Below are 63383 nucleotides of genomic sequence, written 5' to 3'. Positions count from 1 at the left end.
GGCGAATGTCTCAATTTTAACATCAGTGTTGAGGGATTAGCCAATGTCATTGTATACATCTACCACAGTAGTGCACCTACATTTCTGTATTGTATTCTAATTGTTACACATCCACACCGTTTATCTGGTGTAGGATTCTATTGTGGCACTTGTAGTCCACTGCAGGCATCCTCCATTGTATGCATTTTATGCTGGGGATCGCCCCTAGCAACGGACTACAAGGGCAGGATCTGCTCCCCCAGTATATATGCACGACTGCATTTGGGGTTGAGCACCTCCAGCCATTTGAGACCACGTTTTTTGTTGTTGTTTCCTCACATATAATGCCCCCATCATGTGCCCCTCACATATAATGTCCCAATCATGTGCCCCTCACATATAATGCCCCCATCATGTGCCCCTCACATATAATGTCCCCATGCGCCCCTCACATATAATGCCCCCATCATGTGCCCCTCACATATAATGTTCCCATCATGCGCCCCTCACATATAATGCCCCCATCATGCGCCCCTCACATATAATGTCCCCATCATGCGCCCCTCACATATAATGCCCCCATCATGCGCCCCTCACATAAAATGCCCCCATCATGCGCCCCTCACATAAAATGCCCCCATCATGCGCCCCTCACATATAATGCCCCCATCATGTGCCCCTCACATATAATGCCCCCATCATGTGCCCCTCACATATAATGCCCCCATCATGCGCCCCTCACATATAATGCCCCCATCATGCTCCCCTCACATATAATGCCCCATCATGTGCCCCTCACATATAATGCCCCCATCATGCTCCCCTCACATATAATGCCCCCATCATGCGCCCCTCACATAAAATGCCCCCATCATGCGCCCCTCACATATAATGCCCCCATCATGTGCCCCTCACATATAATGCCCCCATCATGTGCCCCTCACATATAATGCCCCCATCATGCGCCCCTCACATAAAATGCCCCCATCATGCGCTCCTCACATAAAATGCCCCCATCATGTGCCCCTCACATATAATGTCCCCATCATGTGCCCCTCACATATAATGCCCCCATCATGTGCCGCTCACATATAATGCCCCCATCATGTGCCCCTCACATATAATGCCCCCATCATGCGCCCCTCACATATAATGCCCCCATCATGTGCCCCTCACATATAATGTCCCCATCATGCTCCCCTCACATATAATGCCCCCATCATGCGCCCCTCACATAAAATGCCCCCATCATGCGCCCCTCACATAAAATGTCCCCATCATGTGCCCCTCACATATAATGTCCCCATCATGTGCCCCTCACATATAATGCCCCCATCATGTGCCCCTCACATATAATGCCCCCATCATGTGCCCCTCACATATAATGCCCCCATCATGTGCCCCTCACATATAATGCCCCCATCATGTGCCCCTCACATATAATGCCCCCATCATGTGCCCCTCACATATAATGCCCCCATCATGTGCCCCTCACATATAATGCCCCCATCATGTGCCCCTCACATATAATGTCCCCATCATGTGCCCCTCACATATAATGTCCCCATCATGTGCCCCTCACATATAATGTCCCCATGCGCCCCTCACATATAATGCCCCCATCATGCGCCCCTCACATATAATGCCCCCATCATGTGCCCCTCACATATAATGCCCCCATCATGTGCCCCTCACATATAATGCCCCCATCATGTGCCCCTCACATATAATGCCCCCATCATGTGCCCCTCACATATAATGTCCCCATCATGTGCCCCTCACATATAATGTCCCCATCATGTGCCCCTCACATATAATGTCCCCATCATGTGCCCCTCACATATAATGCCCCCATCATGCGCCCCTCACATATAATGTCCCCATGCGCCCCTCACATATAATGCCCCCATCATGCGCCCCTCACATATAATGCCCCCATCATGTGCCCCTCACATATAATGCCCCCATCATGCGCCCCTCACATATAATGCCCCCATCATGTGCCCCTCACATATAATGTCCCCATCATGCGCCCCTCACATATAATGTCCCCATGCGCCCCTCACATATAATGCCCCCATCATGCGCCCCTCACATATAATGCCCCCATCATGTGCCCCTCACATATAATGCCCCCATCATGTGCCCCTCACATATAATGCCCCCATCATGTGCCCCTCACATATAATGCCCCCATCATGTGCCCCTCACATATAATGTCCCCATCATGTGCCCCTCACATATAATGTCCCCATGCGCCCCTCACATATAATGCCCCCATCATGTGCCCCTCACATATAATGCCCCCATCATGCGCCCCTCCCTTATTAGGCTTATTATGACCAGCGCCTCTGCTTTTCTCACTCAAATCCTCACACCGAAACTGTGCAACAGAGACGTCTGGAAGTTAGGGATCGTGCGGGACATTCGGTATGTGACATCGGTCATGCCCGGGCTGTCAGTCGCACCTGAATGGGTGTGATTAGGGAATGAATAAAGCCTTCAGGATCCCGCGGGCCCAATGATTAGGTCACCGTATTTGGCATACAACGCGAGAGACGTAAAAGGGACAGTCAGGGGGACGTACTGGAAACATTACTGTAAAGTATAGGACAGTGGTCTACAACCTGCGGACCTCCAGATCTTGCAAAACTACAACACCCAGCATGCCCGGACAGCCGTTGGCTGTCCGGGCATGCTGGGTGTTGTAGTTTTGCAACATCTGGAGGTCCGCAGGTTGTAGACCACTGTTAGAGGAAGTTGTACTCACCTGTCCGCGCCGCTCCGGACCATCACCACTCGTCACCGCTGCCCTGGATGTCGCCTTCCATCGCTGTCCCCTGGGTGTCCCCGACGCTCCGGCAAGGCCTCTGCTTCCCCGGGATCCTCGCTCTCCGTCGCCGCCATCACGTCGCTACGCACGCCGCTCCTATTGGATGACGGGACGGCGTGCGCAGCGACGTGATGACAACGATGGAGAGCGCCTACGATGCAGGGGATCCCGAAGAGGACGCGCCGGAGCCCCGAGGACAGGTAAGTGATCGTCAGCGGACCACACGGGGCCCAGTAAACGGCTATCTGGTGGCAGCTGAAGCAGTCTGCGCTGCCGGATAGCCGTTTATGCGATGGCCCTGACATACAAAAACATCGTAACTTGGTGCTGCCTCTGAGAGGCCATCGCATGTTGAAATGATCGTATGTCGGGGCCATCGTAGGTCAGGGGGGGTCACTTGTAGTTATATGGGGTAAAACTTGGTGACCTGTCATTTGCAAAAACTTTTTTTGTAATATAATGTCGATTTACAACATCTGGAGGGCCGCAGTTTGAACACCACTGATCTGAAACATCAGAATCCGAATCCAATAATGAGTGAGAACGCGCCTACTAAAAAATAAAAGTGACAATTCCACAAAAAAAGAATTTCCCTTGCTGGAAAGGATATACTTGTTGAAGAGGTAAGTGAAATATTTTATTATTTTTAGGCTGCGTTCACACATTGTGGCACCGCCATGATTTTCTGAACTGGCGGTGAAACATTTAGCAAAAAAAATCAAGATAAATCGCACCATTTTTTTTTTTTTAAGTCATAATTTCGGTCATTTACTGCACAAAACACATGCGATACTGCAACAGTACCACAAAACACATGCGATACTGCAACAGTACCACAAAACACATGCGATACTGCAACAGTACCACAAAACACATGCGATACTGCAACAGTACCACAAAACAGCATTGACAAACGTGGCTCTAATCTAAAGTAAGGCTGGATCCACATTGCCATGCTGTCAGCATCCATGGCTAATGTCACTGATGAGGGTGATATCCAGCATTAACCCTTTAGAGTCTAAAATCAAAGTTGTTTGCGGCGTCTATAAAGTTCCCATCATTATATTGCTTCTAGTTCAGAAATGCTGATTCTGACCACCACAGCAAAATCGCTGGGACCCTAACAGCTCAGAGGACGGGGGGGGGGGTCTCTTACCAGTCTTCCTTCTGTCAGATTGGCGCTTAAAATGTGCAGGCGGCAGCCTTTCGTAATTGAGCACGGATAACACTGATTAAAGTTGTACTCCACTGGAAAACTTTTATTTATTTATTTATTTATTTATTTTTTAAATCAACTGACATCAGAAAGTTAAACGCATATGTAAATTACTTCTATTAAAAAAAAAATCCCAATCCTTCCAGTATATATCAGTTGCTGTATACTACAGAGGAAGTTCTTTTCTTTTTGAATTTCCTTTCTTTCTGACCACAGTGCTCTCTGCTGACACCTCTGTCCATTTTAGGAACTGTCCAGAGAGGGAGTAAATCCCCATAGCAAACCTCTCCTGCACTGGACACTTCCTGACCTGGACAGAGGTGTCAGCAGAGAGCACTGTGATCAGACTGGAAAGAGCTACACAACTTCCTCTGGAGTATACAGCAGCTGATGAGTACTGTAAGGATTAAGATTTTTAAATAGAAGTAATTTACAAGTCTGTTTAACTGGCACCAGTTGATTAAAAAAAAATGTTTTTCAGAAGAGTACCCCTTTAATGCTGTGCTATGGGATAACATAACATAACATCAGTGTATGCAATCGAAGATTCTATGTAATATTCTTCTATGGGGACTAAAAAATTGTAAATAAAATGTGTAACAAAAGTTAATAAATGTGAATAAGCTCTTTCCTAATAAACTTTTAAATCACCCCCCTTTTCCCATTTTTTAAATAAAATTATGTAAACAAAAATAAACGTATGTGGTATTGTGCGTGTGTAAAATGTCCGAAATATTAAAATATAACAATAATGAAACCATACGGTCAATGGCGTAAACATAAAAAAAAAAATACTAAAGTCTAGGACTGGTGATTTTTGATCACTTTCTATACCAGAAATAAAAATTCTAGAAAAGTCTCATCGAAACAAAAATAAGAAAAACTACAGATCACAGCGCAAAGAAATTATCCTCATCCAGCCCCGTATACAAATAAATAAAAAACGTATAGGGGTCAGGTCAGGGCGAGGACAATTTTAGGCATACTGATTTTCATACAAAAAGCTAAAAAAAATGTTATAGTAGTAATGTAAAACAAAGCCTATATAAATTGGGTATCATTGTAATCATATGGACCTGCAGAATAAAGATTTGATTTTTACCAAAAAGTGCACGGCGTAGAAACAGAAGCTGACAAATTTCAAAATGCCAGGTTTTTCTCAATTTCGTCTCAACTTAGATTTGATAGTAACAGGAGTGACATTACAGCGTAAAATTGGTGGCGCAAAAAACAAGCCTCAAATGGGTCTGAAGGATGAAAATTCAAAGCTTTATGGCTATTAGAAGGTGAAGAAGAAAAAACGAAAGTGCAAAAATGAAAAATTGCAACATCCTTAAAGGTGTACTCCGCTGCTCAGCATTTGGAACAAGCTGGAGCCAGCGCTGGGAGCTCGTGATGTCATAGCCCCGCCCCCTCAATGCAAGTCTATGGGCGGGGGTGTGACATGTCCTGATAAGATCCACTGAGCTACCGGCACTGTTAATCCTGCACTTTGATCGCGGTGTCTAAAGGGTTAATGCCGGGTATCGGCCCGTTTGGCGGTGCCCAGCATTAGCTGTGGGTCCTGGCTGACCATAGCAACCGAGACCCACTGGGTTTAACCCGTTCTCCGCTCGTGAGAGCGGTTTAAACCCTGTTAAGGGGACCAGGGTGTACAGGAACACCCTTGGTCCTTAAAGGAGTAGTCCAGTGGTGAAAAACTTATCTCCTATCCTAAGGATAGGGGATAAGTTTGAGATCGTGGGGGGTCCGACCGCTGGGGCCCCCTGTGATCTCTCTGTACAGGGGCCAGGCTCTCCGGCCAGATAGCGGGTGTCGACCTCCGCACGAGGCGGCGGCCGACACGCCCCCTCAATACATCTCTATGGCAGAGCCGGAGATTGACGAAGGCAGCGCTTCGGCTCTGCCATAGAGTTGCATTGAGGGGGCGTGTCGGCCGCCGCTTCGTGCGGAGGTCGACACGCCCCCTTTCGGCGGGCTGTCGGGGCTCCGTACAGGAGATCGCAGGGGGCCCCAGCAGTCGGACCCCCCGCAATCTCAAACTTATCCCCTAAGTTGCTCACCACTGGACTACTCCTTTAAGTCCCAGGATGCGAGGACGTACCTGTACGCCCTTGGTCCTCGTGGGGTTAAACCAATCTCTACAGCTCACTGGGTTCTATAATTGCGCAAAATTCATCAAGTCCTGTTCACCTTTTTTGGTAAATTTTTAGCAACTGTGCAAACAAAGGTAAAATCTACGGTATACTACCTTACACCAACACTGATAAATGTTTCCCTAAGAGATGGAGAGATATATAAATGTAGATAGATAGATATACAGATACCAACAATAAGTCCAACAGCACTCACGGGTTCAAGTAAAAAACACAACAGTGTTTATTTAAAATGGCATTGGAACATGGTTTAAATAAACACTGTTGTGTTTTTTACTTGAACCCGTGAGTGCTGTTGGACTTATTGTTGGAATTTATGGATGTGGTCTGCGACTGGGACCACGTTTCTTTCCTATTGCACCCGGATTACTATCTCAAGACTTACAGTGGTTGTGCTGTCCTCCGCCATTTGGAAATAGATATACAGATAGATATGAGAGAGATAGCTATAGGATAGATGGATGATAGATAGATTAGATCGAAGGAGATGAGATAGATGTGAGATAGATTAGATTAGACAGAGAGAGAGAGACAGATATAAAGTGACCCCCCGACCTACGATGGCCCCGACATACCATATATATACAGTGACCCCTCGACCTACGATGGCCCCAGTTGCCCCCAGATAGCTTCAGTTGCCCCCAGATAGCCATTTACGGTGCCCCGTGTGGTCCGCTGACGATCACTTACCTGTCCTCGGGGCGTCCTCTTGGGGATCCCCTGCATCGTCGGCGCTCTCCATCGTCGTCATCACGTCGCTGCGCACGCCGTCCCGTCATCCAATAGGAGCGGCGTGCGTAGTGACATGATGGCGGCGACGGAGAGCGAGTTTCCCGGGGAAGCAGAGGCCTTGCCGGAGCATCGGGGACACCCCGGGGACGCGGCAACAGCGATGGAAGGCGACATCCAGGGCAGCGGTGACGGTCCGGAGCAGCGGGGACAGGTGAGTACAACTTTCTATAACAGTGGTCTACAACCTGCGGACCTCCAGATGTTGCAAAACTACAACACCCAGCATGCCCGGACATCCAACGGCTGTCCGGGCATGCTGGGAGTTGTAGTTTTGCAACATCTGGAGGTCCGCAGGTTGTAGACCACTGTCCTATACTTTACATTGCACGGATCCCTCAACATACAATGGTTTCAACAAACGATGGTCCATTTGGAACAGATTACCATCATATGTTGAGGGACCACTGTATGTATATATATATATATATATATATATATATATATACACAACGGGTGAAATAATTATTGAATATGTCACCATTTTTCTCACTATATTTCCAAAGCTGCTATTGATGTGAACGTTTCCCCCGATGTTGGTAACAAGCAATTCATACATACAAAGAAACCAAAACAAATAAGATCAGACATTAAGTTATGTGTAATAATGTGGAATGACACAGGGAAAAAGTATTGAACACAATGAAGAATGTGAGGTGCAAGAAGGCCTAGAAAGCCAAGACAACAGCTGAAATCTACCAGTAATTAACACCTTAAATGGGCACTGTCAGATACAAAAACTTTTGATATGTTGTAAAGCATGTATAACCAATAGGTTTTGCAATTGCTTTCATTAGAAAAGTTTCAGTATTTCATACTGAAAAAGCCAAACAACTGCCCCCCCGCTGTCTGCTTGTACACATACTAGTCCTGCTGTGTCCATGAGTCATCACCTATGTCATGGACACACTTCCTTGATTGACAGCTGTGAGTGCAGGAAAAATCCTCCCACTGTCAGTAAGGACATGCTGGGAGTTGTAGTTTTGCTAATGCTAGGGGAGATGTGAGCAGACAGTATACTGAGGGAGGGGGCGGAGACCTGCACAGTGAGGCCACGCCCCCTCCATTTGAGAGGAATTCAGACTAGTGAGCTAAATTAAAAGTGTAATCCAAAGGGCTATATCAAGTTAAATCTACCCCCGCTGTTGGTAAAAATGAAAAAGAAAATTGATATCTGGTTAAAACTACCCTTGGGAATGTCCGATCGTATAGCATTGACAAAAATGGTGGTTCTGCCGCAACTTTTATACTATTTAACAGCATCCCCGGTAATTATAGGTGAAGTACGGTTCCGAAAAATTGATGGTTTGGTGAATACTAGAGATGAGCGAACTTACAGTAAATTCGATTCGTCACGAACTTCTCAGCTCGGCAGTTGATGACTTTTCCTGCATAAATTAGTTCAGCTTTCCGGTGCTCCCGTGGGCTGGAAAAGGTGGATACAGTCCTAGGAGACTCTTTCCTAGGAATGTATCCACCTTTTCCAGCCCACCGGAGCACCGGAAAGCTGAACTAATTTATGCAGGAAAAGTCACCTACTTACTGTAGGTTCGCTCATCTCTAGTGAATACATTAATTTGGAGTAAGAAAAAGGTTAGGATTAGATTAGACACATTCACACTGCCCAGAGATAAGGGGGGGTTAGGGGTTCCAAACTTTAGACTGTATTATTGGGCGGCCCAGCTATCACAGCTCACGGGTGACCAAGGTCAGCTGATTCATGACCTCTTAAAATGTAAACATAAGGTGTATAGGAAGCACGTGTTTGAAGTATTGGAAAATAATTTGAAATTTAATAAGAAGGATACAATTGGTGCAACAGGCAAATCGGGTGTGGAAGAAAGTTAAATGGTAGCCTCCCACCATCACTTTTTTTTTTCCTGTCCCTGCCTATTGCCCATCTATCCCTAACCCCCTCCCTGCCTTAAATTTTTTTTTTTACATATTAAAAATGTTTTTTTGTCTGCCTGGTAGTGTGCTCACTACCAGGCAGACTTCCCCAGCAGGCACCACGTCACTGATGCCTGCTGGGGCCGGCACTTCAGCCCGTAGTTCACCTATACAGGGTGCCTCCAGCTGTTTCCCCACTGCAACTACCAGCTTGCCCTGACATCTATTGGCTGTCAGGGCATGCTGGGAGTTGTAGTGGGGAAACAACTGGGGGCACCCTGTATAGGTGAACACCGAAGCATATACCGCTCCCCGCCGCGCAGGGTTAATAGCGCGCGGCACTGCGATCAATGCCGCGCACTATTAGCCACGGGTCCCGGCCGTTGTTAGAGGCCGGGCCCGACCCGCTATGATGCGGGGCCACGCCGTGGCCCCGCGTTATAGATCGGGAGCGGACACATGACGTTCCAGTACGTCATGTGTCCTTAAGGGGTTAAAAGAAAAATAGGTGTTTGTTTGGAGTGGAAACCAGGTGTTTTCCTGTTTGGTCTAATCCCTAACCTACCTGTGGCCAAAAAGAAGTTGATCTTGAATGCATTGAGTACAGGGAAGTTGATTATAATGAGGAAATGGATTTCTAACAAAAACCCAAGTAGTCTAGAATGGAAATTAGAGTTGCAAAGGGTTAAAGGTTTTGAAAAGGTTAAAAGCAAAAAGTCAGAAAAAATGTTTGATATATGGAAGAAAAAGTGGGGACTATGGGACACTGATAATTAGGATGATTCCGGAATTTCCAGAGAGAGGTGCGGATAAGATGAGATATTTCCAATTTTTTTCCCCCTGCCATTGTGGGGGGGGGGGGGGGGGGGGGTTATAATAGGACTAAATAAATGCATATGTATTTGTAACTTGTTGTATTGTATTTGTAACTTGTTGTATTGTATTTGTAAGAACTTGTATTTTTTTTTCTGTAAGCGTTGAATAAAAAAAAATGTTAATAAAAAAAAGTGTAATAAAAAAATAAATCAAGGTGCTAGACACAAAAATTAGATGTACATGGTCAGGATTAGGTACTGAATGATATATTTAAAAAAATGTTTTTTTTTGTTGGATCTGACGGGTACACTTTAAATGGCATTGTCAGATACAAAAACTTTTGATATGTTGTAAAACATGTATAACCAATAGGTTTTGCAATTGCTTTCATTAGAAAATGTTCAGTATTTCATACTGATAAATCCAGTCAAACAACTGCCCCCCCGCTGTCTGCTTGGACACATACTAGTCCTGCTGTGTCCATGAGTCATCACCTATGTCATGGACACACTTCCTTGATTGACAGCTGTGAGTGCAGGAAAAATCCTCCCACTGTCAGTGAGGACATGCTGGGAGTTGTAGTTTTGCTAATGCTAGGGGAGATGTGAGCAGACAGTATACTGAGGGAGGGGGCGGAGACCTGCACAGTGAGGCCACGCCCCCTCCCTTTGAGAGGAATTCAGACTAGTGAGCTAAATTAAAAGTGTAATCCAAAGGGCTATATCAAGTTAAATCTACCCCCGCTGTTGGTAAAAATTAAAAAGAAAACTGATATCTGGTTAAAACTACCCTTGGGAATGTCCGATCGTATAGCATTGACAAAAATGGTGGTTCTGCCGCAACTTTTATACTATTTAACAGCATCCCCGGTAATTATAGGTGAAGTATGGTTCCGAAAAATTGATGGTTTCGTGAATACTAGAGATGAGCGAACTTACAGTAAATTCGATTCGTCACGAACTTCTCGGCTCGGCAGTTGATGACTTTTCCTGCATAAATTAGTTCAGCTTTCCGGTGCTCCGATGGGCTGGAAAAGGTGGATACAGTCCTAGGAGACTCTTTCCTAGGAATGTATCCACCTTTTCCAGCCCATCGGAGCACCTGAAAGCTGAACTCATTTATGCAGGAAAAGTCATCAACTGCCGAGCCGAGAAGTTCGTGACGAATCGAATTTACTGTAGGTTCGCTCATCTCTAGTGAATACATTCATTTGGAGTAAGAAAAAGGTTAGGATTAGATTAGACACATTCACGCTGCCCAGAGATAAGGGGGGGGGGGGGGTTAGGGGTTCCAAACTTTAGACTGTATTATTGGGCGGCCCAGCTATCACAGCTCACGGGTGACCAGGGTCAGCTGATTCATGACCTCTTAAAATGTAAATATAAGGTGTATAGGAAGCACGTGTTTGAAGTATTGGAAAATAATTTGAAATTTAATAAGAAGGATACAATTGGTGCACAGGCAAATTGGGTGTGGAAGAAAGTTAAGGGTGCGTTCACACGCAGCTGCGGATCCGCTGACAAAGGCCCCTAAAGTGCTGCCCTCTTTGTGCCTGCTAATAGCGGCAATCCGCCGCTACCGGTAGATACAGTGCGATGTGCGAGTTACCCTGCAGTGTATTCGCACACATCGCGGCCGCTCTCTGTGTAGCTCAGGAGCCGGGGGAGCGTCCGCGATGTGCGGGATGTGCGGATACACTGCGACTCGCACTTCACAGTCTGTCTGCCGGTAGCGGCGGATTACCACTATTAGCAGGCACAAAGAGGGCAGCACTTTAGGGGCCTTTGTCAGCGGATCCGCAGCTGCGGATCCGCTGACAAATACCCCCGTGTGAACGCACCCTTAGGGTGCGTTCCCACAGGGCGTATACGCAGCGTATTTGAAGCTGCGCAAAATGTATGGCAGCAGCGGGAAATACGCTGCGTATCCCTTGCTCACTATACACACAGGGCTTTCCGGCGGCAGCCCTATGTGTGTAGTGAGTTTTGGAGGCGGGGCCGTGTGCCGGCGTATATGTGATGCGCGGCTCCGCCTCCAAAACTCACTACACACATAGGGCTGCCGCCGGAAAGCCCTGTGTGTACAGTGAGCAAGGGATACGCAGCGTATTTCCCGCTGCTGCCATACATTTTGCGCAGCGTCAAATACGCTGCGTATACGCCCTGTGGGAACGCACCCTTAAAGTGTATATAACATTATAGGAAGTGTGAAATTTACTCCACTGTGGGAAAATAACAATTTGAATGAAATAAGTAAAATTGAACATTATGGTTTATGGATAAGAAAGGGGATAGAATATGTTGAGCAAATGTTCAGTGAAGGAAAAATAAAAAAATTCGAAGATCTGCAGAGGGAGTTTGGGTTAGATGATAAACATAAATTTGGTTTCCTCCAACTAGAACATGCAGTAAAGTATACTAAGGATTAGAGATGAGCGAACTTACAGTAAATTCGATTCGTCATGAACTTCTCGGCTCGGCAGTTGATGACTTTTCCTGCATAAATTAGTTCAGCCTTCAGGTGCTCCGGTGGGCTGGAAAAGGTGGATACAGTCCTAGGAAAGAGTCTCCTAGGACTGTATCCACCTTTTCCAGCCCATCGGAGCACCGGAAAGCTGAACTCATTTATGCAGGATAAGTCAGCAACCGCCGAGCCGAGAAGTTCGTGACGAATCGAATTTACTGTAAGTTCGCTCATCTCTACTAAGGATACAAGGGCTCTTAGGGGGAGATTTATCAAAACCTGTCCAAAGGAAAAGTTGCCCAGTTGCCCCTAGCAACCAATCAGATCGCTGCTTTCATTTTGCAGAGGCCTTGTTAAAAATGAAAGAAGCGATCTGATTGGTTGCTATGGGCAACTGGGCAACTTTTCCTCTGCACAGGTTTTGATAAATCTCCCCATTAGTATCCAGAACCATCCCTTGATTTAATTGGTGGATGGGGGTAGGAAATTGGGGCTGTCTGCAGTATATGCCGTATTTTTCGCCCTATAGGACGCACCGGCGTATAAGACGCACCCAATTTATAGGTGCAAAATCTAAAAAAATAAAGATTTTGAACCCAATAGTGGTCTTCAACCTGCGGACCTCCAGATGTTGCAAAACTACAACTCCCAGCATGCCCGGACAGCCGTTGGCTGTCCGGGCATGCTGGGAGTTGTAGTTTTGCAACATCTGGAGGTCCGCAGATTGAAGACCACTGCATAGGAGGTAATACTCACGTGTCCCCGCCGCTCCGGACCCGTCACCGCTGCCCTGGATGTCGCTCCATCGCTGTCGCCGTGTCCCCGTCGCTCCGGAACGTCTCTGCTGCCGGTCGGGTATCCTCCCTCTCCGTTGCCGCCATCACGTCGTTACGCACGCCGACGCAGGTACGCGACGACGTGATGACGAGGAAGGAGAGCGCCGGCCATACAGGGGATCCCTGAACGGAGAAGACACCGAGGAGGCAGGTAAGGTCCCTCCCGGTGTCCTGTAAGCACTAACCTGGCTATTCAGTCGGGCTGTTCGGGACCGCCGCGGTGAAATCGCTGAACAGCCGGGCTAGTGTCACTTTCCCTTCAGACACGGCGGTCAGCTTTGATCGCCGAGTATGAAGGGTTAATACAGGGCATCACCGCGATCGGTGATGTCCTATATTAGCCGCGGGTCCCAGCCGTTGATGGCCGCAGGGACCGCCGCGATAGGTGTGTATTCGCCGTACAAGACGCACCGACTTTTTCCCCCCAGTTTTGGGGAAGAAAAAGTGCGTCTTCTACGGGGAAAAATACGGTAAAATTCTTCGATTAGGGAAACTAGAGGGGATGAAAATTAAAAGTAAAGCAGAGTGGGCAAAAGAAGGAGTTCTGTCGGATGAGACCACCTGGAAGGGAATGATTGCGAGCGTGGGCCAGATGTCGGAAAATGAAAAATTTCGAACCTCTCAGTTTATGCTATTGCATAGACTATATCATACCCCTAAAGATCTATGCAAATGGTAAATTCGTGCCCATGCGGACTGCCCAAAATGTGGAAGGGCCGAAGCGAATCTGCTTCATATGCTGTGGGAGTGCCTGTATATAAACAATTTTGGTTTGAAATTAAAGAACAGATTAACCCCTTAAGGACCGGGGGGGGGGGGTTTCCGTTTTTGCATTTTCGTTTTTTGCTCCTTGCCTTTAAAAAATCATAACTGTTTCAATTTTGCACCTAAAAATCCATATGATGGCTTATTTTTTGCGCCACCAATTCTACTTTGTAATGACGTCGGTCATTTTGCCCAAAAATCTACGGTGAAACGGAAAAAAAAATCATTGTGAGACAAAATTTAAAAAAATTAATAAATACGCCGTTTTGTAACTTTTGGGAGCTTCTGTTTCTACGTAGTACATTTTTCGATTTTTCGGTAAAAATGACACCTTCTCTTTATTCTGTAGGTCCATACGATTAAAATGATCCCCTACTTATATAGGTGATTTTGTTGGACTTCTGGAAAAAATCATAACTACATGCAGGAAAATGTATACGTTTAAAATTGTCATTTCTGACGCCTATAACTTTTTTATTTTTCCGCGTATGGGGCGGTATGAGGGCTCATTTTTTGCGCCGTGATCTGAAGTTTTTAGCGGTACCATTTTTGCATTGATGGAACTTATTGATCGGTTTTTATAAATTTTTTCATGATATAAAAAATGACCAAAAATGCACTATTTAGGACTTTGGAATTTTTTTGCGCGTACGCCATTGACCGTGCGGTTTAATTAATGATATATTTTTATAATTCGGACATTTCCACACGCGGTGATACCATATATGTTTATTTTTATTTACACTGTGTTTTTTTTATGGGAAAAAGGGGGGTGATTCAAACTTTTAATAGGGAAGGGGTTAAATGATCTTTATTCACTTTTTTTTCACTTTTCTTATGCAGTGTTATAGCTCCCATAGGGACCTATAACACTGCACACACTTATCTCTTATACTGATCATTGTTATGTCATAAGGACCTACAATACTGCACACACTGATCTCTTATACTGATCATTGTTATGCCATAGGGACCTACAATACTGCACACACTGATCTCTTATACTGATCATTGTTATGCCATATGGACCTATAACACTGCACACACTGATCATTGTTATCCCATAGGGACCTATAACACTGCACACACTGATCTATTACATTGATCAATGGTTTCTCATAAGAAACCAGTGATCGATGATTCTGCCACTTGACTGCTCATGTCTGGATCTCAGGCACTGAGCAGTCATTCGGCGATCGGACAGCGAGGAGGCAGGTAGGGATCCTCCGGCTGTCCTATAAGCTGTTCGGGATGCCACGATTTCGCTGCGGCTATCCCGAACAGCCCACTGAGCTAACCGGCATACTTTCACTTTCACTTTAGACGCGGCGTTCAACTTTAAAGGGTTAATAGCGTGCGGCACCGCGATCAATGCCGCGCGCTATTAGCCATGGGTCCCGGACGTTGTTAGAGGCCGGGCCCGACCCACTATGACGCTATAGATCACAGCGGACACATGAAGTTCCAGTACGTCATGTGTCCTTAAGGGGTTAAAAGAAAAATAGGTGTTAGTTTAGAGTGGAAACCAGGAGTTTTCCTGTTTGGTCTAATCCCTAACCTACCTGTGGCCAAAAAGAAGTTGATCTTGAATGCATTGAGTACAGGAAGGTTGATTATAATGAGGAAATGGATTTCTAACAAAAACCCGAGTAGTCTAGAATGGAAATTAGAGTTGCAAAGGGTTAAAGGTTTTGAAAAGGTTAAAAGCAAAAAGTCAGAAAAAATGTTTGATATATGGAAGAAAAAGTGGGGACTATAGGACACTGATAATTAGGATGATTCCGGAATTTCCAGAGAGAGGTGCGGATAAGATGAGATATTTCCAATTTTTTTTCCCCCTGCCATTGTGGGGGGGGGGGGGTTATAATAGGACTAAATAAATGCATATGTATTTATAACTTGTTGTATTGTATTTGTAAGAACTTGTATTTTTTTTTCTGTAAGCGTTGAATAAAAAATAATGTTAATAAAAAATAAAAAAAAGTGTAATAAAAAAATAAATCAAGTTGCTAGACACAAAAATTAGATGTACATGGTCAGGATTAGGTACTGAATGATATATTTTAAAAAATGTTTTTTTTTGTTGGATCTGACGGGTACACTTTAAATGGGCCCTGTCAGATACAAAAACTTTTGATATGTTGTAAAACATGTATAACCAATAGGTTTTGCAATTGCTTTCATTAGAAAAGTTTCAGTATTTCATACTGAAAAAGCCAAACAACTGCCCCCCCTGCCTGCTTGGACACATACTAGTCCTGCTGTGTCCATGAGTCATCACCTATGTCATGGACACACTTCCTTGATTGACAGCTGTGAGTGCAGGGCTCATAGCTGGAGGGAAAATCCTCCCACTGTCATCTTGTGTCCCGCTACTGTCAGTGAGGACATGCTGGGAGTTGTAGTTTTGCTAATGCTAGGGAAGATGTGAGCAGACAGCATACTGAGGTAGGGGGCGGAGACCTGCACAGTGAGGCCACGCCCCCTCCCTTTGAGAGGAATTCAGACTAGTGAACTAAATTAAAAGTGAAATAAAAAAATAAAAATAAAGGTGCTAGACATAAAAATTGTGTACATGGTCAGGATTAGGTACTGAGTGATATTTAAAAACAAAAAAATTTGTTGGATCTGACGGGTGAGGTTTTTCGTTTTTGCACTTTAGCATTTTCCACCTCACCTTCTAAAAATCAGAACGCTTTTAATTTTGCACCTACAGACTCATATGAGGGCTTGCTTTTTGCACCACCAATTGTACTTTGTAATGACATCAATCATTTCACCCAAAAATTTATGGCAAAACCAGAAAAAAATTATTTGTGGGGCAAAATTGAAAAAAAATACTATTTGTAAATTTTAGGGGCTTCTGATTTTACGCAGTGCACTTTTCGGTAAAAATGACATCATATATTTCTTCTGTAGGTCCATATGGTTACAATAATACCCAATATATATTTTTCTATTTCACTACTAAAAAAAAATTATAACTACATGCACTAAAATTAGTATGTTTAAAATTGTCATCTTCTGACCCCTATAACTTTTTTATTTTTCTGTATACGGGGCGGTATGAGGGCTCATTTTTTGCACAGTGATCTGTGTATATACTCGGGTATAAGCCGAGGCCCCTAATTTCACCCCAAAAACCCAGGAAAAAAAAACTCGACTATAAGCCTAGGGTGGGAAATACATCATTCCCCCCTGTCATCATCCAGACCCCCATCATTAACACCCTCATCATCATCACCCTGTCATCATCCCCCCTTCATCATCACCGCCTGTCATCTTCCCCCTTCATCATTACCCTGTCATTATCCCCCCTTCATCATCCCCCCTTCATCATCACCCATCCAAAGGATAGGGGATAAGATGTCTGATTGCCGCGGTCCCGCTGCTGGGGACCCCGGGGATCCCCGCTGCGGCACCCCGCTATCATTACAGCACACTCGCTCTGTAGCTCCCCCCAGCAGCGGGACCGCGGCGATCTGAAATCTTATCCCCTATCCTTTGGATAGGGGATAAAATGTCTAGGGGCGGAATACCCCTTTAAATGATCTTTAGAAACTTTTTTATTAATTTTACTTTACTCTAATTTTTATTAAGAGTTTTCATGTAGAGATAATCCAAAACAACACAAGAAAAAAAAAAAACACAAGCAATCAACATCACAAAGGGCCAGGCCCCATTACAAACATAAATAATACCAGAAGAGGAACCTCTAAGTTTGCATAGATATACACAATTAAAAACCTCAAAGCTGACTGTGAGGGCAGAGAAGAAAATATGCATAACAGCATCAATAAACAACCAGGCCCTTAGGGCCACAAACCACAAAAAGGGGGGTGGGGGGAAAGGGGCAGTGGAAACAAGAAGGGAGGGGGAGCTTTTTACACTTTTTTTTGCCCCCATAGGAGACTATTACATGCAATCCTTTGATTGCATACACTGAACAATGCTATGCCATAGCATAGCATTGATCAGTGTTATCTGCGCTCGATTGCTTAAGCCTAGATCTCAGGCTTGGAGCAATCAAACGAAGATTGGACAGCGTGGAGCAAGGTAAGGCACCTCCCACTGTTCTCTCAGCTGTTCGGGATGCCGCGATTTCACCGCTAACCGGCAGTATTTTCTCTAAAGGGTTGATACTTTGGGTCCTGGCTGCTCATAGCAACTGGGACCCCGCAGGTACGAAGCACGCTCAGCATGAAGCGCTTCATATACCGGGAGCCGGCCACAAGCTTAACCCCTTAAGGACCAAGGGCGTACAGGTACGCCCTTGGTCCTGCTCTCCTGATATAACGCGGGGTTATACAGTAACCCCGCGTCATATCACGGCGGGCCCGGCGTCATAGTGAAGCCGGGACCCTCCTCTAATAGCGCGCAGTGCCGATCGCGGCGCCGCGCGCTCAGAGCTGAGCTGCGCGGCAAAAAGCGAAACCGAAAGTGGCCGGCTAGCTCAGTCGGGCTGTTCGGGATAGCCACGGCTAATCGCGGCACCCCGAACAGCTGACAGGACAGCGGGAGGGCCCCTACCTGCCTCCTCACTGTCCGATCGCCGAATGACTGCTCAGTGCCTGAGATCCAGACATGAGCAGTCATGCGGCAGAATCGTCGATCACTGGTTTCCTATGAGAAACCAGTGATCAATGATGAAGATCAGTGTGTGCAGTGTTATAGGTCCCTATGGGATAACAATGATCAGTGTAAAAGATCAGTGTGTGCAGTGTTATAGGTCCCTATGGGATAACAATGATCAGTGTGTGCAGTGTTATAGGTCCCTATGGAATAACAATGATCAGTGTGTGCAGTGTTATAGGTCCCTATGGGATAACAATGATCAGTGTGTGCAGTGTTATAGGTCCCTATGGGAGCTATGACACTGCAAAAAAAAAAGTGAAAAAAAAAGTGAATAAAGATCATTTAACTCCTTCCCTAATAAAAGTTTGAATAACCCCCCTTTTCCAATAAAAAAATAACACAGTGTAAATAAAAATAAAAATATATATGGTATCACGACGTGCGCAAATGTCCGAATTATAAAAATATATCATTAATTAAACCGCTCGGTCAATGGCGTACGCGCAAAAAAATTCCAAAGTCCAAAATAGTGCATTTTTGGTCACTTTTTATATCATTTAAAAATGAATAAGTCCTATCAATGCAAAAATGGTACCGTTAAAAACTTCAGATCACGGCGCAAAAAATGAGCCCTCATACCGCCCCATACACGGAAAAATAAAAAAGTTATAGGGGTCAGAAGATGACAATTTTAAACGTATAAATTTTCCTGCATGTAGTTATGATTTTTTCCAGAAGTGCGACAAAATCAAACCTATATAAGTAGGGGATCATTTTAACCGTATGGACCTACAGAATAAAGATAAGGTGTCATTTTTACCGAAAAATGTACTACGTAGAAACGGAAGCCCCCAAAAGTTACAAAACGGCGTTTTTTTTTTCAATTTTGTCGCACAATTTTTTTTTCCGTTTCACCGTAGATTTTTGGGCAAAATGACTGACGTCATTGCAAAGTAGAATTGGTGGCGCAAAAAATAAGCCATCATATGGATTTTTAGGTGCAAAATTGAAAGAGTTATGATTTTTTAAAGGCAAGGAGCAAAAAACGAAAATGCAAAAACGGAAAAAACCCCGGTCCTTAAGGGGTTAAATATACGCTCGTGGTCGTTAAGGGGTTAAAATGCAATCCAGCCCCCTTATCAGTGCAAATTACTATTACCCGGTTCAGACCCAACTGATGGCTACAAAAAGGTCTCATTGCGGAGATGACAAGACACGTCTCATGACGAGGAAAAGCAAAAAGCTCTGAAAGTTCAACACAATACAGGGCAAGGTGATAGTATCCATAGAATTCAGACTGGTTTAGACCCAACAGGGTATTAACTCACGATTCACAGTTTGAGCCATAATACAGAAGTGTAAAGACGATCATTTCACTATAAATTTGCCTCGACTAGGTGCTCCTCACAAGATTTCCGACAGACAATATAAATGAGCCTTTGAAAATAGAGCCTCTGTAATCTAGACTTAAAGGGGTACTCCAGCGCTAAGACCTCTTATCCCCTATCCAAAGTATAGGGGATAAGGTGCCTGATCGCGGGGGTCCCGCTGCTGGGGGCCCCCGTGATCTTTCACGCAGAACCCCGTTACCATCAGCCCCCGGAGCATGTTCGCTCCTGGTCTGATGACTGGCGATCACGGGGCCGGAGTACTGTGAAGTCACGGCTCCGCCCCTGTGTGAGGTCACTCTCCGCCCCCTCAATGCAAGCCTATAGGAGGGGGCGTGACAGTGTCACGCCCCCTCCTATAGGCTTGCATTGAGGGGGCGGAGAGTGACATCACAAGGGGGGCAGAGTCGTGACGTCACAATACTCCGGCCGCGTGATCGCCAGTCATCAGACCAAGAGCGAACATGCTCCGGGGGCTGATGGTAACGGGGTGCTGCGTGAAAGAGCACTGGGGATAGGGGAGAAGATGTCTTAGTGCCGGAGTACCCCTTTAAAGTGGTATTCCCGGATTTTTATTTTTTATTTGAATGTTCTACAGGGGCTGTAAAGTTTGTGTAGTTCATAATATAGTGTCTGTACCTGTGTGTGATGATGATGGTCTCGCAATACTGTGATTTTCGCCCCAATGGTTTTTTTCTAACAGCATACATCTCAGGTTTTTCCCAGGTTGCAGTGAGGCCCGAGACATTACATCACTAGTCAGGTGATGACAGGGAGCCTGTCTTTGCCTCAATGGGTGGAGCGACCGCTGGGAGGGAGGGAGATCATTTGGCAAAGAATTGTGAGCTCCCTTTTACCCCCAAAATTCTTCGAAATTTTTGCCACCATGAATCCAGTGCTAATATATTAAATTCCTTCCTATACTCCTTCCCCCCTAATTTACCACTCTCTCTAACACCTCCAAAATATCTTTCCCTTTAATTCCATATTTTTTTAAGAATTTTCATAAAAAATTCCCCTTCTTGTGCAATACAGTGGTCCCTCAAGTTACAATATTAATCGGTTCCAGGACGACCATTGTATGTTGAAACCATTGTATGTTGAGACCATAACTCTATGGAAACCTGGTAATTGGTTCTGAAGCCACCAAAATGTCATCCAAAATAGGAAAACTTGAGGATTAAAGAAAAATAAGTAGATAACTAATATAGATAAAGCAAATCCTTACATATAAAAGTAATAAAGATCTGCTGGGAGCTGTAATCACTGTCTATGTCAGTGTTTCCCAACCAGGGAGCCTCCAGCTGTTGCAAAACAACAACTCCCAGCATGCCCGGACAGCCAAAGGCTGTCCGGGCATGCGGGGAGTTGTAGTTTTGCAACAGCTGGGGGCACCCTGCTTGGGAAACACTGGTCTATGTAGAGGACAGGAGCTTCTTCAGGGTCCTGTACAGTACACGCAATGTCCTAAAAAAGTATAATGGAGCCGCCCTCACCTGGTGTCCAAAGGAGCAGGTAACCCTGGTACAGGTAAAGAGTACAGAACATATAATACCTCTCTGTACTGTAGGGGCGCTACCAGACACCAGTCAGTGCATACACTTCAGTAATACAGGTAAAGAGTACAGAACATGTAATACCTCTCTGTACTGTAGGGGGCGGTACCAGACATCAGTCAGTGCATACACTTCAGTAATACAGGTAAAGAGTACAGAACATGTAATACCTCCCTGTACTGTAGGGGGCGCTACCAGACATCAGTCAGTGCATACACTTCAGTAATACAGGTAAAGAGTACAGAACATGTAATACCTCCCTGTACTGTAGGGGGCGCTACCAGACACCAGTCAGTGCATACACTTCAGTAATACAGGTAAAGAGTACAGAACATGTAATACCTCTCTGTACTGTAGGGGCGCTACCAGACACCAGTCAGTGCATACACTTCAGTAATACAGGTAAAGAGTACAGAACATGTAATACCTCCCTGTACTGTAGGGGGCGCTACCAGACATCAGTCAGTGCATACACTTCAGTAATACAGGTAAAGAGTACAGAACATGTAATACCTCCCTGTACTGTAGGGGGCGCTACCAGACACCAGTCAGTGCATACACTTCAGTAATACAGGTAAAGAGTACAGAACATGTAATACCTCCATGTACTGTAGGGGGGTGCTACCAGACACCAGTCAGTGCATACACTTCAGTAATACAGGAGTTTTACCAGTAAATTGCCCATTCTGATTGGTCGGTTCTTCCGGCCAATGACATGTTTCACAGATCTGAATTGTCCGTAGCATTGTATGTTGAGTCTGGTTTCAACTTACAATGGTCCAGAAAAGACCATTGTATGTTGAAACTATTGTATGTTGAGGCCATTGTAAGTTGAGGGATCACTGTATATATTACTTGTGTAATTACACAATAATAATAGAAATTGGCAACACCCAGACCACCTTTCTCCATTGACGGGTGTCACGATGCCGGCTGGCAGGAGGTGGATCCTCTGTGCCAGAGAGGGATTGGCGTGGACCGTGCTAGTGGACCGGTTCTAAGTCACTACTGGTTTTCACCAGAGCCCGCCGCAAAGCGGGATGGTCTTGCTGCGGCGGTAGTGACCCGGTCGTATCCACTAGCAACGGCTCAACCTCTCTGACTGCTGAAGATAGGCGCGGTACAAGGGAGTAGACAGAAGCAAGGTCGGACGTAGCAGAAGGTCGGGGCAGGCAGCAAGGATCGTAGTCAGGGGCAACGGCAGGAGGTCTGGAACACAGGCTAGGAACAAACAAGGAAACGCTTTCACTAGGCACAAGGGCAACAAGATCCGGCAAGGGAGTGCAGGGGAAGTGAGGTATATATATGGAGTGCACAGGTGAACACACTAATTAGAACCACTGCGCCAATCAGCGGCGCAGTGGCCCTTTAAATCGCAGAGACCCGGCGCGCGCGCGCCCTAGGGAGCGGGGCCGCGCGCGCCGGGACAGGACCGACGGAGAGCGAGTCAGGTACGGGAGCCGGGGTGCGCATCGCGAGCGGGCGCCACCCGCATCGCGAATCGCATCCCGGCTGGAGGCAGTATCGCAGCGCACCCGGTCAGTGGATCTGACCGGGGCGCTGCAGTAACGAGGATGAGGCGAGCGCTCCGGGGAGGAACGGGGACCCGGAGCGCTCGGCGTAACAGTACCCCCCCCCCCTTGGGTCTCCCCCTCTTCTTGGGGCCAAAGAACCTGAGGACCAAAAACTCAATTTTTTCGTGATGAGGTCCGATGCACATTAGGAGGGGTTCCGTGCGGTAACGCACGGCACAGTCCAATCTTTCATTGTTAACACAATTGATGTAGAGGGGTCTGGCGAGACTGGTCACAGGGACGTTGAACCTGTTGATAAGAGAGGCCAAAAAAAAATTTCCTGCAGATCCGGAATCCAAGAAGGCCATAGTAGAGAAGGAGAAGGTAGAGGAAGATATCCGCACAGGCACAGTAAGACGTGGAGAAGCAGAGTTGACATCAAGAACTGTGTCACCTTTGTGCGGAGTCAGCGTACGTCTTTCCAGGCGGGGAGGACGGATAGGACAATCCTTCAGGAAGTGTTCGGTACCGGCATAGTACAGGCAAAGATTCTCCATGCGGCGTCGTGTCCTCTCTTGAGGTGTCAAGCGAGACCGGTCAACTTGCATAGCCTCCACGGCGGGAGGCACAGGAACGGATTGCAGAGGACCAGAGGAGAGAGGAGCCGGGGGGAAAAAACGCCTCGTGCGAACAAAGTCCATATCCAGGCGGAGCTCCAGACGCCATCCGGAAGAACGCATGTCAATGCGAGTGGCAAGATGAATGAGTTCATGTAGGTTAGCAGGAGTTTCTCGTGCGGCCAGAACATCTTTAATGTTGCTGGATAGGCCTTTTTTAAAGGTCGCGCAGAGGACCTCACTATTCCAGGACAACTCGGAAGCAAGAGCACGGAACTGAATGGCGTACTCGCCAACGGAAGAAACACCCTGGGCCAGGTTCAGCAGGGCAGTCTCGGCAGAAGAAGCTCGGGCAGGCTCCTCGAAGACACCACGGACCTCAACGAAGAAGGACTGGACTGTGGCTGTGGCAGGATCATTGCGGTCCCAGAGCGGTGTGGCCCAAGACAAGGCCTTTCCAGAAAGGAGACCACGGCAGAGTCTAGAGTCCCCATCAAATTTGTCCGGCAGGGACAAGCAGGGGTTAGGAGCGGACGGACGCTGGGGAGGAGTTGCAGGAGCCGGCGGAGGAGATGGTTGTTCCAGTTGCAGCTGCTGTGTCTGTGACAGCAGCTGCTGTATCTGTGACTTCAGTTGCTGTGTCACGGTGGTCAAGTATGCCAGCTGGTGATTTCGTTGGGTGATCATCGTGGAAATGTCGGCAAGACTTGACAGCGGCACCTCAGCGGAATCCATGGCCGGATCTACTGTCACGATGCCGGCTGGCAGGAGGTGGATCCTCTGTGCCAGAGAGGGATTGGCGTGGACCGTGCTAGTGGACCGGTTCTAAGTCACTACTGGTTTTCACCAGAGCCCGCCGCAAAGCGGGATGGTCTTGCTGCGGCGGTAGTGACCCGGTCGTATCCACTAGCAACGGCTCAACCTCTCTGACTGCTGAAGATAGGCGCGGTACAAGGGAGTAGACAGAAGCAAGGTCGGACGTAGCAGAAGGTCGGGGCAGGCAGCAAGGATCGTAGTCAGGGGCAACGGCAGGAGGTCTGGAACACAGGCTAGGAACAAACAAGGAAACGCTTTCACTAGGCACAAGGGCAACAAGATCCGGCAAGGGAGTGCAGGGGAAGTGAGGTATATATATGGAGTGCACAGGTGAACACACTAATTAGAACCACTGCGCCAATCAGCGGCGCAGTGGCCCTTTAAATCGCAGAGACCCGGCGCGCGCGCGCCCTAGGGAGCGGGGCCGCGCGCGCCGGGACAGGACCGACGGAGAGCGAGTCAGGTACGGGAGCCGGGGTGCGCATCGCGAGCGGGCGCCACCCGCATCGCGAATCGCATCCCGGCTGGAGGCAGTATCGCAGCGCACCCGGTCAGTGGATCTGACCGGGGCGCTGCAGTAACGAGGATGAGGCGAGCGCTCCGGGGAGGAACGGGGACCCGGAGCGCTCGGCGTAACAACGGGCTTAAATAACCGCTCTTACGACGCACTTTCTTCCCCCCATATCACTTCACTTATCTTTCTATCTATCTCCTCAAAAAATTTATTTTTTATGCATTTCTAATCCGGGTTGGGGGTCACTCTAAAATAATGTAACATCATTGGCAAGAGCACTATTTTCACCAAAGCTATCCTTTCGGCCATGTATAAACCCAATTTACTCCATATCTGGCATTTACTTACATTTTTTTCTTTTAAGGGGCAGATATTCAACTTCTCAATTTCTTGGATATTATTTGACACCCGCACCCCCAAATATTCAAAATTCTCATTTAGATTTAATATTTCCAATTGGTTCCTCTATAGCTTTATCCAACGGGAGTAATACTGACTTCATCCAATTTATCCTAAATCCTGATTTCTTTCTATATTCCTCTACTTGCTCCATTACTTCAATAACACTACTCTCTGGGTTACGAACAAATAATACCACATCATCCGCATATAGGAGAATTTTTTTAATTTGGCAAGGAATTGTATTCTTGCAACAGCTGGAAGCCCCCTGGTTAGAAAACACTGGTCTATTGCATGGTAGGAAGCTCAGGTGTGTTTCAATGGGTGGGATGGCTGATGTGTGGGAAGGAGAAAAGTGACCTCACACTTAGAAACAAAGAATCATGGGACTTGTTGTTGAAGGGAGGGAACTCCAACAGGAAATAGCTAGTTCACAAAAAGATAGCCACAGTGTTATGGTAATCTTGCAACATAGCTGTTTAATCCCAAGACAAGTGCAGATCCTTTCTAAGCATGTCCATTACTGTCCAGCAGGTACGTACTAAATCACCTTATGGTGGAGAACCCCTTTAATCCGACACCATGCCCACTTTCGCAAAACTGGAGCACATCATGTAAACTTTTCCTTTTTTTTTTTAATGTAAACTCCTTTAAAAATATAGTGTGATTTTTCACCCACTTTTTACCTCGTTTCGCGCCAATCACTAATGACCTCAGTTTAGAGCAGTGTTCCCCAACGTACTGCTCTCCAGCTGTTGCCCGCTGCTCCACTAGTTCTACTGATGAATTCTGCTTGTAGCATCCTCCAGTTGTTTTCAATGGGATTCTGCTGCGCTGTGCACACTGCAGAATTTCTGCGGCCGAAATTCCGGATTCTGGCGAAAGACTGAACATGTTCATTCATTCGCATGGAATTCCACCCTGAAATGCATTACATCAGCTGTATTCAGCTGCACACAGAATTTCTCCCTGCAGAAAATCCATAGTGTGCATGTACCATGATGAAACAATTCTTGGCCCCTTAAAGGGGTACACCCGTGCCCCAGCGTTCTGAACATTTTGTTCAGAACGCTTGGAGCGACCGGTCATTATTGTGATGTCACGTTCTCTCCATTAATGTCTATGGGAGAGGGGCATGTCGTGATCAGACATCTTATCCCCTAGCTGAGAACCCTTTTAAGGGCCCCTTATGCCACCTACTACACTGTAACACAGTGTTTTTAAACCAGCCTGTAGATGTTGCAAAACAACAACTCCCAGCATGCTGGGAGTTTTAGTTCTGCAATATCTGCCAGAGAAGTGCCGAGTGTCCATGGGAACGGCGCATAGACATTACAAGGGTAATTTAATTAAGGATCTGAAGGATAAGGGATAAGTGTCAGATCGCCGGGGGCCCGACTGGTGGGACCCCCATGATCTCCTGCACATTGCTCCGACTCTCCTTGTGCTCGAAGCGGGGGTCGGCATCAACCCTCCATGCATCTCTATGGGAGAGCCGAAGAACTGTACTTGTGTATTTCCAGCTCTCCCATAGATGCATGAAGGGTGCCTGTAGACCACTGCTTCATGCGGGGGGCAGCACAGCTCCGTGAATAGAGAGGGTTGTGGCCAGACAGTAGATCTGACACTTATCCCTTATCCTTAAAGGGGTATTCCAGGCAAAACCTTTTTTTATATATATCAACTGGCTCCGGAAAGTTCAACAGATTTGTAAATCACTTCTATTAAAAATCTTAATCCTTCCAATAGTTATTAGCTTCTGAAGTTTTCTGTCTAACTGCTCAATGATGATGTCACGTCCCGGGAGCTGTGCATGATGGGAGAATATCCCCATAGGAACTGGACAGCTCCCGGGACGTGAGTCATCAGAGAGCAGTTAGACAGAAAACAGCAACTCAACTTCAGAAGCTAATAACTATTGGAAGGAATCAGATTTTTTAATAGAAGTAATTTACAAATCTGTTTAACTTTCCGGAGCCAGTTGTAATATAAAAAAAAGTTTTGGCCTGGAATACCCCTTTAAGGGATATTTTTTTCTAAACTGAAATACTCCTTTAGGGTACGTTTACATGAGCGGATCCCCAGCGCATATTACGCTGTGGATCCGCTGCTGAAGGACCGCTGTATGCTGCCTTTACAGGTGCCTGCTCGGAGCTACAATCCGCCGATACGAGCAGACACACTGAGGTGTGAGTTGCTGTACGTATGCGCAGTATACTCGCACATCACGGCAGCTCTCAGCCTAGCTCATAGAGCAGGGGGAGCGGCCGCGATGTGTGCGAGTACACCGCGCATGTGCAGCGACTCTCACACCGCTTCAGTGTGTCTGCTTGTAGCGGCGGATTACCGCTCTGAGCAGGTACCTGTAAAGGAAGCATACAGCACTACTTCAGCGGCGGATCTGCAGCATAATACGGGCTGGGGATGCACTCGTGTGAACGTACCCTTAAGGGGTTATCCAATTATCAAAAACATATCGCCTATCCACAGGACCCCCTCGACTGTTCGCAGCTGGATGACTGACAGCCCCGTGCAGAACATGCTGGGAGGTGGAAGCCCGGGGGCTGCCATGATGTACACAAAGTGAAATTATTGTATGTATACAACACAGCCATGCTACCCCCGCTGTGTCTGAGTTAAGGGAATATAAAAAGGCGGGAAACCCATCTGCACAGTCACCAGAGAAGATGGGCCTGCTCACTCAGGACAGTTAGGGAGGGATTTCCTCCATTCATTTCTTCAGTGGATTCGTGCCATCCAGAATCGGCGCTTAAAGGGGTTTGGCGAGGTTTACACTACATTAGTACTCCGCTCAGTCGTGTCTGTCAGAATCCCATCGAAAACAGTATACCAATGTATATGGTTTATATTGGCACTTTTGTGCATACATCCAGAATGGAGTCACTATAGAAAGTGATGGAGTCCTCTGGTCCCGTTAACAGTATCTTGTTTGGATACAGTAAGGTGGTGTGAACATAACCCAACACTGATTCCAGAGATGGCTCCATCATTGTTCACTCTGTGACGGACCCATCTTCTCAGGTGACTGTGTTATGATGTTCCCGCCCTTTTATACTGCCTTTACCTCAGACACAGCGGGGGCGTCACCCGCAACAGCCAATCAGATCCACGCTCAGATTACATCATCTGCGCGGCAGTAATAAAAGCTGCCCTCTGATTGGCTGCTGTGAGGAGATTTCCCGCCGGTTCTGTGCGGCTCGCTGTGGCGTAGACTGTAATTTCGCTTCGTGTACATCAGGCCGCCCCCGTCCTTCCTCCTCCCGGCATGCTCTGCGCGGGGCCGCCCAGTCTCCGGTTCCGGTTCCGGTGGGGGAGGAGGAAGAAGCCGCCGCTGACACCGGTTGGACCGGCCCGGAACCCGGGACTAGGGGGGGATGCGGGTGAGTGTCGGAGCCGAGGCGGGAGACGCTTCCGGGAGCTGAGAGGACTCCGCCTGGGGGAAAAGTCAGGAAACTCCGGGCAGGGAGGAAAGAACAGGCCGCGAGCACCGGAACCGGGAGAACGGGGGCTGGAGGGAGGGAAAGTGACCGAATAATGGGGGAGGAGGGGGGAGAGAAGTGTCCGAATAATGGGGGAGGAGGGGGGGGAGAGAAGTGTCCGAATAATGGGGGAGGAGGGGGAGAGAAGTGTCCGAATAATGGGGGAGGAGGGGGGAGAGAAGTGTCCGAATAATGGGGGAGGAGGGGGGGAGAGAAGTGTCCGAATAATGGGGAGGAGGGGGGAGAGAAGTGCCCGAATAATGGGGGGAGGAGGGGGGAGAGAAGTGCCCGAATAATGGGGGGAGGAGGGGGGAGAGAAGTGTCCGAATAATGGGGGAGGAGGGGGAGAGAGAAGTGTCCGAATAATGGGGGGAGGAGGGGGGAGAGAAGTGTCCGAATAATGGGGGGAGGAGGGGGGGAGAGAAGTGACCGAATAATGGGGGAGGAGGGGGGGAGAGAAGTGACCGAATAATGGGGGAGGAGGGGGAGAGAGAAGTGTCCGAATAATGGGGGAGGAGGGGGAGAGAGAAGTGTCCGAATAATGGGGGAGGAGGGGGAGAGAGAAGTGTCCGAATAATGGGGGAGGAGTGGGGGAGAGAAGTGTCCGAATAATGGGGGAGGAGTGGGGGAGAGAAGTGCCCGAATAATGGGGGGAGGAGGGGGGAGAGAAGTGCCCGAATAATGGGGGGAGGAGGGGGGAGAGAAGTGTCCGAATAATGGGGGGGAGAGAAGTGTCCGAATAATGGGGGAGGAGGGGGAGAGAGAAGTGTCCGAATAATGGGGGAGGAGGGGGGGAGAGAAGTGCCCGAATAATGGGGGGAGGAGGGGGGAGAGAAGTGCCCGAATAATGGGGGGAGGAGGGGGGAGAGAAGTGCCCGAATAATGGGGGGAGGAGGGGGGAGAGAAGTGCCCGAATAATGGGGGGAGGAGGGGGGAGAGAAGTGCCCGAATAATGGGGGGAGGAGGGGGGGAGAGAAGTGCCCGAATAATGGGGGGAGGAGGGGGGGAGAGAAGTGCCCGAATAATGGGGGAGGAGGGGGGGGAGAGAAGTGCCCGAATAATGGGGGAGGAGGGGGGAGAGAAGTGTCCGAATAATGGGGGGAGGAGGGGGGAGAGAAGTGCCCGAATAATGGGGGGAGGAGGGGGGAGAGAAGTGCCCGAATAATGGGGGGAGGAGGGGGGAGAGAAGTGTCCGAATAATGGGGGAGGAGGGGGGAGAGAAGTGCCCGAATAATGGGGGGAGGAGGGGGGAGAGAAGTGTCCGAATAATGGGGGGGAGAGAAGTGTCCGAATAATGGGGGGGAGAGAAGTGTCCGAATAATGGGGGAGGAGGGGGAGAGAGAAGTGTCCGAATAATGGGGGAGGAGGGGGAGAGAGAAGTGTCCGAATAATGGGGGAGGAGGGGGGGGAGAGAAGTGTCCGAATAATGGGGGGGAGAGAAGTGTCCGAATAATGGGGGGGGAGAGAAGTGTCCGAATAATGGGGGGGAGAGAAGTGTCCGAATAATGGGGGAGGAGGGGGGGAGAGAAGTGTCCGAATAATGGGGGAGGAGGGGGAGAGAGAAGTGTCCGAATAATGGGGGAGGAGGGGGGGAGAGAAGTGTCCGAATAATGGGGGAGGAGGGGGGGAGAGAAGTGTCCGAATAATGGGGGAGGAGGGGGGAGAGAAGTGTCCGAATAATGGGGGGGAGAGAAGTGTCCGAATAATGGGGGAGGAGGGGGAGAGAGAAGTGTCCGAATAATGGGGGAGGAGGGGGAGAGAGAAGTGTCCGAATAATGGGGGAGGAGGGGGGAGAGAAGTGTCCGAATAATGGGGGGAGGAGGGGGGAGAGAAGTGCCCGAATAATGGGGGGAGGAGGGGGGGGAGAAGTGTCCGAATAATGGGGGAGGAGGGGGGGAGAGAAGTGTCCGAATAATGGGGGGAGGAGGGGGGGGAGAAGTGTCCGAATAATGGGGGGAGGAGGGGGGAGAGAAGTGCCCGAATAATGGGGGAGGAGGGGGGGAGTGAAGTGTCCGAATAATGGGGGGGAGAGAAGTGTCCGAATAATGGGGGAGGAGGGGGGGGAGTGAAGTGTCCGAATAATGGGGGGGAGAGAAGTGTCCGAATAATGGGGGAGGAGGGGGAGAGAGAAGTGTCCGAATAACGGGGGAGGAGGGGGGAGAGAAGTGTCCGAATAACAGGGGAGGAGGGGGGGAGAGAAGTGTCCGAATAATGGGGGGAGGAGGGGGGGGAGAAGTGACCGAATAATGGGGGGAGGAGGGGGAAGAGAAGTGTCCGAATAATGGGGGAGGAGGGGGGGAGAGAAGTGCCCGAATAATGGGGGAGGAGGGGGGGAGAGAAGTGTCCGAAGAATGGGGGGAGGAGGGGGGAGAGAAGTGTCCGAATAATGGGGGGGAGGAGGGGGGAGAGAAGTGCCCGAATAATGGGGGAGGAGGGGGGGAGAGAAGTGCCCGAATAATGGGGGGAGGAGGGGGGGAGAGAAGTGCCCGAATAATCGGGGGAGGAGGGGGGGAGAGAAGTGCCCGAATAATGGGGGGAGGAGGGGGGAAAGAAGTGCCCGAATAATGGGGGAGGAGGGGGGGAGAGAAGTGCCCGAATAATGGGGGAGGAGGGGGGGAGAGAAGTGCCCGAATAATGGGGGAGGAGGGGGGGAGAGAAGTGCCCGAATAATGGGGGAGGAGGGGGAGAGAAGTGCCCGAATAATGGGGGGAGGAGGGGGGAGAGAAGTGTCCGAATAATGGGGGAGGAGGGGGGAGAGAAGTGCCCGAATAATGGGGGAGGAGGGGGGAGAGAAGTGCCCGAATAATGGGGGAGGAGGGGGAGAGAAGTGCCCGAATAATGGGGGGAGGAGGGGGGAGAGAAGTGTCAGAATAATGGGGGAGGAGGGGGAGAGAAGTGTCCGAATAATGGGGGAGGAGGGGGAGAGAAGTGTCCGAATAATGGGGGAGGAGGGGGAGAGAAGTGCCCGAATAATGGGGGGGAGGAGGGGGGGAGAGAAGTGCCCGAATAATGGGGGAGGAGGGGGGGAGAGAAGTGCCCGAATAATGGGGGAGGAGGGGGGGAGAGAAGTGCCCGAATAATGGGGGAGGAGGGGGGGAGAGAAGTGCCCGAATAATGGGGGAGGAGGGGGGGAGAGAAGTGCCCGAATAATGGGGGAGGAGGGGGGGAGAGAAGTGCCCGAATAATGGGGGAGGAGAGAAGTGCCCGAATAATGGGGGGGGGGGGAGGGGGGGGGGAGAAGTGTCCGAATAATGGGGGAGGAGAGAAGTGCCCGAATAATGGGGGAGGAGAGAAGTGTCCGAATAATGGGGGAGGAGAGAAGTGTCCGAATAATGGGGGAGGAGAGAAGTGTCCGAATAATGGGGGAGGAGAGAAGTGTCCGAATAATGGGGGAGGAGAGAAGTGTCCGAATAATGGGGGAGGAGAGAAGTGTCCGAATAATGGGGGAGGAGAGAAGTGTCCGAATAATGGGGGAGGAGAGAAGTGTCCGAATAATGGGGGAGGAGAGAAGTGTCCGAATAATGGGGGAGGAGAGAAGTGCCCGAATAATGGGGGAGGAGAGAAGTGCCCGAATAATGGGGGGAGGAGGGGGGGAGAGAAGTGCCCGAATAATGGGGGGTGAGAGAAGTGCCCGAATAATGGGGGGGGGGGGGGGAGGAGGGGAGAGAAGTGCCCGGATAATGGGGGGAGGAGGAGGGGAGAGAAGTGCCCGGATAATGGGGGGAGGAGGAGGGGAGAGAAGTGCCCGGATAATGGGGGGAGGAGGAGGGGAGAGAAGTGCCCGGATAATGGGGGGAGGAGGAGGGGAGAGAAGTGCCCGGATAATGGGGGGGAGGAGGAGGGGAGTGAAGTGCCCGGATAATGGGGGGAGGAGGAGGGGAGAGAAGTGCCCGGATAATGGGGGGAGGAGGAGGGGAGAGAAGTGCCCGAATAATGGGGGGAGGAGGGGGGGGGAGAAGTGCCCGAATATTGGGGGGGGGGGGGGGAGGAGGGGAGAGAAGTGCCCGAATAATGGGGGGAGGAGGGGGGAGAGAAGTGCCCGAATAATGGGGGGAGAGAAGTGCCCGAATAATGGGGGGAGGAGTGGGGAGTGAAGTGCCCGAATAATTGGAAGAGAGAAGTGCCCGAATAATTGGGGGGAGGGAAAGTGTCCATATAATGGGGGGGGGGGGGGAAAGAAATGTGTCCATATAATAGGGGGGGTGGGAGAAGTGTATCCATATAATAGGAGGGGGGGGAGAAGTGTGTCCATATAATAGGAGGGGGGGGGAGAAGTGTGTCCATATAATAGGAGGGGGGGGGAGAAGTGTATCCATATAATAGGAGGGGGGGGAGAAGTGTGTCCATATAATAGGAGCGGGGGAGAAGTGTGTCCATATAATAGGAGGGAGGGGGGGTAAGAAGTGTGTCCATATAATAGGGGGGGGGGAGAAGTGTGTCCATATAATAGGGGGGGGGAGAAGTGTGTCCATATAATAGGGGGGGGGGGAGAAGTGTGTCCATATAATAGGGGGGGGGGAGAAGTGTGTCCATATAATAGGGGGGGAGAGAAGTGTGTCCATATAATAGGAGGGAGGGGGGAGAGAAGTGTGTCCATATAATAGGGGGGGAGAGAAGTGTGTCCATATAATAGGAGGGGGGGGAGAAGTGTGTCCATATAATAGGAGGGAGGGGGGGAAGAAGTGTGTCCATATAATAGGGGGGGTGGGAGAAGTGTGTCCATATAATAGGAGGGGGGGGGAGAGAAGTGTGTCCATATAATAGGAGGGGGGGGGAGAGAAGTGTGTCCATATAATAGGAGGGGGGGGGGGAGAGAAGTGTGTCCATATAATAGGAGGGGGGGGGAGAGAAGTGTGTCCATATAATAGGAGGGGGGGGAGAGAAGTGTGTCCATATAATAGGAGGGGGGGAGAGAAGTGTGTCCATATAATAGGAGGGGGGGAGAGAAGTGTGTCCATATAATAGGGGGGGAGAGAAGTGTGTCCATATAATAGGGGGGAGAGAAGTGTGTCCATATAATAGGGGGGAGAGAAGTGGGGGAGAGAAGTGTGTCCATATAATAGGGGGGAGAGAAGTGTGTCCATATAATAGGGGGGAGAGAAGTGTGTCCATATAATAGGAGGGGGGGGAGAAGTGTGTCCATATAATAGGAGGGAGGGGGGGAAGAAGTGTGTCCATATAATAGGGGGGGGAGAAGTGTGTCCATATAATAGGAGGGGGGGGAGAGAAGTGTGTCCATATAATAGGGGGGGGGGAGAGAAGTGTGTCCATATAATAGGGGGGGGAGAGAAGTGTGTCCATATAATAGGGGGGGGGAGAAGTGTGTCCATATAATAGGAGGGGGGGAGAAGTGTGTCCATATAATAGGAGGGGGGGGGGGGAGAGAAGTGTGTCCATATAATAGGGGGGGAGAGAAGTGTGTCCATATAATAGGGGGGAGAGAAGTGTGTCCATATAATAGGAGGGGGGGAGAAGTGTGTCCATATAATAGGAGGGGGGGGGGGGAAGAAGTGTGTCCATATAATAGGGGGGGGGGGGAGAAGTGTGTCCATATAATAGGAGGGGGGGGGGGGAGAGAAGTGTGTCCATATAATAGGGGGGGGAGAGAAGTGTGTCCATATAATAGGGGGGGAGAGAAGTGTGTCCATATAATAGGAGGGGGGGGGGGAGAGAAGTGTGTCCATATAATAGGGGGGGAGAGAAGTGTGTCCATATAATAGGGGGGGAGAGAAGTGTGTCCATATAATAGGGGGGGAGAGAAGTGTGTCTATATAATAGGGGGGGAGAGAAGTGTGTCCATATAATAGGGGGGAAAGAAGTGTGTCCATATAATAGGGGGGAGAGAAGTGTGTCCATATAATAGGGGGGGAGAGAAGTGTGTCCATATAATAGGGGGGAGAGAAGTGTGTCCATATAATAGGAGGGGGGGGGAGAGAAGTGTGTCCATATAATAGGAGGGGGGGAGAGAAGTGTGTCCATATAATAGGGGGGGGGGAGAGAAGTGTGTCCATATAATAGGGGGGAGAGAAGTGTGTCCATATAATAGGAGGGGGGGAGAAGTGTGTCCATATAATAGGAGGGAGGGGGGGGAAGAAGTGTGTCCATATAATAGGGGGGGGGGGGGAGAAGTGTGTCCATATAATAGGGGGGAGAGAAGTGTGTCCATATAATAGGGGGGGAGAGAAGTGTGTCCATATAATAGGGGGGGAGAGAAGTGTGTCCATATAATAGGAGGGGGGAGAGAAGTGTGTCCATATAATAGGAGGGGGGGGAGAGAAGTGTGTCCATATAATAGGGGGGGGGGGGAGAAGTGTGTCCATATAATAGGGGGGAGAGAAGTGTGTCCATATAATAGGGGGGAGAGAAGTGTGTCCATATAATAGGGGGGAGAGAAGTGTGTCCATATAATAGGAGGGGGGAGAGAAGTGTGTCCATATAATAGGAGGGGGGGAGAGAAGTGTGTCCATATAATAGGAGGGGGGAGAGAAGTGTGTCCATATAATAGGAGGGGGGGGGGAGAAGTGTGTCCATATAATAGGAGGGGGGGGGAGAGAAGTGTGTCCATATAATAGGAGGGGGGGGGAGAAGTGTGTCCATATAATGGGGAGAGAAGTGTGTCCATATAATAGGAGGGGGGAGAGAAGTGTGTCCATATAATAGGAGGGGGGGAGAGAAGTGTGTCCATATAATAGGAGGGGGGGGGAGAAGTGTGTCCATATAATAGGGGGGAGGGGGGGAGAGAAGTGTGTCCATATAATGGGGGGGGGATAAGTGTGTCCATATAATGGGGGGGGGAGATAAGTGTATCCATATAATAGGAGGGGGGGGAGAGAAGTGTGTCCATATAATAGGAGGGGGGAGAGAAGTGTGTCCATATAATGGGGGGGGGGATAAGTGTGTCCATATAATGGGGGGGGGAGATAAGTGTGTCCATATAATAGGAGGGGGGGGGGTAGAGAAATGTGTCCATATAATAGGAGGTGGGGGGGGTAGAGAAATGTGTCCATATAAAAGGGAGGACACTTGTCCTTCCCTCCTTAAGGACCAGACAAATTTTATTTTTACGTTTACGTTTCTTCCTCTTCGCCTTCTAAAAATCATAACTCTTTTATATTTTCATTTACAGACTATTATGAGGGCTTGTCTTTTGCGCGACCAGTTGTCCTTTGTAATGACATCTCATTTTACCATATAATATATGGCGCAACCAAAAAATACTGTGTTGCAAAATTGAAAAGAATTTTGGAAGGTTTCGTTTTCACGCCGTACAATTTACGGTAAAAATGACAGGTTTACTTTATTCTGTGGGTCAATACAATTAAAATGATACCCATGATTTTTATACTTTTCTATTATTGTTGCGCTTAAAAAAAGTCAAACTTTTTAACCCAATTAGTATGTTTAAAATCCCTTAATTTTGACGACCTATAACTTTTTCATTTTTTTCGTATAAACAGCGGTATGAGGGCTACATTTTTTGCGCAATGATCTGTACTTTTTATTGATACCATATTTGCATATATAAAACTTTTAATACATTATTTTTATAATTTTTTTTTTTTTGGACTATGATGTGACCAAAAAAGTAGCAATTTTGGACCTTTTTTTTAATGTTTACGCTAGTCACCATACGGGATAATGCGGACGATCTGATCATCCATATTAAGTGCCACAGATGCCATGATCTGTATTGATCACGGCATCTGAGAGTTTATTGCCAGACATCGGCGCGATCGCTGATTTCCGCCATTACCGGCAGGTCCCCGGCTGTGCATGACGCGAGCACTGGTCCGGTGCACGCGATTATGTTAATGATGTAAATGTACGTCATAGTGCGCTTAGTACCACTGCGCCATGACGTACATTTACGTCCGATGACGCTAAAGGGTTAAATACAGGATATAGTAGATTCCTCCACTCGCGAGCGCTGATTGGCCGGTCTTGTGTCCTCATTATAGAACAGTCCTAATTATTTGGATCTCTTAGAACATTCACAATTAATTTCTCACATACTAATCAGTGGGACAAAAATAAGTCGTATAATACTCACTGGCCACTTTATTATCTGTCCAATTTCTTGTTAATACAAATAATTAATCAGCCAATCACATGACAGCAACTCAATGCATTTAGTCACGTAGAAGCGGTCAAGACAACTTTCGTAAGTTCAAAGCGAGCATTAGAATAGGGAACAAAGGCAATGTAAGTGACTGTGAACGTAACATGGTTGTTGGGAACAGACAGGCCTTTCTGAGTATTTCACAAACTGCGGATCTACTGGGATCTTCACAAACAAGAACGTTCCGAAAAAGAGAGAATATCCAGTGAGTGGCAGGTCTGTGGAGGAAAAGACCTTGTTGGTCTCGGAGGAGAACGGGCAGACTGATTCGAGATAACAGAAAGGCAACAGTAACTCAACCAACTGGTTACAACCAAGGTCTGCAGAATACCATCTCTGACCGCACAACACGGAACCTAGAAGCAGATGGGCTACAGGAGCAGAAGACCACATCGGGGCCACTCCTGTCAGCTAAGAACAGGAAACTAGGCCACAATTCACACAGGCACCAGAACTGGTCAAGAGAAGACGGAAGAGCGTTGTCTGGTCTGAGGAGTCTCCATTCCTGCGTTAACATTCAGATGACAGGGTCAGCGTGGATCCCTCCTGCCTTGTATCAGTGGATCAGGCTGGTGGGGGTGTAATGGTGCAGGGGAAATTTTCTGGGCACTTTGGGCCCCTTAGTACCAATTGATCCCAGTATAAACACCACAGCCTCCCTGAGTATTGTTACTGACCATGTCCATCCCTTTATGACCACAGTGTCCCCTGTATCTTCTGATAATTCCAGCAGGATAATGCCCCATGTCACATGACATCATCTCATACAGGACAATGAGGTCACATGACATCATCTCATACAGGACAGTGAGGTCACATGACATCATCTCATACAGGACAGTGAGGTCACATGACATCATCTCATACAGGACAGTGAGGTCACATGACATCATCTCATACAGGACAGTGAGGTCACATGACATCATCCCATACAGGACAATGAGGTCACATGACATCATCTCATACAGGACAATGAAGTCACATGACATCCCATACAGGACAATGAGGTCACGTGACATCAACCCATAGGTCAATGAGGTCACATGACTCCAATGGCCTCCACAGTCACCAGATCTCATCCTATAGATCCCCACTGGGATGTGGTGGAACTGGAGATTCTCATCATGGACGTGCAGTCGACTGTGTGATGTCATCATGTCTATATGGAGGAACTGTGTGATGTCATCATGTCTATATGGAGGAACTGTGTGATGTCATCATGTCCATATGGAGGAACTGTATGATGTCATCATGTCTATATGGAGGAACTGTGTGATGTCATCATGTCTATATGGAGGAACTGTGTGATGTCATCATGTCCATGTGGAGGAACTGTGTGATGTCATCATGTCTATATGGAGGAACTGTGTGATGTCATCATGTCTATATGGAGGAACTGTGTGATGTCATCATGTCTATATGGTGGAACTGTGTGATGTCATCATGTCTATATGGAGGAACTGTGTGATGTCATCATGTCCATATGGAGGAACTGTGTGATGTCATCATGTCTATATGGAGGAACTGTGTGATATCATCATGTCTATATGGAGGAACTGTGTGATGTCATCATGTCCATATGGAGGAACTGTGTGATATCATCATGTCCATGTGGAGGAACTGTGTGATGTCATCATGTCTATATGGAGGAACTGTATGATGTCATCATGTCTATATGGAGGAACTGTGTGATGTCATCATGTCTATATGGAGGAACTGTGTGATGTCATCATGTCCATATGGAGGAACTGTATGATGTCATCATGTCTATATGGAGGAACTGTGTGATGTCATCATGTCTATATGGAGGAACTGTGTGATGTCATCATGTCCATGTGGAGGGACTGTGTGATGTCATCATGTCCATATGAAGGAACTGTGTGATGTCGTCATGTCTATGTGGAGGAACTGTGTGATGTCATCATGTCCATATGGAGGAACTGTGTGATGTCATCATGTCCATATGGAGGAACTGTGTGATGTCATCATGTCCATGTGGAGGAACTGTGTGATGTCATCATGTCCATGTGGAGGAACTGTGTGATGTCATCATGTCCATGTGGAGGAACTGTGTGATGTCATCATGTCCATATGGAGGAACTGTGTGATGTCATCATGTCCATATGGAGGAACTGTGTGATGTCATCATGTCCATGTGGAGGAACTGTGTGATGTCATCATGTCCATATGAAGGAACTGTGTGATGTCGTCATGTCTATATGGAGGAACTGTGTGATGTCATCATGTCTATATGGAGGAACTGTGTGATGTCATCATGTCCATATGGAGGAACTGTGTGATGTCATCATGTCTATATGGAGGAACTGTGTGATGTCATCATGTCTATATGGAGCAAAATCTCCAGCACCTGGTAGAAAATATAAAGGGGCCTGACCTGGGAACTACAGAGGCGTACCTAATAATGTTTAATGTATTTGTAATTAAAGTGCGAACACAATAGTTTTATGTAACTGACACTTTTTTAGGCTGATTACAGCTAGATAGGTGTTTTTTTTCATACAAAAACAGCTGATAAACAGTCTATTCTTTTTTTTTTTTTCAGTCTGTTTTTGTGTGTTGTCGTCTTTCACGTTATTTCGTAGAAGGATCCTTCCCTCGATCTAAAAATCACATGACCTGCAATGAGAACAACACAAGTGGTAATGTGTACGTGTGCCAAATTTAATTAATGGTCGCACAGCGCTAGTACACTTTTTTTTTTTTTAAATAAAGAACACTTTAGTACACCACTATGGTTTCCCCGCTACACAAAGACATTTTGACAATTTTTAGGAAAAGTCACACGTCATAGATCAGCAACCACTTCAAAGTAAAAAGACAAAAGAGTTCAAGTAAGACACGTTTTCAAAAGTCACTTCAGATCTAGAGCTGCTAGACTTTTCCACACCAAAAAAGGTGATTATGTGATCCGCCGTTGTACACATGACTCCGGCCCCAGACAATTATTACAGATTGTGGATTATTAGGAATAGAGATTACCGCATCTGCACTGTATCATTTAACGTAAAGTGTACAACCAAACCCCCCCTAAAAGTTGCATAATTGTGTTTTTCTTTTCAATTTTCCCACACAAATAATATTTTTTGGTTGTGCCATACATTTTATGGTAAAATGAAACTTGTCTTTACAAAGTACAATTGGTCGGACATAAAAGACAAGCCTCGTATGGGTCTGTGGATAGAACAATAAGGCTAGGTTCACACGACGGAATATCTGCCTGCAATTCTGCTTTGAAATTGCTGGCAGAAATTCCGCTTGATAAAATGTATAGTGTAGTGAATGGGTTCCCGTTCACAAATTCACACTTTGGAATTTGTGAACGGAAAATCCGCTTGGAAATTTCCACCTGAAGAATGGCGTTGCTCATTCTTCAGGTGGCAATACTCGCGGAACACATTGCAGTCTATTGGAGCTTGCAGTGTCCGCACGGTCCTAGCGCCGACAGATTCAGTCGGCGCTGGCCGCACTTGGAGTCTCCGGGTGGAAATTTTCTGCCCGGAGATTCCGCAGTGTGAACCTAGCCTAAGGCTAGGTTCACACTGCGGAATCTCTGGGCAGAATTTCTGCTGGAGATTTAGCCGGCGGCACTAAGACCGCATGGACTGCATTGCCGTCCCCATAGACGGCAATGCATTTTTGGGTAGATCTTTTGGGAGATCTGCTCAGAAATGCATTGACATCTATGAGGATGTCAATGCAGTCCGCTCGGTCCTAGTGCCGCCATCTTGATCTCTGGCAGAAATTCTGTCCAGAAATTCCACAGTGTGAACCCAGCCTTAGAGTTATCTCCTGCCCGGTGCACGAGGCGGAGGTCAACACGCCCTCTACATGCATCTCTATGGAAGATACAGAAGTACAGCGCTTCGGCTCTCCCACAGAGATGCAAGGGTAGGAGATTTCAGGGGGGGCAAAGTAGTGGAACACTCCACGATCTTGCACTTATCCTCTACCCTTTTGGATAAGGGATACATTTTGCTAAGCTGGATAAACCCCCTTTAAAAGGCGAGGGGGCAAAAAACAAAAATCAAACTGGACTGTGTCCTTAAGGGGTTAATTAGGTTCTAATTATGTAATTTAGGAAATGCAGTGAAACACACGTGGGACCACAGCCTAAGGGTAGGGTCGCACATAGCGCATCCGCAGCGTATTTCACGCTGCGGATGTGCCGATGACCGCCTCTAGAGTGAGCCTCCTGCTGTGCCTGTGTGTCCTGCGTGTCTGCCCGTAGCAGCAATCCACACGTCTGCAGCAAACTGCGAGCGCATGCACAATTTACTAACATCCAATGCTGTCGCTCCCTGAGCTAGTCCGAGAGTGGGCGCGATGTCTCAGTAAACTGCACGTGCGAGCGCAGTTTACTACAGACTCGCGGATTGTTGCTACGAGCAGAGACGCAGGACACACCGGCAAAGCAAGGGAGATCACTCTAGTGAAGGTCATCGGCGCATCCGCAGCGTGAAATATGCATCGCATGCGCTACATGTGACCCTACCCTTAAGCAATGCGTGTCTCCAGCTGTTGCAAAAAAAATAAAAAATGTTTATTCTTTCACAAGAATCCGCTCAGAAATGGATTGCCATCTATAGAGATGCCGCATATCCGAGCGGTCCTAGCACCGGCTGATTCGGTCGGCTCATGCTGTACACTGAATGTCCGCTTGGAATTTCACTGGGCGGATATTACATAGTGTGAACCCTACCTTAGGGAAGGAACACACGTAGATATGCTGCAGATTTTCTGCAACAGATGTGTGATGGGCATTCAGCTGAGCTTATGTGTTTGACTACTTTGTGTGGATGGTGCCAAATATTGGCCTAGGTCAGTGTTTCCCGACCAGGGTTCCTCTAACTGTTGCAAAACTACAACTCCCAACATGCCCGGACAGCCAAAGGCTGTCCGGGCATGCTGGGAGTTGTAGTTTTACAACAGCCTGTGGCAACCTGGTTGGGAAACAATTGCCTAGGTGTACAAAGCCAAAGGCCTCACAATGTATTTTCCATGTTTCTCTTTCAGGCCTCTGTGAATTATGAACATTGAAAGCAGCAGCATCATCGATGGTTTTCTTAAATGTAGCCACACAAGCGTCCTGCAGTCTCCTTCCAGGGGTCTGCTTGGTCTAGGAGTAGCTGAGCAGCCCTCCTCCACCGCACTGTCCCGGACAGGCCTCAGCCTTGGCGCGGTGGGCTCAGCTTTATCCGGACGCGAGAACATGATGTCACAGGATGAGCTAATGGTACAAGAGGAAACGGTGAAAAATGACGAAGAAGATGTGGATGCACAGGAGAGGCTGCTGCCCCCGGGATTCCAGTACACGGTCAGTGGGCAACGCTGCGCTGTGCATCCCCTGTACATATTTCCCTCAATTTCCATAAGTAGTTCTGTGGCCGTATGGAACTACAGTGGTCCCTCAAGTTACAATATTAATTGGTTCTGGGACGACCATTGTATGTTGAAACCATTGTATGTTGAGACCAGAACTCTATGGAAACCTGGTAATTGGTTCTAAAGGCACCAAAATGTCATCCAAAAATAGGAAAAAGTGAGAATTAAAGAAAAATAAGTAGATAACTAATACAGATAAAGCAAATCCTTATATATAAAAGTAAGAAAGATCTGCTGGGAGCTGTAAATCACTGTCTGTGTCAGTGTTTCCCAAGCAGGGAGCCTCCAGCTGTTGCAAAACTACAACTCCCAGCATGCCCGGACAGCCAAAGGCTGTCCGGGCATGCTGGGAGTTGTAGTTTTGCAACAGCTGGGGCCACCCTGCTTGGGAAACACTGGTCTATGTAGAGGACAGGAGCTTCTTTGGGGTCCGGTACAGTAGACACAATGTCCAAAAAAAGTAATGGAGTCGCCCCCACCTGGTGTCCAAAGGAGCAGGTAACCCTGGTACAGGTAAAGAGTACAGAACATGTAATACCTCCCTGTACTGTAGGGGGCGCTACCAGACACCAGTCAGTGCATGCACTTCAGTAATACAGGTAAAGAATACAGAACATGTAATACCTCCCTGTACTGTAGGGGGCGCTACCAGACACCAGTCAGTGCATACACTTCAGTAATACAGGTAAAGAGTAGAGAACATGTAATACCTCCCTGTACTGTAGGGGCGCTACCAGACACCAGTCAGTGCATACACTTCAGTAATACAGGTAAAGAGTACAGAACATGTAATACCTCCCTGTACTATAGGGGGCGCTACCAGACACTAGTCAGTGCATACACTTCAGTAATACATGTAAGGAGTACAAAACATGTAATACCTCCCTGTACTGTAGGGGGCGCTACCAGACACCAGTCAGTGCATACACTTCAGTAATACAGGTAAAGAGTAAAGAACATGTAAAACCTCTCTGTACTGTAGGGGGACCTACCAGACACCAGTCAGTGCATGCACTTCAGTAATACAGGTAAAGAGTAAAGAACATGTAATACCTCCCTGTACTGTAGGGGGACCTACCAGACACCAGTCAGTGCATGCACTTCAGTAATACAGGTAAAGAATACAGAACATGTAATACCTCCCTGTACTGTAGGGGGCGCTACCAGACACCAGTCAGTGCATACACTTCAGTAATACAGGTAAAGAGTAGAGAACATGTAATACCTCCCTGTACTGTAGGGGGCGCTACCAGACACCAGTCAGTGCATACACTTCAGTAATACAGGTAAAGAGTACAGAACATGTAATACCTTCCTGTACTGTAGGGGCGCTACCAGACACCAGTCAGTGCATACACTTCAGTAATACAGGTAAAGAGTACAGAACATGTAATACCTCCCTGTACTGTAGGGGGCGCTACCAGACACCAGTCAGTGCATGTACTTAAGCAATACAGGGGTTTTACCAGTGAATGCCCATTCTGATTGGTCAGTTCTTCCAGCAATTGACATGTTTAACAGATCTGGACTGTCCGTAGCATTGTATGTTGAGTCTGGTTTCAACTTACGATGGTCCAGAAAAGACAATTGTATGTTGAAACTATTATATGTTGAGGCCATTGTAAGTTGAGGAATCCCTGTATATGCTACAGAAACAAATCAACATAAAACTGCCCCTGTTTTCCAGGCGGACATTCCACAAATGTAAAAAAAAAAAAAAATGACCAGTCCTCAGTCTGCCACCAGATAAAACTGATGCACAATGGAAACTGTTAAAAATAAAATACTATACCAATAGTACAAGATTTAATCAAAAGATAATTTAATTAATTAAAAGGAAAACTAACCAAAGAATAGCATAGAAAATACATAAAAATATTGTCTATCCACAGGGCCCTTGTGGTAAGACTTACAATATTTTACAATATCAACCCCAAATAAAATATTGCGGGGGGCCTGACGGCTGGTACCCCCCGTGATTTGTATGGGGCCCCGACTCTCCTCGGGAACGCAGCCTCACGACCCCCATACAAAGCGGTGACCGACACGCCCCCTCCATATATCTCTGTGGGAAAGCTGAAGTTAGTCGAATGGCTCCCCCATAGAGGTATATGGCTTGTTGGCCACCGCTTTGTGTGGGGATCCGCACACCCTGTTCCCAGGTAGAGCAGAGGTCCCCTGCAGTTAGACCCCCCGCAATCTAAAACTTATTCCCTATCCTGCCGATAGAGGATACGTTTTTTTAGCATAATTTATCTCCTTTAACCCCTTAAGGACTCAGCGTTTTTGCATTTTCATTTTTTCCTCATCACCTTCTAAAAATCATAACGCTTTCAATTTTGCACATAAAATTCCAAATGATGGCTTATTTTTTGCGCCACCAATTCTACTTTGCAGTGACATTAGTCATTTTACCAAAAAATCCACGGCGAAACGGAAAAAAAAAATCATTGTGCGACAAAATTGAAGAAAAAATTTCATTTTGTAACTTTTGGGGGCTTCCGTTTCTACGCAGTGCATTTTTTGGTAAAAATGACACCTTATCATTATTCTGTAGGTCCATACGGTTAAAATGATCCCCTACTTATATAGGTTTGAATTTGTCGTTATGAAAAGAATCCTAACTACATGCAGGAAAATGTATACGTTTAAAATTTTCATCTTCTGACCCCTATAACTTTTTTATTTTTCCGCTTACGGGCCGGTTTGAGGGCAAATTTTTTATGCCGTGTTCTAAAGTTTTTATCGGTACCATTTTTGAATTGATAGGACTTTTTGATTGCTTTTTTATTCATGTTATTATGATATAAAAAGTGACCAAAATTACGCTATGTTGGACTTTGGAATTTTTTGCGCGTACGCAATTGACCATGCGGTTTAATTAACAATATATTTTTATAGTTCGGACATTTACGCATGCGGCGATACCACATATTTTTATTTACACAGTTGTTTTTTATGGGAAAAGGGGGGTGATTCAAACTTTTATTAGGGAAGGGGTTAAATGATCTTTGTTAACTTTTTTTTTCACTTTTTTTTTTTGCAGTGCTGTAGCTCCCATAGGGACCTATAACACTGCACACACTGATCTCTTATACTGATCCCTGCAAAGCCATAGCTTTGCATGGATCAGCGAGATAGGGGCTTGATTGCTCAAGCCTGTAGCTCAGGCTTGGAGTAATCAAACGCCGATCGGACGCGACGGAGCAAGGCAAGGGGGTCTCCGCTCGCGTCCTAGCTGATCGGGACATCGCGATTTTATCGCGACTGAGCTGCCGGGAAGCGTTTACTTTCATTTTCAGCGCAGCGATCAACTTTAATCGCCGCGTCTGAAGGGTTAATAGTGCGCGGCACAACGTTCGGTGCCGCGCGCTATTAGCCCAGGGTCTCAGCTATGAATAGCAGCCGGGACCGACCCGATGTGATGTTTTAAACACCGGGACCGGGCACAGGGCGTACAGGTACGCCCTGCGTCCTTAAGAGGTTAAATAGCTGAGGCTTGCATTATGAGGTTCCGTAGCAGCTGCCATCTGTATTGTAATTAGATATTGATCACCATTGATGAAAAAGTAGATTTGCCAAGACATGGACGGGTGCAGCACAGCCTATGTATAACACTTGTGTTGTCATTGAAATGTGTGAATGATAAAGTTCGTAATTCCATATATGTCAAATAATTTTTTGATGGATGTTTAGCACAACCTCATGAAGGATTTTGTAGTGGAGCTCTGCGTCTTGCAGCTATGAGGCATCTGCTGATCTCTGTGTTATCACAACAGGTTCATGTGAAACAAGAGATCAAATTCACAGAGGAGATGGAGGCGCAGATGACGGAGAACAAGCAGCTGTCAGAGCCGGTCGACCTCCAGAAGAAGAAGAAAAGGAAGCAGAGATCCCCAGCCAAGGTAAAGCAGAGCCGGGTTATGCAGGTTTGGAGGGGGGTCAGGCTGTGTGCTGAATCTTATCTCAAACTATTGCATGTATTTCAGATCCTCACTATCAATGAGGACGGCTCCCTGGGACTGAAGATCCCAAAATGTCATGTGTGCGAGCACTGCAACGCAGCGTTCAGAACCAACTATCACCTGCAGAGACACGTCTTCATCCACACAGGTAATCCCACAAGTATCCAACCCATGGTCATTGTGGACTCTCAGTGGGTTCTCATGTGCCTTGCTGTAACATAGTAAAGGACAATCCGCTTCCATTACTGAGTGACGACCAATATGGCTGCCTTTACAGCATCCATAGTGGTGGTAACCTGGCTGGCCTAGGCAAAAACACAGCAAAATGTATAACCCCTTAAAGGGGTACTCCACCCCTAGACATCTTATCCCCAATCCAAAGGATAACGGATAAGATGTCTGATCGCATTGGTCTCGCAGCTGGGACCCCTGCGATCTCTGTGCAGCAGCGGGCGTTTGTTTAGGTTTTGGGCGCCAGCGGCGAACGTCATGGCCACACACCCTCAATGTGAGTCTATGGAAGGGGGCGTGGCTGCCGCCAAGCCCCCTCCCATAGACTTGCATTGAGGGGGCGTGGCATCACAATGCCCGCTCAAAGCGTTCGGAACTAAATGTTCCGAACGCTTGGGCAGCGGAGTACCCCTTTAACCCCTTAAGGTCGTACCTGTACGCCCTGAGTCCGCTCCCTTTCTATAGCGGGTTGGGCCCGGCCTCTAACAACGGCCGGGACCCGTGGCTAATAGCGCGCAGCACTGATCGCGGTGCCGTGTGCTATTAACCCTTTAGAGACGCCGTTCAAAGTTGATCGCCGCATCTAAAGTGAAAGTAAACTACTGCCGGTTAGCTCAGTGGGCTGTTCAGGATTTCATCGCGGCATCCCGAACAGCTGGCATACACAAGGAGGGTCCCTACCTTCCTCCTGCGTCGCCGATCGCTGAGTGACTGCTCAGTGCATGAGATCCAGGCATGAGCAGTCAAGCGGCAGAATCATCGATCAATGTTAGCCTATGAGATAACAAAGCTATATGTAAAAGATCAGTTAGTGAGGTATAGTAGCCACAAGAAAAAAAAAAGTGAATAAAGATCATTTAACCCCTTCCCTAAGAAAAGTTTGAATCACCCCCTTTTCCCATAAAAAAAAAGACTGTGTAAATAAAAATAAACATATGTGGTATCGCCGCGTGCGGAAATATCCGAATTATAAAAATATATCATTAATTAATGGCGTACGCACAAAAATAGTCCAAAATAGCGTATTTTTTGTCACTTTGTATATCATGAAAAAATGAATAAAAGGCGATCAAAAAGTCCGATCAATACAAAAATTGTACCACTAAAAACTTCAGATCACGGCGCAAAAAATGAACCCTCAGTCATACTGGCCCGTATGCGGAAAAATAAAAAAGTTATAGGGGTCAGAAATGACAATTTTAAACATATAAATTTTCCTGCATGTAGTTATGATTTTTTCCAGAAGTGCGACAATATCAAACCTATATAAGTAGGGGATCATTTTAATCGTATGGACCTATAGAATAATGATAAGATGTAATTTTTCCCGAAAAATTTACTGCGTAGAAACGGAAGCCCCCAAAAGTTACAAAATGGCGTTTTTTCTTCAATTTTGTTGCACAATGATTTTTTTTTTCCGTTTCACCGTAGATTTTTGGGCACAATGACTGATGTCATTACAAATTAGAATTGGTGGCGCAAAAAGTAAGCAATCATATGGATTTTTAGGTGCAAAATTGAAAGAATTATGATGTTTAAAGTTAAGGAGGAAAAAACTAAAGTGCAAAAACTGAAAAACGCTCAGTCCTTAAGGGGTTAAGGACATGTTTATAAAGACCCAGCATTACTTTTCTGCCATATGACACTGAGGTTTACAATTTTTTCCCCCCTCAAGTGGTAGCGTATATGTGGTGATGTACATGTCAAACTCTGCACTACTCTTATATCCCAAAACGCCACTTGTATGCTGTCTTAGTAATCATATAGAAAATAATAGAAAAAGGAAAATAAAACAAAAATATGCACAGCAAAACTACGTACCCTGGATAAACACGTTCCTGAAGGTCAGGCAGCCATTAACATTAGTGATGTGCAGCTGGTTTAAGTGAGGCTTATGGGCACCAATTCTCAGTGATAGATTGAGAAGATGCAAACAATTCATAGAGTTCATGTCAATGTTATATTACGGGAGTCATGTAATGTCTTTGTATAACCAATGGTCTGACATTATGTTGTTGCAGGTGAGAAGCCTTTTCAGTGCAGTCAGTGTGATATGCGCTTCATCCAGAAGTATCTGCTGCAGAGACACGAGAAGATTCACACGGGTGAGTCCACATATTATGTGCTCCCCAAGAGCTGAGGCTTTTCTGCTCCATTTCTTGTCCATACTAGGGCTGGACACTTGAATGCTTTCCCTTCCTCTGGCTGTGGTTATGTACAGTGTGTAGATATTGTATTTTTTTAGATGCATCTGATGTTATTCTATGTGGATACTGCCCAAAATCTTTAAAGAAACGAACAAAATGTATATATTGCAGGAGAGAAACCTTTTCATTGTGACGAATGTGGGATGCGCTTTATTCAGAAATACCACATGGAGAGGCACAAGAGGACGCACAGTGGAGAGAAACCATACCAATGTGAATACTGCCTCCAGGTGCGTAGTATTACCAGTATGGCTTCCTTGTTTTCGGTAATACCGGTACTGCCTCCAGGTTTTTAATAATACCAGTACTGCCTTCATGGGTGTAATAATACCAGTACTAACACTGCAGGAGATAAAGTGACACTATTGTAACATTGCCTACAAAGACTACAGGGCATCAGCTCTTCTATTTGTCACTGCGGGAGATCGGGGTCCTAGGCATGCGAGTCCGGCAGTGCTGGGAACCAGAGAACTGTAAGTCACAATATAGTATGCTCAAAGAGAAAAGAGGTTACCCGCACTCGCCGCTAGGCTTCAGCATGACGACTCAGCTACATCGGCTTCCACGGACATCTCCGGTTTCAGACACGTTGCAGGGCGCTCAGAGACAACTGCCGGCTTGTTTCACGCTGATTCCGTTTCTTTCGGCCTCGTATATATGAGAAACAAGGCTGGAAGAAGCACAGTCAGCGCGAAACCAGCCGGCAGTCGCCTCTGAGCGCCCCGCAGCCTGTCTGAAACCGCAGATGTCCGTGGAAACCGATGTAGCGGAGTTGTCTTGCTGAAGCTTAGCAGCGAGTGCGGGTAACCGATTTTCTCTTCGAGCGTATAATACCAGTACTGCCTCCATGAGTGTGTAACCATACTAGTGCGGGCAGCAGGTGTGTAACCATACTAGTGCTGGCAGCAGGTGTGTAACCATACTAGTGCTGGCAGCAGGTGTGTAACCATACTAGTGCTGGCAGCAAGTGTGAAGCCATACTAGTGCTGGCAGCAGGTGTGTAACCATACTAGTGCTGGCAGCAAGTGTGAAGCCATACTAGTGCTGGCAGCAGGTGTGTAACCATACTAGTGTTGCGTGCATGTATGTAATCATAGTTAAAAATTCTTAATTGGAGCAAAGGCATACAGAATTATATAAAGTCTACAGGGGAATTATCAAGTGTGGTGAAGATGAACGATTTTTCTGCACTTTTAATTTGTGTGGTGGCAATGATTATGTGAACAGAAGAAAAAATAGATCAGCTCACCGCTTCAATATGAAAAGCCCCAGACACAGGTGGACTGTGAAGCGGAAGCACTGATGCAGGGAACCGCTTCTCCCCGTAGTATACAGACAAATGGAGGAAAAAAGCTCCAGCTCCCACGGGTACCATTAAGACTTAACGTTTACTTCATCCAGATAAAATTAAAAAGAACATACTGGGGGTAGGTAGTGACATGTCACTCTAAAATAGGATAAAGACAAAATCACCCAAGAGCGCTCCATAGTGCAATTACAAGAGGGTAAGATACGCATAAACTATTGAAATGCGTTTACCCGGGTGGTTGTGCTGACAAGCAGGCACAACACTGGTAAAGATGTTATTCCAAAGTGCAGCCGATCCGTCCAACTCGTGGTGTCCAAATGTCCAACAATTACCTCCAAACCACTTAGGGATTCTCCAGGCGCAAACAAAGGATAGCAGCAATAGATATGGCAACAGTGCTTAATAAAAGGATCAGGTGTATTATAACCGAGGTTAATAAGAAATAGAGCAACGCGTTTCAACGCCAGGACAGGCGTCTTCCTCAGGTTAAAACGAGACAATGACACATATCAGATATATATACAAAAAAGTACCGTATTGCAGGAGACAATTAGCTCACGTCAGGCCATGAGACGTGAGCTAATTGTCTCCTGCAATACGGTACTTTTTTGTATATATCTGATATGTGTCATTGTCTCGTTTGAACCTGAGGAAGACGCCTGTCCTGGTGTTGAAACGCGTTATTCTATTTCTTATTAAACACCTCGGGTATAATACACCTGATCCTTTTATTAAGCACTGCTGCCATATCTATTGCTGCTATCCTTTGTTTGCGCCTGGTGGTTTGGAGGTAATTGTTGGACTCTAAAATAGGAGTGAAACACCGACGCATTTCGAGCATAAGCTCTTTGTCAGGGCCATGACTAAGAGCTTATGCTTGAAACGCGTCAACGTTTTTTTTTAGAGTGACATATCACTACTAGAGATGAGCAAACTTACAGTTAATTCGATTCGTCACGAACTTCTCGGCTCGGCAGTTGATGACTTATCCTGCATAAATTAGTTCAGCTTTCAGGTGCTCCGGTGGGCTGGAAAAGATGGATACAGTCCTAGGAAAGAGTCTCCTAGGACTGTATGAACCTTTTCCAGCCCACGGGAGCACCGGAAAGCTGAACTAATTTATGCAGGATAAGTCATCAATTACCGCGCCGAGAAGTTTGTGACGAATCGAATTTACTGTAAGTTCGCTCATCTCTAATCACTACCTACCCCCAGTATGTTCTTTAAAATTTTATCTGGATGAAGTAAATATTAAGTTTTAATCTTACCCGTGGGAGCTGAATTTTTTCCTCAATTTGTCAATGATTATGTGCCTAATTAATTAAATGGTCACATGACTTGATAGGGTGCTGGTGCAAGGATAAATCCCCCCTATGATTTTCTGCTATTAATCTAACTCAGTGTTCCCAACCAGGGTGCCTCCAGCTGTTGCAAAACTACAACTCCCAGCATGCCCGGACAGCCTTCGGCTGTCCGGGCATGCTGGGAGTTGTAGTTTTGCAACAGTTGGAGGCACCCTGGTTGGGAAACACTGATCGAACTCATCAGTGTTTAGTTAGGAGTAAATCCTGTCTTTGTGTAATTACTTTTCCAGACATCAATTAATAGTGACCTTAATGACCTTCATACCTTCTTCTTTCTGACAGTACTTCTCCAGGACGGATCGGGTACTGAAGCACAAGCGCATGTGCCATGAGAACCGAGAGAGGAAATCGGGAAAAAGCTCCGGCAAATCCTCCCTCTTACCTCCCGACGGCGACATCTGCTTCTCTGCCGCGTGTAAAGATGGGGCTTTACCTAAAAAGAAGCAGAGGACAGATAAGATGAAGCTCTTGGGGATGAGCGAGAAGGAAATATCGCTTGAGAAAGTGGATCAGAAGAAGGAGAAAAGCGACTTCCTCCCACTCTTCCCAGACAGCACCAAAGTGAAAGACGAATTCATGGTGGCAGAGTATGCTGTGGAGATGCCGCACCCCTCGGTCAGTGACTTACACTTACAGGAGCCGGTGTCTGGAGATATCAGTCCTCCTAAGCTGCTGATTAAGAAGGTGAATAGCAAGAAGTGCGTGAAGCACGTCCTGGAGCAGAGCCCGGCCATGACCACGCTGTCTGCCTTTGATGATGGCAAAGTGGCAAAATATGCGTTTGAACTTGTGGATAAGCAGGTGCTGCTGGACTCGGGAAGCAATTCAGACATGGATCACAATGATCCGCTTCAGGATGGAAGCGCTAAACCAGCCAATAGCAGCGTCAGCTATGATGAGGCCATGCAGTTCTCCAAGAAGAAGCGGTATCTGCTGGCCGCCAGCACCAACAGCAGCAATAGCAGGGAGTACGCTTTGAATGTGGGCACCTTGGCATCTCAGCCTTCTGCCACCCAAGCAGCAGTGGCCAGTGTCATAGATGAAAGTGGCACGGCTGCCCTTATAGATCCCCAGGCGTTGAGTGTGGACATCAAAACAAACCATGATAAGAGTGTGATTCCGGATGAGGTGTTACAGACCCTCCTGGACCATTACTCGCACAAAGCCAACGGGCAGCACGAGATCTCATTCAGCGTAGGGGATACTGAGGTGACCTCCAGTATTTCCATAAACTCTTCAGAGGTGGGGGAATCCAGCCAGCCAGAGACTTTGGGGGCCCCCACCCAGGTCCCACAATCTGACAAAGCCAGCATGTTGCAGGAGTATTCTAAGTTTTTGCAGCAGGCGTTGGAACGGACTAGCCAGAACGATGCCTATCTGAACAACACAAGCCTTAACTTTGTCACCGACACCCAGAGTCTCTCCAGCACAACCACCTTCCCCCCACTGGACAAGCATGTCTATGCCACACTACCCATCAGCACTTTCCGGGCAGGTCTGAGCACCCCGCTGAGAGTGTCCCCTGACAAATCTCACTTTGGCCTCATTGTGGCCGATTCCCAGAGCGCCTTTGGCTTCACAGGGGATGACGGTAGCCACACGTCCCCTTCACCTTCCTCCTCCACGCAGGATTTTATAGATCAAGTGACTGGACAAAAGAAGAATGACTCTCAGACTGTCCATCAGACATACCAGCTGAATGCTTTTGATCAGCCCTTCAGGGCACAGTACCATGGCGGTCGGCCTGGAATATCTCCCCAGTTTAGTGCTGCCAATGGACAGGTAAACATGCGTCAGGCGGCCACCAGCACCGATTTTACAGACTTCTCCCTGGTAAATGTTAATGAAAGCAGGACCCAGATGGCTTCTCCCCCGGACCCCGCTACCAGCCAGACCTTTGGCTAATCCACTGTTTCAGCCTTTTGTCGCCGGAAGGGATTGTTGCATATTGCTAAACATAACAAGCCTTTCAGGAAGTTACTGTGTTACAGCAGCCACCTGTAACCCCCCCCACCCGCCCACCCGCGTGTAGCGTACAGCAACCGCTTCCTTCTATCAATACGCTGACAAGGCTGCTTTTGCCGGTCTTGTGTGTGATGCAGGAGACTGGCGCTTGGCTTCTTTCTCTCCCTGTTCTGTATCCTGATACATGAGATCTTGGGATATTGGGGCGCCGGGATAAAAGAAGCTGTTTCATGTGTGTGTATGCACAACCCTGGTAAGGAGAGATAAGCGGCGCCCTACTGTGTTCATACCCCACAGTAATGGTGACCTTTGTTACCACAGGGTTTGGTCTTTGCTGTGCTCAGTCTGTGTTTAACCCATAGGGGGCCACTGGAGATGCTGATTTTACCCCCTAAAAAAGGTGAAAATGATATATATGGCACTTTATAGACAGCATTTCAAATTGTGGTTATGGTGAGGAGGGCACGCTCTACAGTCCCGGATCTCACAGGTTAGTAGGGCTTTAAGGAAGGAGAATAGACTGCAGGGATTTTGGGTGCCATCTGCAGCCCATCCCCTTGCCTGTATCTGCAGGGCAGTGCTCGAATACTTAGTGCTCTAATAGCAGTGTTCTAATACTGTTATTTAGTGCAATGCTCTGCAGACACCCGGACGATGAGAAGCAACGCTCTGCGCTGTGACTCTATGAGAGGAGAAGCACTTACCTTTTCTTTCTCGGTCAGCTCCATTGGGGGATTCAGAGACCATGGGTATATCTTGCTGCCACTAGGAGGCTGACACTAGATGTACAAAAAGAAGTCGGCCCCTCGTGGCAGGATATACCCCGCCTACTGACTCTGAGCTAATCAGTTTTAGCTTAGTGTCAGTAGGAGGCAGACGCAGGTCTGTAGTTCTCTAGACCTGGTCTTTTTTTTTTTTCTAGCTAGGGCCTGTATTTAGGTTCTTTCTCCTTTTTTCTTTTCTGTTTTTTAGGTGGGGTTTCAGGAGCATGGCGCTACCTGTTCCCCCATATGCGGCTAAGGGGCACGGGGCATAGAATGTGCACTATTAACACCTTCCCGCCAACGGCCAGCGCCTGGGGTTGCACCCTGTGTCCTGCACATACTCACCCAAGACGTCTTTGGCCAGCTATGGTAACCTGCGTCATGTCATTCTGAGACAGCGGGATGAGCAGAGAAGATAGGGGGACCCTGACCGAAGGTGCAACCCCAGGCACTGGCCGTTGGCGGGAAGGTGTTAATGGTGCACACTCTATGCCCCGAGCCCCTTAGCCTCATATGGGGGAACAGGTAGCACCATGCTCCTGAACCCCACCTAAAAACCAGAAAAGAAAAAAGGAGAAAGAACCTAAATACAGGCCCTAGCTAGAAAAAAAAAGACCAGGTCTAGAGAACTCCAGACCTGCGTCTGCATCCTACTGACACTAAGCTAAAACTGATTAGCTCAGAGTTAGTAGGCGGGGTATATCCTGCCACGCGGGGTTATCTTTTCCTTTCCGCGCCTCCTTGTCTTCTTGCATTCCGATCTGGATCAGTGTTTGGCGCTCAGCTCCTTTAAAGGTCAAGTTTCGGCTCTTTCTATTCTCTTTCAACGGCTGTTTGCTTCCAACCCTCACATCCGCACCTTCCTGCAGGGTGTGGCCCATGCTGCTCCGCCGTACTGGTCTCCCACCCCTCCTTGGGATCTCAACCTGGTGCTCAGTGCTTTGAGGGAAGCTCCGTTTGAACCTCTTCGGGACGTTTTTTTTCTGGAAGGTCGCCTTTCTCATCGCCATTACCTCCATTAGGAGGGCCTCTGAGCTGGCGGCTCTCTCTTGTCGCCTCCTTTCACGTGAACGAGGAGATCGTCCTTCCTTCCTTCTGTTCAGCTCCATTCAACACCGAGGAGCGTTCCCTCCATTGTCTGGATGTGGTCGCGCTGTCTGGATCTATCTTTCCGTCTCCTCCTCTTTCCGCCAGGGTGACGCTTTCTTTGTGAATCCGGAGAGCCGTCGCAAGGGTCTTCCGGCTTCCAAGGCGACCATTTTGTGGTGGATCTGTTTCGCCATCTCTGAATCATACTGTCGTAAGGGGAAGGTCCTACCCTTTTGGGTGACTGCACTTTCCACGCGTCCCATTGGGGCTTCTTGGGCGCTACGCAATAGGGCTTCGGCCTTGCAAGGCGGCCACTTGGTCATCTTTGCACACCTTCTCCAGATTCTACCAGGTGCACACTTTTGCGTCTGCTGATGCCAGTTTTGGTCGCAAGGTGTTGCAGGCGGCAGTGGCTCAGTCCTCTGTTTTGGGTACTTTTCTCACTGCTGGGTTCCTTTTCTGTCTGTCCTCTCCTACTGCTTTGGGACTAAACTGATTAGCTCAGCGTCAGTAGGCGGGGTATATCCTGCCAGGAGGGGCCGACTTCTTTTTGTATGCCTAATGTCAGCAAGATATACCCATGGTCTCTGTGTCCCCCAATGGATCCTCCGAGAAAGAGATTTTACGGTAATCATAAAAAATATTTTTTTTTAAGCTTATTATATCTTTTTCTGGCTTTTTTTTTTCTTCCTGTGCACATGTGTAGGGTTATGGTTTTTGTGTGCATTACACATGAAGCCGTCGTACCTGTCGTCAGTGCGGACAGGGTATACATATCTATACGTGCAGCAATCTGCAGGCGTCTGAGCTGAGAGAATCGGTTACATTTTAACTGTTCACTGACATTGAGTTCTGATGAATTTTTTTTTGTTTTTGTTTTTATAAATGATTTTATGCAAGATGTTTCCGTAGAGAGATCAGTCCCCCCCCACCCCTCCTCCAATGGCACCTTTTAATAAGTTTTTAGCTTCTTTTTTTTTGCCGCCTGCAATGTCTTAATGTTAGTGGCAGGAATAAGTCATGTTTAGAAAAAAAATGTTATAATAATTTTGTGTTGCAGCTTTAACTTGTTACACTGGTAATATATTCAGGCCCTCGCTAAATATGTGCCCGCCCCATGATGTAAGGGGAGAGCATTGTATCTGAACAGACCCCCCCCCCCCCCCGCATCGTAGCCGAGATCCTCCATATTTATAACCCAGAAGCTGCCCGTACACGTGTCATGGAGCGGATGACCGGATGTTACGCCATTCGCCAGCGCAAGTGATGACCAGCCAAAAAATACGCCATCAGCCAGATGAGTTGAGATCCGCTTCTTGCTCTCTATGTATGGGCAGCTTTGGGTAATGTTTTTCCATGAAAGACCAGATAGGGGATGAGTGTCTAAGCCGCTATTTCCCAAGCAGTGTGCCTCCAGCTGTTGCAAAACTACAACTCCCAGCATGCCCGGACAGCCTTTGGCTGTCCGGGCATGCTGGGAGTTGTAGTTTTGCAACCGCTGGAGGCACCCTGGTTGGGAAACACTGCTCTAAACAATGAGGGTCCAACCACTGCTACCCACTTTGATTATGCTAACGGGGGTCCTGTGTCTCCCAATTTGTATGGAGCAGCAGTCAGACATAAGTGCTGTCACCCTTCGAGTCCAGCTCGCCAATATCTTAGTCTGGCCCATAGACTATAATGGAGAGGCTGCGCTCACGTCCAATAGCTGCTTCTTTCAAACCGGAACATGGGACCCTCATTCTCATAATCGCTGGGGGTCCCAGTGGTTGGACCTCCCACCGTTCACTCTTTCTCTTTCAGGGGTACACTGGGGGGGAAAATAAACGTTATGCAGATTTGTAAATTCTATATAAAATCTTAATCCTTAACATTACTTATCAGCTGCTGTATGCTCCACAGGAAGTTGTGTAGTTCTTTCCAGTCTGATCACAGTGCTCTCTGCTGACACCTCTGCAAGTGTCAGGAACTGTCCGGAGCAGGAGCAAATCCCCATAGCAAACCTCTCCTGCTCTGGACAGTTCCTGACATGGACAGAGGTGGCAGCAGAGAGCACTGTGGTCAGAGTAGAAAGAACTACACAACTTCCTGTGGAGCATACAGCAGCTGATAAGTACTGGAAGGATGAAGATTTTTATATAGAAGTCATTTACAAATCTGTATAACTTTCTGGAACAAGTTCGTTAAACTTTAGTTTTTCCTCCGGAGTACCCCAAGGGGGGGGGGGGGGGGGAAACATTTAATGAAGCCCAGAATCCCACTACTGAAACGTAGTAAAGAGCAACTTCAGTCATCGGTGTCTATTATGCCCTGTGTGTTTAGTGGTCAGCATTATATTACTAGTAATGTCCTATGGGCTCCACAACCACATCCGAAACATGCATAGAGAAGTTGTCCCCCCCCCCCCCAGACGAGTTTCGCCATCCACAGGCGGGACAAGCGGGATGTTCTGGGTAACATGTTCTCAGATTCTGGGCCCTTTTACTATAGTGTGGCTGGAGTTGCTCTTTGTTTAGCACTTTAAAGATTTGCAGATGAGCCGGATCGTAACGTATGATAGTCGCTCATCCCGGCCCCGTCTCCGCGCAGTGTCATGGTACTGCAGCGCGCTGACTTTTTGTGGGGGGGGGGTCGGCTCATATGGACGTAATCGACGTCAGTCCTGACATTTCAGCCGCTCGACATAAAGCACTTATCCTGAAATCTAGCACTTCAATCGCTTTGTGACTAATTAAATTATTAGTATTTGTCCAATGCAGCCACATTTAAAAATGGCATCCAGATCTCTAGATCACCCGCTAGTAACCCCTCCCTGTCTGACATGGAGGGGGGAGGACCTGCGGCAGAGTCTGATCTCCCCATTAACTTCCCAGCATGACCCAAACAAGGCCGCTGTGGTCAGGTTAGAGCAGTGTTTTCCAACCAGGGTGCCTCCAGCTGTTGCAAAACTACAACTCCCAGCATGCCCGGACAGCCTTTGGCTGTCCGGGCATGCTGGAAGTTGTAGTTTTGCAACAGCTGGAGGCACCCTGGTTGGGAAGCACTGGTTTAGAGGCACAATAAATGGGTCTCCCGGACTCCTAAAGCTTCAAGGAACAGTTCTGCACCATCCACATCTCTGCTTGCTGTCATTTCATATTTACTTTTACAGTTTTTGCTTAGTCCTCACACAGCTGATGGACATCCTTAGAATCATAGAATGTGTCGGCCCATCTAGTCTGCCTTATGCCTATCCCTATCCCTATCTTATATGAAGGATAACCTTATGTCTATCACATGCATGCTTAAAGGGGCACTCCAGAGGTTTTTTTTTTTTTTTTTGTTTTTTTTTTTTTTTGTTTTTTTTTTTAAAATAAACTGGTGGCAGAAAGTTATACAGATTTTTTTAATTACTTCTAGATAAAAATCTTAACCCTTCCAGTACTTATCAGCTGCTGTATGCTCCACAGGAAGTTGTGCAGTTCTTTCCAGTCTGACCACAGTGCTCTCTGCTGACGCCGCTGTCCATGTCAGGAACTGTCCAGAGCAGGAGCAAATCCCTTTAGCAAATCCGCCATATCACGTTAACGTGATGTGAATAAGACCTGCAAGAACGGTTTCAGTTGCTGTGATATGAAGAGTGTTCCTATTCACTGACAGCGAGCCGAGATGTTGAAAATGGCGCAAATTTTTAGAGCCAAAAGACTCCCTGAGGCCATGTGTACACAGCATAAAAATACAGGGGTAAAAAAAAAACAACCGTAAAAATTTTTTATTTTTTTTTATTTTAGCTGAAAATATGGCTGTATTTTTGACAATTTGTGAACTTGGTCTTAGGGGACAGGTACATGTAGCGCTTTTTGTTGCTCAGATCTAGGTATTGCAATTTGCAGTAACCTGCGTGGTCTTTTGCGATGCCAAAAAATAAAAAATACATGCGGTGTGAATGGTGATCCTAAGTTGTTGGCCGACTTCTCCCGTAAGGGCTGATAGCACAAAGCAATAGCTTTCCAGGCCGTCAATTTATTAGTTAATTTTTTAGAGTATTTTCACTCAAATTTTTACTCGTGTACAAAGCAGAGTATGGCGTTGGCCGAAGACGTCCTGTGTGCGCATATAGAGACCCCCCCGTAGTCTTTCCCCCAGCACTTTATATAGATTTGTCTCATGATTTTTAGCGGTACTTTTTATTTCACATGTTTATATTGATTTTTACTAGAGGGAGGTTTTTATGTCTGAAGCTTTAACATGCCGCCTGATAAAAGGCGCTGGTCCCAGTCCTGCTGGGTTCAGTCTGGTCACTCTTAAAGAGCCTACCTGCCCAAAATAAATAAATAAAAAATGAGCCCAACTTTCCTAGAGTCCTGAACGGTACATTGCACAACTCTCTCCTTTCGGTATAGCTATACGTATACATTCAGGGTTCTAGGAAAGAAGGGTGCCAGGCTGTGAGAGGCCTGTTATCCAAACAGTGCACCTCCAGCTGTTCAAAACTACATCTCCAAGCATGCACAGACAGCCTTTTGGAGAACAATGAGTTGGAGACTATTGCTATAGATTATTGTACCCCAACCAGGGTGCCTCCAGCTGTTGCAAAACTACAACTCCCAGCATGCCCGGACAGCCTTGGGAAACACTGTCTTAGAGGTTAGAGTTTTCCCACAACATGATGGCAAATCAATAACGTAGGGCAGTGTTTCCCAACCAGGGTGCCTCCGCTTGTACCAAAACTACAATTCCCAGCATGCCCGGACAGCCTTCGGCTGTCCGGGCATGCTGGGATTTGTAGTTTTGCAACAGCTGTAGGCACCCTGGTTGGGAAACACTGACGTAGGGTCTACTCAACCTCTTTACTGAGGGGTCACAACTAAGATCCATTGTGTTTACATATTGCAGTATTATTAATTATCATTCCCCATTTGTATGATTTTTATCCCCAATTCAGTATTACTCCTCCCCAAGCTTTAGTGTCTTCCACTGAACTTATTGTTCATTAATCAGGCTCATTCTACATATTTTCCCTGAGTTCTGTGCCTTCTTAAAGAAGCCAGGGCCCCTATGCTGGATGTAGGGATGTCGTCAATATAGCGTCACCCTTAATATTTCCTGTACTGAGTTTAAGGTTTGTTCTTTGACATCCGTCGCTAAAACAACCTGTCTATAGATGTTACATTGTGGGTATCAGGAGTTTTCGGGAGGCCACTGCAGGTAGGACATCTATACTCATGATAAGCGGCACTGAAGAAGGCTGACAGCCGCTTTCCTCCCCCACTTTAAAACACATTAAAGGGATTTTCTGGTTAAGATTATGAAAAGATGTGCAAGTTTCTGAGTTCCTCCCCATTTTCATGATATTCGCTCACGGTCACTGATTTCTGGAATAGTTATGTGTTATAACCTACGACTATAGACAATCCTCTGTCAGATATACACCACAGCAGCACAAATCTTTTCGGTTCTGATAGTTTGATACATTGTATCGGTGCAGGTAACGTGTCAGTCTGGGGAACAGACTGTTAACCTCTTGAAGGATTATCTACAATTGGATAGAATTTTAAAGAGTCTTCAGCGGTGAGCTCCATGTAAGAGTGGAGTTTGTGGATTTATATAAACATGTTCTCGTTCACTGACAGCAAGCTGAGATGTTGAGAAAGGCGAGGAATTGAAATACTCGAAGGTCTTTTAGAAATTTGCCGAAATAAAAGCAGAAAATCTGCAGCAAAATCTGCACGTGTAGACGAACCCTTAGGCTGGGATCACATTGTGGAATTTCTGGGCAGAATTTCTGTCGGAGATCAAGCCGGCGGCTCTAGGACCACGTGGACTGCTTTGCTGTCCCCATAGATTTCAATGCATTTCTGAGCAGATCTCCCAAAAGATCCACCCAGATATGCATTGCCGTCTATAGAAATTCTGCCCAGAGATTCCGTAGTGTGAACCTAGCCTTAGGGTCTATTCACACGGCAGAACTTCCACTTGCGGAATTTCAGAAGGTTTAATGGTAGTGCGGAATCCCATAGTCTATGGGCTTTATGGACCCTTAGGCTATGTTCACACGGCAGAATTTCCGTCCGGAATTCCTCATGAATATTCCACACGGACATTCCCCAGCATTAATCTTTATTTCAGTGGGATTCTGCAGCGTTGTTCACACGATGCGGAAATTCAGATTCCGATGTCTGCAGAAAGAAAAGTCAAATCTATTCTTTCTGTGGATTCCACAAAGAAAATGCATTGCCGTCTATGAGACGGTGGATTTCCGAGCGGCCTGATCGCTCGCCAGTTAGTCAGATGCATGGAATGTAAGTTGCTCCCATTCTGGCTATCTATAGGCCACCAACTCCCGTATGTCTGATAAAATTCTGCCAACCTTGGTCGCAACGACTGGACTTCGTAGGATAGACTGCCTTTAGGGTACATGGCAAGTACTGAGGGTGGACGCCAGCAGCTGTCGCCTCCCCTGCGCCCTCCGATCGACTTTTGTCTCTTTATATTCATGATTTTATATATATATATTTTTTGTAGTCGCCTTGCAGTTGCAGCTAGTCACCAGTTGGGGGCGCAGTCACACGGACACAGTTTTCCGCAGCATATTCAGTTTTTTTTTTGCTTCTTTTGATTATCCTGTTGTTCTGCTGTTGTTGGTTTTGTTTAGAGGTTGTCACCCTGCAGGCAGATTTTGTTCCCGACCAAAACTTGCAGATTATCATTTCTTAATTAATAAAAATCAATTGTGTACGTATCCGTGTGTTTTATCATCTCCACTGATGCCGCGCGACGATCAACCTATCGGGACGGGACCGCGCAAGGTGTTCACTGGATCTGGGTGTATATATTCAGGTTGTTTAATACCATACAGCACTGTAGTAAAGGGGATGTAGACTTTTGCAGTACTTAAATAATTCATTAAAAAAAAAAAATATATATATATATATATATATATATATATATATATATACATATATTAATATCTATTAATTATATATTGATGGATACAGGGATTAGATTTAGAATCAATACAAGATTTGTGATATATTTCAATGTATATAAGCCCTTTAGGTCAGTGTTTCCCAAATAAGGTGCCTCCAGCTGTTGCAAAACTACAACTCCCAGCATGCCCGGACAGCCGTTGGCTCTGAACAAAACACGTGTCCTACCTATAGATCTTCTTTGGTTTTGGTTCTTTAGGTCTCGGATTTTATTACAGTGCTTGTGTGTCTCAATATGGACATCTAAACCTCCATCCTCTGGAGACCCAAATTTTCCTCCATCCTCTGAAGATCTTGATGTTTCCTCATCCTTTGGAGACCCTGATGCTTGCTCAATCCTCTGAATACCTTGATGCTCTCTCCATCCTCTGAAGACCCTGATGCTCTCTACATCCTCTGAATACCTTGATGCTCTCTCTATCCCCTGAAGACCCTGAAACTCCCTCAATCCTGTGAAGGCCCTGATGCTCGCTCTATCCCCTCAAGACCCTGACGCTTTTTACATCCTCTGAATACCTTGAAACTCCCTTTATCCTCTTAAGACCCTGATGCTCCTGCCATCCTCTGGAGACCCTGATGCTCCCTCCATCCTCTGCAGACCCTGATGCTTGCTCGATCCTCTGAAAACCCTGACGCTTTCTACATGCTCTGAATACCTTGATGCTCCCTCCATCCTCTGAAGACCCTAAACTCCCTCAAACCTGTGAAGACTGTGATGCTCCCTTTATCTTCTGAAGACCCTGATGCTCCCTCCATCCTCTGAAGACCCTGACGCTTACTACATCCTCTGAAGACCTTGATGCTCCCTCCATCCTCTGGAGACTCTGACGCTCGCTTGATCCTCTGAAGACCCTGACACTTACTACATCCTCTGAAGACCTTGATACTTCCTCCATCGACCCTGAAACTCCCTCTAACATGTGAAGACCCTGATTCTCCCTTTATCTTCTGAAGACCCTGATGCTCCCTCCATCCTCTGGAGACTCTGACGCTCGCTTGATCCTCTGAAGACCCTGATGCTTCCTCCATGGACCCTGAAACTCCCCCTAACATGTGGAGACCCTGATGCTCCCTCAATCCTGTAAAGAGCCTGACACTCTTATCATCTGAAAAACCTGCTGCTCCCTCCATCCTCTGAAGACCCTGATGCTCCCTCCATCCTCTGATGACCCTGAAGCTCCCTTCATCCTACGAAGACCTTGATTCCCTCTTCATCCTCTCCAGAACCCTCCACTTCCTCCAGTCTCTAAAGATCCCCATACTCCCTACCTACCTCTGGTTGCTGTCAGTTTGGTTCCCATCCAGATTGCCTACACTGAAACTTTGTAACAACCCCTCAGCTATATGAGCAGATCGAGGTCATGATGGGTTTTCATC

General features: G+C 47.2%; 1 protein-coding gene across 1 annotated transcript; it reads left to right on the top strand.

Annotated features, from left to right (window-relative positions):
* The first annotated feature begins 28304 nt into the window (after positions 1-28304).
* ZNF148 (zinc finger protein 148) lies at positions 28305-54026 on the top strand. The gene is made up of 7 exons (XM_056535973.1): positions 28305-28523; positions 41776-42076; positions 45924-46049; positions 46134-46257; positions 48362-48445; positions 48659-48777; positions 51503-54026. Exons 2-7 carry the CDS (start codon positions 41789-41791, stop codon positions 53123-53125), a joined length of 2364 nt encoding a protein of 787 aa, XP_056391948.1. The 5' UTR covers positions 28305-28523; positions 41776-41788; the 3' UTR covers positions 53126-54026.
* Positions 54027-63383: the final 9357 nt, after the last annotated feature.

Source organism: Hyla sarda, chromosome 8 (assembly GCF_029499605.1).
Source record: "Hyla sarda isolate aHylSar1 chromosome 8, aHylSar1.hap1, whole genome shotgun sequence".
In the NCBI taxonomy this organism is placed as follows: Eukaryota; Metazoa; Chordata; class Amphibia; order Anura; family Hylidae; genus Hyla; species Hyla sarda.
Note: the sequence above shows the minus strand (reverse complement) of the source record. Positions and strands in the feature narration are given on the sequence as shown.

Excerpts from the sequence above, each read along its gene's own strand:
- ZNF148 (XM_056535973.1), top strand. The coding sequence starts at position 41,789 with ATGAACATTGAAAGCAGCAGCATCATCGATGGTTTTCTTAAATGTAGC. Across the intron at positions 46,258-48,361 it reads ACACGTCTTCATCCACACAG|GTGAGAAGCCTTTTCAGTGC; the intron begins GTAATCCCACAA and ends ATGTTGTTGCAG. Across the intron at positions 48,446-48,658 it reads ACACGAGAAGATTCACACGG|GAGAGAAACCTTTTCATTGT; the intron begins GTGAGTCCACAT and ends TATATATTGCAG.